Consider the following 61,222-nt stretch of genomic DNA (forward strand, 5'->3'; position numbering starts at 1 on the left):
AAATGTTGTTAAAAAAGTGACCACCTTTTCGGCGCCGTCCCCCATCGCCAAGAAAATTTTGGACATGTGACAGACTAAAAATGGCCTCAGGTCGATCTTAGGGTAACTAGTAACCGACGCTGAAAAGCCTTTTACTCTATCTCAATTCATTTAGAAGTTGCAGCACTTTGAAATCAATTTTGATGGGAAAAAAAACAATGCAAAATAGTGATTTTTTCGCAATTTTGAGACGTCCCCCCGTTGCCATGGTAACAGGAAATTTACGATTGAGCATGTTGTTCCAGAGGCCATTTGTGCCAAGTTTCATCAGTATTGAAGCATTTTTCATAGTTTCATAGCAGTTTGAACTTGTTACAGGAGGTTTTTCCCACAGGAACTCGAGAACGGGACCGCAGATTGCGGCGCATATTTTCGATCAAGTAACGGTTTTATAAACGTTTCTGCTACATCTAAATATCTTGAAGTATTATCCGAGCATATGGCCTCAAACAATATATTATCACTTAAACCCAATCTGTTACTTTTAAAACTGGTCAAATTTTACGGTATTATAAAATAAAGTTTCCTTTTAAAAGGAAAGGCTTGCACAGTTGTGCCTTCATCCCAACCCTTTAAAATTGTTGTTTTTTTTTGGTTTCAATTTATTATCACAATTTTTTTGAATTACGGTATTTGTATATCATAAAGGGTTTATTTAGTTGTTTTTTTTTTTTTTGGAAAAACGAATATTTTTTGTCAAAACGATTTGAAATCTATTCTCTAAATGTATAAAACTAATAAAGAAAATGATCAATCGTTAAAATACTAACGTGGAGATCTATCTATCATACCACAGGAACTTGAAATTCTATCACTATTAACGATAATATGCGAAATATACCCCCTATATACTATACTTTTTATAGTATATAGGGGGTATTTTTGGATATTATAATTAATATTAGTTATTTGATAGAATTTCAAGTTCCTGTGATCATACTGAAGGGAAACAAGTGTGCACATTTCATTTCCCCTCTTTCGCAGAGAAATCATTCATTTGCTTTATAGACAAGTAAATGCACTAAAATACTTCGTTACGTGGTACCAATTAATAAGCATTACACGATCACAAATACGATGCGCTATCTGTAGATCAGCACGTGGCAAATTTGATGATATGCATGGGCTATTTTTAGATTACCTCACCAAGAAGTTGAATTGCGTTCAGTAGATCTAAATATAACTCGATCATGCGTGATTTGGTAAGCAGGACCACCCTTTGAAGACGGAATACTACTACAGTCACCATTCTCTATTGTATAAAACTAATACAGACAAAAAACAATTATAAAAGAAACTAACTTTTGCGTCTTGAAAAACAATTGAAACGGAACAATTTCGTTTATAATTTATTACGGTTTAAACCGATAATTCAAGTAAAAATAGAAATCCTATTTACATAAACAAACTGGGATTACCGAAGTAACTAAAATAACTTAGATTTCCGTAATATTACTTCGTCTGATTCCGCAGTATGACGGAATCGCCCGAATAGTCACGATTGCAATCGGAACTACATCGGCTATTATCATTAATCCGAAGAGTGACGGAAAAGGCCGAAAAGTTGCGATTGGCACGATTGCAGCTGGTTTCCCGTTCAATCATGCACTAACAATAGGAAACAGGAAACCACCTTACCGGAACAAGTTATTCAAAACAAATGGCTTGCAGCCGTGGCTCCAAGCCAAAAAGACAAGGAGTGACATCCGCCATTTGCCGCAACGTTCGGCATGAATTTTCCCCCTTTGGCTACACTTGATTACTATTTTTTCAGAATTTTGTTCCCGTTATCGTTGTCAACTATCAGGTATCGTAAAGGGTTTATTGTTTACACGTGTTGACATGCACTAATGTTTGACATGTATAGTCGGCATTATAACGGGCGTATTCGTGTTATGATTTGTTTACATGGAGAAAACAGACACTTTAGTAATATGGTCTAATAGATTTTGCCTAACTGAAAAAAAGGAATATTAAAACATGATCCATAGATAGATATTCGAGGCACTAATCTGGTATTCCTTATTAGGAAATGTGAAAGTTTCAAATGTATTGAGTGACATAAAGAGAGTACTAGAAAAATTAAAACAAAAATCAAGCATATCAAGGGGGGTAACTTACGCCGAACGTTGCGGCAAATGGCGGATGTCACTCCTTTTCTTTTTTCAATATACCGTAAATTTGACTGATTTTTAAATTAGCAGATTATATTAAATTGAGATAAGATAATTAAAGACCATCCGCTCGTATAATGTAAAAAGATATTCAAAGGTCGGACAAACAATATGTAAAGCTGGTACGGATTCCGATTTATGCGCCGCAATATGCGGTCCTGTTCCAGAGTTCCTATGGTTTTTTCAATGAAAACGGCCATTTTTCGCAATATGCTCATGGGGTAAAAGACCGGAAAGCAGTTCTGCTGTACATGAGCTATAAATAGCTATAAATGTTCTGATTTTTGACATTTAGGTTATAAATTTGTTATTTCCCTTAAAAGTTGTACATGAAATTATAATTTGTTACATTTTGAATTGTATTTACACACAGCATATCAAGTATACTATTAGTGATTGAATTTTTCAATATAAAGAAGATTTCAGGCATAACACTTTATTAATTTTGCTTTTGATAATTATTCTTAATTTATATTTATGAAATTAAATGTTTAATAATAACATGTTGATATATTAGTTGTTTTGAAATAATTAAACTTTAGAATATAATGTTACATTTCATTAGCAAAGCACTTTGAGCTTTGGTGACATGCCTGTGGTCCGTACTCGACAGCGAAAGCTGCGTTGTGTGGCCCTTACGAGCGAATGGACCCTCGTTAAGCATAGGCTATAACAACAGAAACTTTGATCTGCAGTTGGAACATGAAGTGTAATGTTGTTTTTTATGAATGGTTTTAAAGCAATTCAACAAAAAAGTATATTGATCTCCCAATAAATCAATTAACAATATATTTTTTATATATCACCAATGTCAAATAGCTTTTATATCTTTGACTCGCAGGAACATGATGTTAGTGAATTTCCTCATACCTGCCTAAAATTCTGGTAACAAAAAAACAAGAATAAAGATCAACAAGGCAAAGGCAGCGTTCACAGGACGCGGCTCCCGGTTACTGACTACAATAGTGACACAAACAGAACATAGTACAGTCATATCACATAACATTTACAAGTCTTGTAAGTCTTGTTTGTATTCAATGGAATTACTTTCCTTACCAGGTAGGCATCAGTGAAAGCATTTTTTTATATTAAATATCTTTCCCCTCTTTTAAATTAAGGACAGTGCATAAGATAAGTATAATTATGCAAAAAAATTGTTTACAAAACATTCGGAAAAAATCTACAATAGTTCTTAATCTGAATATAACATGACCTGTACGTAGGAATAAATTGGTAAGGTATCTGTAATGAGCGCATTTTTGCGCGGAGCTTCTCAATTGCTGCATTGCAGCAACATTTGTACTTGTATGACTAGAATTTCCTTTGGTGGCTCTGACTATACGGTTATATTCTGGCTATATTCTCTCGAACTTCCAGTCAACAGACAGTAGGAAAGACTGAATATTATTATTCAAAAACTGCGTCATTATGATAATTGATGCTGACAACAGTCTTTTATTCCCCTTATGACCGCTGACATCGGGATGGATAATATCAGTTATAATTACCATATATTTACCTATCCATTATATTATGGTAAATCATTAGTTATTTGATTATTATCGCGTTGCTGGTAGTTTTTACTCCGGATCACGGCATAATGCCACATTAAATTAAACAAGCACAGTTCAGCCACCGCAGCTTTCCTGGGCAGGCTGTCAAGCAGTTTACCAGTTTTAGTTGCCTTCACTTCCTAAAGGAACTGATAACGTCAGTACATGCCAGAGCAGAGGTACAGTGTGAATGACCGAAGAAAGGATTTCATGACCAATCACAACGAAAGTGACCTGCACCGTCCGGGAATCGGACCCAGGTCAGCCGATACACAGTCCATCTTTCTACTTATTGAGCTAACCGGGCGGATTGGAAGATTATTGTCGCTGTGCATGGATGGCTTCATATACAATAAACAAGATTTGACCATTTCTCCCCGTACTTCTCCTGCCCTTAGCCAATCAAAACGGAGAGTGAAATATCACATGATAATTAAATGGACGACAAAAGACATTAAAAAGGGGCGCCTCCGTGGCCGAGTGGTTAAAGTCGTTGACTTGAGATCACAGGTCCCTCACCACTGTAGGTTCGATCCTCACTCGGGTCGAAATCTTTCATGTGAGGAAGCCATCCAGCTGGCTTACGGAAGGTCGGTGGTTCACCCAGGTGCCCGCTCGTGCCTGAAATAATTCCCGGAGGGGCACCTGGGGTCTTCCTCCACCAATAAAGCTGGGAAAAAAATCGACGAAAAATCTCGGCGGGACTTGAGTGTACGGTCGCCCATATGGGCTTTCCGGCGGCGACCTTAAATAAACGCATAAAAAAAGGCACGCCTTCCGCCATGTTTTTATCAGGTTACCTAAGTTCGAAACCAGTGTGTAGGCTCATGCAGGATAAAATATATATGGAATATTTCTCTTACAAGAAAAACGGTTTAATGTTCTGGAAGCTGTCTACTTTTTTATTTATTTATTTATTTATTTATTTATTTATTTTATTTTATTTTATCTTATCTTATCTTATCTTATCTTATCTTATCTTATCTTATCTTATCTTATCTTATCTTATTTATTTATTTATTTATTTATTTATTTTAATGTTTATACTCGTTTCTTATATGTAAGTAGGATCTAGAAACTATGAACAGTGGGAAGTCAGATAAAAGTATCGTTCGGTGTTTCGTGCACCCTTTTCAATAGGAATATTAAAGTTACATTAAATAAATTTCATAAAAAAAAGAATTAGCGACATTTCATTAAGAAATTGGGTTTCATATCGACTCCAGAATTTATTTTGGTGTCCAGACAACCAAAATGAGTTTAATGAGCATACAAATGTGCAACCTCATTGTGGCGAATTCGGAAGTACAATTTCTGTTTGCATGAGAAACTCCTCCTTCGGATCATCCGTACATCAATATTAAATCAACAAACGTGATTATAAGTAGCAATCCTGATTTAACGGTATATTTCCGCATTATAACGGATATTGTCATACAAATTTAATCTTTTTTATGAGATGATTATTTTTTCTGAACCACAGGCCTAGTGCACCGTGAAGCTTAAACGGTAAAAGTGTGTTTGCACAAGAAAATCTTATATTTGCTGTGTTCCGGATAGCAACTATAACACCGTGACTTAGCGCATACACGAGCTGATTATAGTCTTCATTTGCATATTAAAATTCGTATACGAACTTTAGTGTTACCGTGGGGTTTTCCATTTAAAATCCTAATTTATGAACAATTTTTGATGAGATTTACAACGATACTGTTTAAAAGGTTAATGAAACTGTAGAATGCTTGGTTTTTAGGCCGACAGCAAAAATATTTTAACATATTTATTTAATGTAGCTTTAAATACATGTATATTATATATATTTATATATTTTATTTATATATATATTTACATCCGGACAAGCCAAAAGCCAGGGCCCGCTTCCCCGTATTATATTAAATTGGTGACATTAAAAGTCAGTGATTTGTCCGATTCATTGAGACACAAACTTTAAAAACAGTCTTTTTAGTAAAATCCCATTGTATATGGGACAAAAGTAATTCAAAATCATTATTAAATACGCTTTCATGAACCGAATAATATTTACGGCATAACCATTCTTCAACATAATAATCACTGTTGTACAGCGTCCACCGGATATAGCCCCTAAAAACACCAAAAACGAAAGTAGAAAGCTGCACAACGAGTACACCTAAGGTAATGTTTTAACTTATTTCTTCATCATAACTTCATCGATTTTTCCAAACTAAACAATATTGTGAAGCTAAATATGTCTAGTTTTAGAGCAGTGTTTGCTTTTGCCTGCAAATTAAATACTTTTTGTTAAATTGGTGATAAAATGTAGCGTATCTGTTGACATTGGCGAACGATGTTGATATTTACCACTAAATCAAGCACAAAACGCATTTGCTGTATCAAATTCCGCCGTTAATACAAACTATAGTCATCCCTCTACTTATATTTGAGTTTTCACCCTTCAACTCGAGCTGCTTTTAACAAAATTTGCGAAAAACTGCCTTGCCTTGTGTACAGAGTCTAGCACGGATGTGTACGGGGTGTAGTTGGAAAACTGATAGCGATTGTACGGGGTGTAGTAGGTAAACGAATGTCATTTTCTGCAAAATATATTCAGTACCAGAGCATATGTATACACGTGCGCTGATGAAGAAAACGATTTATGTCGGGATCAGGGATTGTGAAGTGAATGATTTTAATTTTATTAAGGATAAAAATGTTAAATTAAATTGTCAACATGTTACGCAACATGTATATTAATTGCAGTAAACAGTTTCCGTCCTGCTATACCACTTTTTATGCGTGACTATAAGTTAATAGGGTAAATGTAAAACTCAAAAGACCACAATTTCATTCCATATTTAGTAGAACATTATGAACAGAAAATTCTATAATTTGTCTTAAACAATTTCAAACCATGTTCGTGTTATGCATTGTGAACTAAACTTGATCTAAACATGTTATATTTGTTTATTATGTCACCGGTCTTAAGACTTCATTGAAAAACAAACATTTGTTAATGAGCTTTGGTAAAATATCCGCTTTGATTAGTTAGGTTAATCATTAGATTTATCTTTGTGGAAATACATGTACTACATTACTGGCTATAAAGTCCTTCATATTTTTTTTGCAGTCAAACTCGGGTGACCTCACTTGTGATTTCGATATTCAGTTTAATAATACAATGCTGCCGCTTATGTGCTGCTGTTTTTTTCTGAAAATGATTATGATGACTCTTCAATGATGATGATGACGATGATGATAATGATGGTATTTTATGTTTTCATTTCAACATTGCCATACCAATGTACAGAGTGTGCAGAGAGATATGAAACATTTAAAGAGTCTATTCGGCATCTTCTAAGCCGACTAAAAGCTTTTATAAGGCGGCTTAAACTGTTTTATAGAAGACAGTGCTAATACCGTTTTGTAGAAAATGACAGTCCTGCATAATCTTTTAATCAATGTTCGACCTCCTACCTTATGTGTAGGTTAGTTATACATGTATATATAAATATATCCCCATTCGGACCATCTCCATTCAGCGAGTTGGTTTAGAAGACTCCTCAACATGTCTTATAAATACCGACAGACACTATTCAGCTGATGGTTGTGATGGTATGACAATAAAAATTAAACGCAGCTATACTGTTAGGCTCAAAAACACTAAAAACATAAATTATTTACCAAATACCTCTGTATCGTCCTCTAACCTATCCATGTTTAGGCTGATATGAGATTATTTCCAATTAAAAATAATTAGAAAGACTATATACTTTATAAATATGTGACTGCTAGACACCGTTCACATCTACTAGACCATGTACATTAAACTACTACACTCCGTTCACTTAAATTTGTTTTCTTTGCTAGACTCTGTACACAAGGCAAGGCAGATTTTTGCGAATTTTGTTAAAAGCAGCTCGATTTGAAGGGTGTAAACTCAAATATAAGTAGAGGGATGACTATAATTTGTGTAAAACGGCGAATTTTGATACAGCAAATGCGTTTTGGGTTTTATTTAGTGGTAAATATCAACATCGTTCGCACATGTCAACAAATACGCTACACTTTTTCGCAAAGTTAACAAAAAGTAGTCAATGTGCAGACAAAAGCAAATATTGCTCTAAAACCAGAATCATTAAGCTTCACAAAATTGTTTAGTTTGGACAAATCGATGAAGTTATGATGAAGAAATAAGTTAAAACATTACCTTGGGTGTACTCGTTGTGCAGCTTTCTACTTTCGTTTTCGGTGTTTTTAGGGGCTATATCCGGTGGACGCTGTACAACAGTGATAATATATACTCTCAGAAGAGAAGACGTTACTGTTGAAGTTTATTTATTTCGGAACCGTTGTAAATATTGTATGGATCGGTGCACTTCAAAAAAGGTAAGTCAAGTGTGCAAGAATAGTATAATAATACTTACGGGACGAAGTCTTTGTATTGAGACGCAAGAGTGTATAGTGTTAGCCCGTTGGTCTCTAAATCATACTTGTGCGGGTTCAAATCCCAGTAGTTCCAATTTTTTTTGATGACATATTGCTTTCAATGTACGGGTATTTCGTGTTTTTTGTCATGCATATAAATTACGTAAACAAATTATAACATCGTGGAAAATATATATAAACAATAAACAAGTAAATAAATAAATAAATTATAAATGAATGGATAAAAATTAAAAAAAAAAAACAACTTTATAAAAGTATTAAGACTGAAAAAAGTATAATCCAACTTGGATTTGAACTTAAGACCTTTCGCATGCAAAACAAGTACACAAACCACTACACTAACGGGCCAGATAATAAAAATATTCGTTAACTGTTTTCCTTGTATTTAATTTTCGTATTTGACCTTTTCCTGCCACCCCTATGTACTTTTGTATTTAGGATTTCCCATTCTCGATCATATTTGAATCGACAATACTTACACTGCACTACAGACCTTGAAAAACCTCAGGGCGTAATACATAATTATTATATGTCCTTGAGTGTCAATAACGTACTATTATAAATTCATAACAGTTGATAATGAGACTAATTACACATGATCATTTGCTCAATCTATTATTTTTCCCGATTATACCAATTATAGATTTATATCGTAAATTCATACATTATTATCATTATTATATTGTAATACTTTGTTTATTGAAAAAACTTTTCCCTAAAGAATTATGGCACGATATTGCATGGACTGTTTCAAAATGAACAATTGATCCCTATCATAACCGAGCACTTGCCTTCAAAACCAATCGGTTTTTCATATACCTTGCGCGGTCGATTAATACACGTTTGACTGTATCGCCGGCATATTCAAGTTCTATGTTTTTGTCAAACATTGCCTGTGCCTAAAAAACGTAGGTCAAGGACTCAGTTAGTTCACAGATTTATATATATGTAATATAAATCCGTTGTTAGTTTGAGACAACAGGCCACTCCCAGGTCGATATTTTTGAATTGTTTAAATCGTTTAGTGTCTATTGAATAAAATTACATCTCAACACATACACTTGTCATACAAAACATTAATAATTTTTGGAATTAATATCGTTAAATGATACTAATTGAGTCGTTACCTACTTCTTGTAGGCGCACGTGCTTTTTACCAGAAAGACGAATTGTTAGATTAACCAATGAACTATGAAATGTATATTAAATCTGGTTATCTAGAGTGAGTTTTGTGAGTTCAACTCTTTGTTTTATGCGGAAGAAACAGGGAATTCGTATAGATATACAAACGGTCTCTAGAAGTTCTTTTTTATGTAACTAGTCGATGGCTAAAGGGACAAAAAAACTATTGCATAGTCAAATGCTAATGTCTGGCGCAGATTTTCAATGACCCTTCCCCCTTTCACTGCCATAGGGACGGCATATGCCGTCCCTATTATTTTCAGCGTATTTGCCATATGAATGGCTTTTGCCGTTTCTATAATAAAAATAATAATAATTATTATAATTATAATAATTATAATAATAATAATAATCATAATAAATACATAGATAATTATACCATCGGCAATGATTATTATAAAACTAGCAGATTTGGAAACATATATAATTATTATAATACTTATAACAAATAGTAATAAATAATAATAATATTAATTTATAATATAGTAATTTCTTAGAAAACCTTCTGGCAAATAGGTGATCAATAAATAAATAACCCTCTGGCACCGAAAGGGTGAAGATAAGTATTGATTTGGTCAAAGTACATGCTTCGATTTTATTCTTGCAATGTCACTTTCGCTACACAGTCGTTAGTAAGCGCTTAACTGGGCTAATTCATATGTTTAAACTCGCTTAACTTGGTTTTAACATTATGATGTTTATAAGGAACTTAATTACACTTATTTTAGTGGTGAGGTTTGCATTTTCAGATAATTTCTCTTCATCATTGAACATTTCTAGTAATGAAGTACCATTTGAAAATTATCCCATTACTGAAGTACCACAGAATGATTCTTTCATTATTAATCTAGACACTATTTTATCACATTTTGCATTTATAGATAATTTCTCTACATCAGGGAACATTTCTAGTAATGAAGTACCATTTGAAAATTATTCCATTACTGAAGAACCGAATGATTCTTTCATTATACACCTAGACACTAATGCATATGGTGATATATCTCAAATTGCACCACTTGATTTTGCATCGGATAGGATTTATGGTGACGTTACAGTGATGAAGGATTTATTTAAAAATATTCTTTATGAGTACGATACAAGAATACGACCTATATGGGACCAATCAGCGCCCATAAATGTTTCAACAAAGTTTGTGCCGATGAGTATACTAGACTTCGACATAGCAAGTCAAACGTTTTCGATCCTTGGCTACTTCCGGGTATGGTGGAGGGACGAGCTTCTGACATGGAATGAAGAACAATACTCGCAAACTAATACCGTTAAGATACCAATTAAGGAGATATGGACCCCACGTTTGATCATATTAAAGGTAAGTATTTAAGCTTTCAAGAAATAATGTCATGAATTAGTTGTTTCATTTTAAATATGAAGAATTATCATTGACATCAGTATGCTGCAAAGGCAATATATTTAATAGTTGACTTGAGCTCCGGTCACGCTGTTATCGTTGAACTAATTTCTTAATAATTGACTAAGATAAGTTATTATAGATGCCCGTACGGCCTCCGTGGATGAGTTATTATGTCGATCACCGTATCTCGACAGGGGTTCTAAAGTTTTGTTATGTCACTCAATCTCGACAGATGTTCTAAAAAATATATCGCCGGAGGTCGACAGTGTTTCTGAAGTTTTAATGCCACCGAATCTCGACAGGGTTTCTTATGGTTTTTATTTCGCCGAATCTCGATAAGGGTTCTGAAGTTTTTCATGTCGCCGAGTCACGACAGCGTTTCTTAAGGTTTTTATGTCGCCGAATCCCGAAAGAGTTTCTGAAGTTTTTTATGTCGCCGAATCACGACAGGGGTTCTAAAGGTTTTAATGTCGCCAAATCTCGATAGGGGTTCGGAAGATTTTTATGTCGCCAAATCACAAAAGGGGTTTTTATCTCGACAGGGGTGCTTAAAATAGTTTATGTGGTCGAATTTCGACAAAGGTTCTGAAGTTTGTATGTTGCCGAATCTCGACATAGGTTCTAAAGTTTTTTTATGTCGCCGATTCTCGGCAGGGGTTCTAAAAAAAATTGTATGTCGCCGAATCTCGACAGGGTTTCTACAGGGTTTAAATATGTCGCCGAATCTTGGCAGAGGTTTTGAAGTTTTATTTGTCACCGAATCTCGACAGAGTTGCTAAAGATGTCGCCGAAATACCTATAGGAGTTTTAGAGATTTTTATGTCGCCGAATTTCGGCAGGGGATCTAAAGGGGTTTTCTTAGTATGTCGCCGAATCTCGAAAGGGTTCCTACAGGGTTTAAATATGTCGCCGAATCTCGTTATAAGTTTTGAAGTTTTATTTGTAACCGAATCACGACAGAGTTGCTAAAGATTTTTATTTCGCCAAATTTCGACAGAGGTTCTAAAGTTTTTATGTCGGGTTAATGGAATTTTGTATCCAGTTGACTTTTGAAACATCGGTGGTTTTACTCTGTTGCCCGCTCGTGCCTTGGAAAATGATGTTCGTATATAGTTTTCTACGGACTCAAGTATTGTTAATATACTGTAATAGAGCTAAAAGTGTTAATGAATACGTAAACAATGTTTTATGCTAATAAAATTGACATGATTTAGTTTTTAAGCCTAAAAGTCTTTCTTGATTGATTCTCTTTAATCATTTTATATTATCTTTAGGCAATAAAGGGCGACGGTGTCGTTGGTAATATGGAAACTGACATAGCAAAGGTTTCATCTAGCGGGGATGTGCAATGGGTACCAGAGGGTTTATATAGGTATGATCATTGTAAAATCTTTCTACAACGTCATTTAATTGTCCTTCATTTTATTATACACATGCTTCAAAATCATTGGTATCATTTTCGATCTTAAGTTTCTGTAATGAAGAAGACAAATTAACAAATAGCCATAATATATCAATCAATTTAGTTTTTGCATTTTCTATCTTTTAAAACACAGCAAAAACTAAATGCGATTTGTAACCGTGCTTTGCCAAATCATATGTACAATCATGTTTTTGAAATTCATGTCGCAGTACATGCACAATCAAGTTCTTGTTTTGTCATGTCGCAGCATATGTAAAATCATGTTCTTGAAATATCATGTCGCAGTATATGTACCATGAAGCTCTTGTATTTTCATATCGCAGTATATGTTAATCATGTTTTTGTATTGTCATGTCGGAGTTTATGATCAATCATGTTTTTGTATTGTCATGTCGCAGTATATGTAAAATAATGTTCTTGTAATATCATGTCGTAGTATATGTACAATCATATACTTGTATTGGCATATCGCAGTATATGTTCAATCATGTTTTTGTATTGTCATGTCGGAGTATATGTTCAATCATGTTCATGTATTGTCATGTCGCAGTATATGTAAAATAATGTTCTTGCAATATCATGTCGTAGTATATGAACAATCATATACTTGTATTGTCATATCGCAGTATATATTCAATCATGTTCTTGTATTGTCATGTCGTAGTATATGTACAATCATGTTCGTGTAGTGTCATGTCTATGTATATGTACAATCATGTTCTTGTATATTCATGTTATCGTGTTCTTGAAATATTATGTCGCAGTATATGTACTATCATGTTTTTGTATTGTCATATCGCAGTGTATATGTTCAATCATGTTCTTGTATTTTCATGTCGCAGTATATGTTAAATAATGTTCTTGTAATATCATGCCAAAGTATATGTATAATCATGTTCTTGTAATATCATGTCACAGTTTATGTACAATCATGTTCTTGTAATGTGGTGTCGCAGTATATGCACAATAATTGTCTTTAATTGTCATATCGAAGTATATGTACAATTATGTTCCTGTATTTTCATGTGGCCGTATATATAAAATCATGTTCTTGTAATATCATGTCAAAGTATATTTACAGTCATGTTCTTGTTTATGTACAATAATGTTATTGTTTTGTCATGTCGCAGTTTATGCACAATTATTTTTTTGTCATGTCATGTCGCAGTATATTTACTATCATGTTCTTGTAGTGTCATGTCGCAGTAAATGCATAATACTGTTCTTGTAATGTCATGTCACAGTCTATGTACAATCATGTTCTTGAGATATCATGTCGCGGTTGTATGTTCATTCATGTTATTGTAATAGCATGTCGCAATATATGTGCACTCATGTTTTTCAGGTCATTTTGCAGTATCCCTTGTTAAGTAAGATCGCATGTGTCACCTCGTAATCTTGTAACAAACCATTTGACACCATCCCGATATTCCAACAGACTCGGGTATTTGTTAAAATCATATCCCCCTTTATAACCCGGTATCTTATAATTTAATAATTTTCTTTTTCACACACAGCGTGGTTTGCGATGTTAACATCCAGTATTATCCGTTCGACAAGCAGGTTTGTACATTGACGTATTATGTGTCGGATGAAACTGAAGCAACCGTTGTTCTTAATCACAACACTGATGTCACATTAGAAGAATTCACGGACAACACGGCCTGGGATGTGAAACAAGTAGAAACAAAGCAAATCACAAAGTATAATATAAGTTTCATAAATATATCTTTCCACGTGCACAGACGTGCAGGATTTATCACTTTCACGCTGATTTTGCCCTTACTTATGTTAGCTTTCCTAAACATTTGTATTTTTCTTGTGCCAATCGGATCTGGGGAGAAGGGAGCATTTTCAATAACTATATTTTTGTCTTACGGAATATTCATCACCGTTGTCAGCAACACATTACCTCCTAACTCTCTTCAAATTTCTTACTTTGTTCTCTTCATTACGGTGCTTTTATTTCTGAGCGTTTTAACAGTGTTTTATACCGTTCTTCAAGCAAAACTGATCGCTGTCTTCGGGGACAAACGCTGTACATGGGCATTTATTATACCGAGTAAAGGTGTAAGGCATGGTAGCGATATACATGACGAGTATGAGGAGATTAAAGATGTAGAAAAATGTGGAAGGAATGAAGTAGAAAACCCGTACACATGGGCGATGGTTTTGCAGCGTATTGACACATTTATATTCATCGTTTTGCTCACAATTGTTACTGTTGTAACATTTTTGTTTCTATTCTTCCTCATGTGAAGTTCAATAGTATGATATACATGTTAACACTTGAGTAGAAAATGAGTGAGTGAGTGAGTGAGTGAGAGTGAGTGAGTGAGTTGGTGAGATGGTGAGTGAGTGAGTGAGTGAGTGAGTGAGTGAGTGAGTGAGTGAGTGAGTGAGTGAGTGAGTGAGAGTTGGTGAGTGAGTGAGTGAGTGAGTGAGTGAGTGAGTGAGTGAGTGAGTGAGTGAGTGAGTGAGTGAGTGAGTGAGTGAGTGAGTGAGTGAGTGAGTGAGTGAGTGAGTGAGTGAGTGAGTGAGTGAGTCTGATAGTCTTTTCATTTGAACAGCTTAAAGCGAATATCAACAAGACAGTCTGAAGGGCGGCTATATCCCCTCAACAGGAATGTTGAAACATGTACCGACAGTTGCACTATGTACACTGTAAGCATATTATGTGATAGTAATGATTATTTGGTGGAATACAAACATTTTCAAGTTATAGCTTAGAACAGTTGACCCGTACTTCATATAATCCCCGTTCTCCCTATATTTACAAATGTACACACATTTTATGGAAATATTTCATTTTTGATATTTTTTATCAAACATGTTTTGGTCAGTCTTTTTCATGTTTATGTCATTTCATGTTTTTGAATAAACATTGTGTTGTAATAAGCCTTTTTAATTTCTATGGTGGTGGTGGTGGTGGTAGTTTTCACTCCGGATCACGACAGTAAGTCACCTTGAATTCATCAGAGCACAGTTCAACCACCACATCGTTCCTTGGCAGGCTGTCAAGCAGTTTACTAGTACTAGTTGCCTTCACTTTCGCAAGGAACTGAAACTTCTGTATATGCCAGAGCAGAGGTACAGTGCGAATTACCGTAGAAAGGATTTCATGATCAATCACAACAAAGTGACCTGCGCCGTCCGGGACTCGAACCCGGGTCGTGCGATTCACAGTCAAACGCTCTAACTATTGTGCTAACCGGACAGCTTTCCGCCATGTTTTATCGGGTTACCTATATATTGAACTGCAATACTATCTTCATAAGTTCGAAACCAGTGTGTAGGCTCATGCGGGGTAAAATATTCTTAAAAGAAAAACATAAGTTTAATATCCTGGAAGGTGTGTATATTTTTTATTTTTATTTATTTATTTATTTATAATGCTTATACTTGTTTCTTGTATGAAAATAGGATCTAGAAACTATGAATGGTGGGAAATCAGATAAAAAAATCGTTTTGAATATGCCCACCGCTTATCTTTTCAATAGGAACACGCCGACGATTATTCTTTAGCCGAAAATTTGCGATTGCTCCGTCGGCAATTATCATCAAGTTACATTAAAAAAGCGGGGCTTAACTACAAATGACACAGCAAATTTACTGATAGGTATAGAAATATATATTTAGTGTCATTTAACTAATATACGTAATTGTAGTCTATAGCGGACACGCCAAGTCCCGTGCCCGCTTCCCCTTAGCTGATGGCAATAAAATTCAGTGATTTGTCCGATACTTTGGAATACAAACTTAAACAATGATTAAACCCAAATTCCTAATATATTGCTTAATACACTTTCATGAACCGGGCAATACCCTTGGCATTATTATTTTCCTCAATATAATAATATATACTCTCTAAAGTAAAAACATTACTTACACTGTACTGCATACAGCATTATGACCTTAAAAATCTCAGGGCATAATACATAATTTATATATGTCAATGAAAAACTATTACTTTACGTTGATAACGCACTATTAATACATAATAGTCGATAATGAGACCAACCACACACGATTATTTGCTCAATCCGTTTTTTGTGTCGATTGTAAATCGACACAAAGGTATAACCACCCATCTACCGGACTATTTCTTATTGCAAACCGAATTTCGTTGACAAAAAAAATAGTTCCGTATGTTCGGTTACAAGTTAGAAAATCCATTCATGCATTGAATATAGAAGGGGTTGTCATACATTTATAATTGTATTAAAGTATTGAAAATTAAAATTACAATTTAGTTTAAATGTGTACTGTACGCAGAAATTATATAAATGCGCGAGTGAATCACGTGATTGGCTTATTCTGGTTCCCGGCATCTAACAAGTATTGCGTAGCGAAAGGGGAAGGAACTCCAGACTAGTGATTGGCTCTTCAACGACGCCATTTTTATTCAAGCAGATTGAAATGCAGTTTCGACTTCGTGATTTGACACAAATATCAGGCTGTTTTGAAGAAATTGTAAGTATCGGATACTCTTACAGCGATTTTGACTAATAAACAAAATAAATTGTCCCAGAATGAGCAAAGCGTGCGAAGCCGTCGTTAATAATTATAAACCAGTCCATGAGCTAAAATTAGCACAACTGGGAAACCCAAGTTATGACCTCGGATTAAATTACGGTCTTGTAAACAATTTCAGAGATTTGTGAGTAGATTATTGATTTGTGCTTCGAATTTGCGGATAATTTTTTGGCAGTTTTACTTCAATTTTCATACGTGCATGCACGCACCTAGTTGTAATTTCATGCGTGATTTTTGTAAATTATACGGAATTCACATTTGTGCGTGAATGGGAACACTGACTATCATTTAGTTTTTTACCATCTGATTCATTTTTATAAAAATATCTAAAAAGGTCTATTTTATGTATGTGATGTATATATATCATGTCTAATCATTTTTTTATTGTAGCTGTTTTATCTTTGTTGATCTTATACTTTATGTTATATACTGCCCCATGCGTGATATTGATATCTCTGTAAAAGGTGTTGAGAAGCTTCTAAAAAACCTCAACCCCCATAAGGCTGCAGGACCCGATCAAATTAGACCCATTGTGCTCAAAAATACCAGTAAAGAATTAGCCCCTATAGTGTCCAAACTTTTCCAAAAATCACTGCAGTCCAGCACTCTACCAGACATCTGGAAAATGGCAAATGTCGCCCCTGTCTTTAAAAAAGGTAGCAAGTCAGACCCAGCCAACTATCGCCCTATCTCTCTTACCTGTATCTTGTGTAAAACCCTGGAACACATTGTCTCCTCCAGTATAACAAAGCACTTTACTAGATCAAACTTGTTCTATGAATTGCAGCATGGTTTCCGAGAAAAAAGGTCATGTCAATCCCAATTATTAATGCTTATAGATGATATCCTACAGTCAGTAAATCAGAGAAGCCAAGTAGACTTAATCCTTCTTGACTTCTCTAAGGCCTTTGATATGGTCAACCATGAAAAACTCCTGTATAAGCTGCATTTCTACGGTATAAGGGGTCAGACTCTTAAATGGATCAAAGGTTTTCTTGATAACAGGTCACAGTCCGTGGTGGTAAATGGCTCCACATCCAGCTCCATACCAGTCTCCTCCGGTGTTCCCCAGGGCTCGGTCCTCGGACCTCTCTTATTTCTTATATACATAAATGACCTTCCTGAATATGTCCAATCCTCTAAGGTCCGCCTATTTGCTGATGACACAGCCATCTATCTATCTCTGACTGTCGCTTCTCATTCTAGCTTACTTCAACATGACTTACACCAACTTGAACAATGGGAAACAAAATGGAACATGCAATTTAATCCATCAAAATGCCAGGTTATCCAAATCACAAAACGAAAAACAGTCATTCCAACAAAATACCTCCTACATAACACCACATTAGAAACAGTTCCATCTGCAAAATACCTGGCATTACAATATCAAATGATTTAACATGGAACAAACACATAAACAACATCACAACAAAGGCGAATCAAACACTTGGTTTTCTACGCCGAAACATCAAGGTTCACTCAGAAAGGTTAAAGTCAACCGCATACAAGACACTTGTCAGACCCCAGCTTGAGTACAGCTCCACGGTCTGGTCCCCCTACACAGGAACTCTCATTGACCAGATAGAGTCAGTCCAGAGAAGGGCTGCTAGGTGGGTCAAACATGACTTTGGCCGTATGTCAAGTGTCACTGACATGTTGACTTCCCTTCAATGGAGGCGCCTTGACCTTCGGCGTATTGACCAACGGTTGGTCATGTTTCACAACCATCCTGCATGACCAGGTGGCTATTCCTTTCCCAAAGTATATCGTCCCTCTTACAAGATCATCTAGAACATCCCATCTCCATGCATTCCAACAAGTCCAAACTAAAACTGATTACTATAAATATTCATTTTCCCAAGAACAATTGTCCACTGGAATGCTTTACCACCTGAAATCATAAACTTGTCTGGCCCCGAGTTCAGTCTGGCTGTAAGCCGGATTGAACATACGTCTCCCTAAAAATACCTTTTCTGTTTTTAACCTGTTTTTAACAATATACTCATTTCCTTTACTTTTATATTCTGTTATTTCAGCTCTTTTACTAACATTCTTGTCAGTTGACGCGCGTCAAGTCTAGGTCCCCAGCAGGGGTTTGACTATATGGAAGATAGATAGATAGACTTATACTTTATGTTATATACAGTCAGTTATAAAAGCTCCTAGAGCTTATGTTGTATTATTGAAAACTTGCCAACTTGAAATAAAACTTATCTTATCTTATCAATGTGTACGAAGAGGTATAAGATAAGTGTCCACTCGGCCCTAAACCAACTCGGTCCGCAACAAAAAAGAAATCACTTTAGATTGTTTAGTTGATGAACATCCAGCGGTAGATCACATATACTAAAAATAATTGAAAAGATCTGTATGTTGTATTATCTTTGTTAAGATGAGATGTTGTGATTAATACAACAGGGTCAGGGACCATCAACCGCGGACACTTTTTGAACATTTTTCTGTACAGGTTTCATAAGTTTTAACCTAGAGACCAAAAAAATTGACAAGGTTCAGCTAGGTTCTTCCCCTAACTAACAAACTTGTTTGTCTGATTGTATTGACACTTATATCTGAGGCTCGACAAGGAGGTATCAAAATTACCTCAATTGTCTACACTACAGCACCATGTGTCCGGACATTTATGTACATGACGTTATTTAATTCAGATAACAGCTTGGGTGTTTTAATTTTTAACATGATAGACAATGATTCAGAAACAAATGCTGAAGTTTTGGAAATTCTATTGTTTACTCTTCAAATGATTATAGATGGTACATGAGGTCAGGCATTGTTTTCTTGACCCCCCAAATTTCAACGTCAACATTCTTGAAATAGCCATTAAAATTATATTACCATTTACGGTGGTTGAAATAAATTTATTTATTTATTTTTAGAATGAAACATGCATTTATTGTTGATAAAAAAAGTGACAACCACTGAACAAAGAAAATACTAAATTAAGCATTTTCAGGGCCGTCCGGGTTTGGTGGTTGTCCGGTTTTGGTGGTCCCCAACCAGTAGCTTAAACATTTATGAACTGTAAATTCTTCCCTCACACACTTTCATCAATAACAATTTCAATTAGAAAAGGTATATAAATTATGACATGAAAACGTAAAACAATGAAAGGTATGAACACATGAAACAAAGATAATTCAACATAGAGCAACAAAACTAGTTCCACTGAGGAATACCGTACCGCCGGTAAGGCCCCCACAGTTACACTTTTAAATGGATTCGTTTCGATTTTCATTCATAAACGGTTATGATATTTTTTACCGTTTATTCGAGATGACCATATTGTCTTACAAATTATCTTAATAATTTCCTGTAATCATGGATTTTATCTATACTTATTGGTTTATCAAAGTAAAAAATGGAGAATGGGTGTTTACAACCTGGACCACATACCATCACCGTGCAATAATTGCTTGTGACATAATTCGTTTTTGTTAAAGTTGATTTTTCTTTGATCTTTTAAATAACGAAATGCGGATACAATGCAGAAAATGTGTGCCGCCTAAATCGTGATGAGCACTGAACATTATTTACTTGTATAGAAAGTAAGTCATCATTTGGCGACTCGAATACATGGTATAGTATAGTGCATAGAAGTACCACCGTTTAAACAGTATCGATTCGGTTCTTAGCAATCATGTAAAAAATTGTAAACGTGGGAGCCTTTACCGCCGGATATTGCTCGATATTACGAGGACTTTCATCCCATTTCAAGACTATGAACAAAGGTAAATTCAAGGTAAACGTTCAATCTGACAACAATAAAATTTCAGATGACAGTGCATTTTGAGAATAAATAAACATGTCAGTTTACCGAGTATTGCTTTGGAGTTGCTCGCCGGTGTCACTAGTATGCTTTTTAATGTAACGAGTATTGGTTATTAATATCAAGTAAATGTGAGAAGTAATCACAGAGTATTTACCACATTTAACCTTAAATATTTCTTATTGTCACAATGTGACTGTATACTTATTGACATATGTGCAGAATATGCAGATTTTGGAGGTACTGTACTGAATAATACATACCCAGCAAACATGCATATATGGGACCTATATGGGCTATATCTAGGCAAGCTAATGGGTATGCCCATATTGGACCTATATGGATCCAATATTGGCAAGTCCATTTGGGTACGCCTATATATTAGACCCATATGGGTACCATAATTCAGCACTTTAAGGAAAAACAATTTTTCTTTTATTTATTTCTTTAGAACTCGTTTACTTTGAGCTATAGTATGACCACCTTGGCATAAATTGCTATTATCCTATATAAAATCGTAGCATTATTTTAAACATTTATACAAGCCATGAGGGACCCATATGGGTCCCATTTGGGCAACCCGATAAATATTAGCATGCCTGAGCAGGTGCGAGAAATTAATTTGTTAAGTTTTTATATTGGTTTTAATTTTTATTATTTAAATATAAAAATGTGTTTTTAAACTATAAATTCAGAAACAATTTATAAAAATCAGTTTTTGATGAAAAAATTTATTTCGAGCATGTGCAGACGTGATTTCCGCTGCCGCTTAAAATCAAATTGTGTATTGAAATGTTAAATTGTAAAATTGTACACGAAAAAAATATTTCTTTTCGATTCTGAGCATTTAACCACGATTTCGTATAACGACTTTTCATATTATATCCTTACATGTTTATTGTGTGTGTAGGTAAGCTGTAAACGCTGTTTAGTTTTTGGTTTTTGCCTTTGTAATGTAATTTCCCAATAGTCGTTTAATTTGCGACATTTTCTAGAATTTACGCCCTGACTCTTAGGCACTTTAGGTGACCTATGCATGTGTATAGTTGTTATTGTTGAATTACTTAACTGTGACGGAGTCGACACTAACATTTTAAAAATATTGTTTCTATCTAGACTAAATTTTAAGAGATCTCTTTTTAAAGGGACACCATCATTTGAAATCCAGTGTCCCCCCCTAGCCTTAGAAGTCCCTTCCATTTTGTACCAACATTTCATTCATAAGCATTTTAAAATATTAAATACAAATACTTATTTTTACAAATTCAAGTATTTTTTCCAAGTACCAACCAAGCCCTCTAGCTGTTGCACAGGCATGAGTATCGGACCTGAGAAGAAAAAATATGACCTGATAGATAATTAAACCTGTGTTCATCGTAAAAAATTGGAAAACCAAAAAAATGTAAATTATGACCCCCTTTAAAAACATACTATAAGTTAAGAGAAGGCTGGAAACTCTAGATTCGAGCCTACGAGCAAGGGATTCACTACCCAGGCCGTTGTGAAAACAATTGTCCAGACAATTAAAAAATCTTTTATCATTATTTCACATTTGTATTAAGCTTCCAAATGAGACCAACTCCAAGTCTCTAGCCCTTCCTGTTCATGAAATAATCCCATCAGGAAACGAGCGCATTCGTGCTAAAAATCCTTGGTAGAAAAAATTGCGGCACAACAATTCGGTACGTAAACATAGACTAATACATGTTTGTCAGCCGTGTACAGGTCATAATCATATTGTCACTTGGTGCAATAACTCACTTAATGTATATGTATTTTTTAACTACTTATTAATGTATTTTCATTTTATTGTCAATAGGCCATCAAAAAGGCTGTATTAATCGGATAGTGACACTGATGAGAATGAGACAGACACCGAGAGTAGGCCATCACAAGTTATTGACAAAGCAACAACGCCAAACAGGCACGAAGCCTGCTTTCACCTCCGCCTTGCTTATCTGCACAGGCATTGCGAGAGGCCAGAAGTGATGTGCAAAGACTGCTTCTCTAATACAAGGTGCTTCTGATACGCCCTCCCGTGGGCAGATTATTGGGCCCAGTAAGTATAAACTTCGGAGCTGTAAATATATTCATTACAGTACATACTTATTAAATGTTCTATCCTCAAAACAAGCCAATAAATGTTGTAACAAGCTGGATTGAGTGACACAGCCAAAAATGGAAAGTTTCACCTTATGACGCCCCTAGTTCAAAAGAAATTAATGATTACTTGTGTTAGTCTTTATCATGATGTGAATTAATGTTCGCCTATTCTTGTCTGACCCCACGACTGTTATCCAAAGTTACTGTCCTTGGAATAGTCAAAAATGTTTATTTTCACCCCATGACATGCCTAGCTCAAAAATATCTTAAGTTTAATTCATGATTTCTTATCATTTTCACATTTTGTGACCTTGCACACTCAACAATCCTTTTGAGATTTTAGTGTTAATTACTGTTAAAGCCAAGGAAAAATTTAAAATACTGGATTTTTTTCATTTGTAATTCACAAAGCTCTAAAAGTATAAAGCCTAGAATTATCAATCCTTTTTAGCTCGACTTTTCTATGAAAAGGGGAGCTATCCTACTCGCCCCGGCGTCGGCGTCGGCGTTAGAGTTAGCGTTGGCGTCACACCTTGGTTAAGTTTTTCGTACCACCCCACTTTATTTCAGAAGTATTACAAGTATGGCTTTGAAACTTACCATACTTGTTCACCATCATAACCTCCATCTACAGACAAGAGTACATAACTCTGTCAAGGTTTTTGACAGAATTATGGCCCTTTTTTGACTTAGAAAGTGTATTGAGCTTGGTTAAGTTTTTTGTACCACCTCACTTTATTTCAAAACCATTGGAGGTATTGCTTTGAAACTGACCATACTTGTTTACCATCACGACCTTCATCAACAGACAAGAGGACATAACTCTGTCAAGGTTTTTGACAGAATTATGCCCCTTTTTGACTTAGAAAATACATTGAATATGGGTAAAATCCACTTATTGCCTTAACCCTTTGAGATATTGCTTTTGAAACTTTTAATGCTATTTTCACATCATTACCCCCATCTGTACGCAAGAGAAGGTAACTCTGTCAAGGATTTGTTTTAAAAATTAAGGCCTTTTATCGACTTAGAATCTTGGTTAAGTTTTTTGTACCACCTCACTTTATTTCAAAACCATTGGAGGTATTGCTTTGAAACTGACCATACTTGTTTACCATCACGACCTTCATCAACAGACAGGAGGACATAACTCTGTCAAGGTTTTTGACAGAATTATGCCCTTTTTTAGAAAATACATTGAATATGGGTAAAATCCACTTATTGCCTTAACCCTTTGAGATATTGCTTTGAAACTTTTAATGCTATTTCACATCATTACCCCCATCTGTACGCAAGAGAAGGTAACTCTGTCAAGGATTTGTTTTAAAAATTAAGGCCTTTTATCGACTTAGAATCTTGGTTAAGTTTTTAGTACCAGTCCACTTTTTGACTGAACTGTTTGAGATATTAATTTGAAAGTTGGAATACTTGTTTACAATCATGATTCCCAAACATGTCCAGGAGAAGGTAATTCTGTCAAAGATTTTATTTGAATTATGGCCCTTAACTGTCAATGTTTTGTATTATAGGCAAGCACTAAAAAAGTCGAGCGCGCTGTCTTACGGACAGCTCTTGTTTGAAGCTGCTGTTACACAGATTCTCTGAGTCTTGGAGACAATGCGGGAGGAGAATCGTGAAATTAAGAGGATGATGTAGCAATTGTTGTCAAGGTCAGCAGCAGATGACCAACCGCTGCAGCTTCCTGAAGATATCTCATTCCCTATTCGTTCTCCTTAGCAGATGGAAACATTCCATGAGCTTCTGGGAGATCAGACAAAGCTGTCATCTGTGGTAAGCATAGTGTTAGTCATGTAATTATTGCACCATTAGTAACTGAAAAAAGTATTCCTCATATCCACTGGCTTAAATGCAAAATAACATAATGGTCTGTGGTTAGCACTTGATGATAATGTATTATCATTCTGCTATACTTATGTAGGAAAATATTGCACAGTGGACAAACACTAGCTACTGCATTACTTTCGGAATTAAAAACTGGCTTGTTTTAATTTTTTGATTCATATTGAAACAGTTATCTTATTATTTAGATATGCTATAATAGCCATGAGCACAAGACATGGGCAGTTGGCCTCGTTTTCAACATTGATTATTAAGACAAGACAGTCAATTCATTAATCAAAATGCTGGCAGCTTTCAAAATACCAGGAAAATGACTAGTACCCACAAAATCCAGGAATTGCGCTGTTATTATAATATCAAAAATTATTCTGTTCATACTGTATAAACTCGTGTTTAAAAAACAACAATGATAATGTGCCCCATTACACTCGGTGGAGGGGACAAACAAAAAGGCACAAGTCACTTAGGCTGTAAATATATGAGGAAAGATCTTTAAATTTGTCAATCCAAACAGTTTTCTTGGCAGATCATGTTTTTGAGGTCCAGTTGACAATTATTTGTCATTTGGTAACTTGCAGCCCATGACAAATGCACATAATATAATTTTGAAACTTAGTAGTGTTAAAATTTACATTGAAAAAAGTTTTTGTTTCGCTTTATTTAAGGTGCGGTTCCTCTCAATGTTTGGTGGGGCTGATGTGCGGGAAACTGTTGACCGCTTGATGAAGGAAATGATATCAAATGAACTGGCGAAAATGTTCAATATGAAGGGACTGAAGGGGAAGCGAAAATTTGGGGGCCTCCAGATTCTGAATGTATTGTTTAGTAAGTGATATTTTATGAAATTTGCAAAGTGGTGTCTTTAAGTAAGGTTTTCAAAATAGAAATATTATCCAAGATCTTGTATTTGTGTCTTTGGGTATCGCTTTAATGAAGGAAAATGCTTGACTAGCTTTTATGGGAATATTTTACATGCTGTGTGGTTTTGATCCCATGCATTGTGTTGTGATGCATAATATAAGCAGAAATCACCTTCCTGTAAAGCAAGTTATTTGCTTACCTTAACATTCTTTACTGATACACCGATAAGATGATCTCAGCTTACAACTGACTGCAGCGATATCACAGACATATTGTTAAAAGCTATGTAAAACCGGGACACAAACATCTATACTTGTTAAAACATACCAGAATTAGTTTATATTCCAATTTTATGCTCAAAATGCTAAAAGGTGACTTATGACCTTTGAATGGTTTCAATACCTACATTTCACTGCATTTCATTTCTTTCTTTAAGGATAAGGATGCTTGTTTTATAGAATGTGTCCAAAGGAACTTGCCGACAAAGACTGCGACGAGGAAGGATATTGAAATAAAGGTTTCAAAGTGGCTGGCTGGGGCGTGGGACCGCGATGGGGGAAGGAAAGCAAGAAACAAAGTGTCCGAGACCTTACCTGAAGCAAATGAAGGAAGTGACTAGACATGTTTTTATTTTTAAAAAATGCAAATCTATAGAGGATATTTGTTTGTTAGTGTGTAAGATGAAATTTTATATCATCAAGTGAGCTGTAAAAACATTATTCTCACGAGTGAGAACACTGTTATTTAAAAGTCCCTCAATGATATAAAATTACATCTTACACAACAAACAATAAAGTGTCTTTTTATTTTATGCTAATGAAATTTCCTCAATATTAACTTTAATAATTATTAAATCTGTTTTCCCCACTGTTAACATCAATTTTAGTTGAATTTAAGTCCAATTATTCATAAATACAGGAGTCTTGGGCTGAACAAAAAGTTTGACAATCAACGTTGAATAGCAATGATTTTATTTATTTTATTAAAAAAATATGAATAATCGCTTGTTTTAATAATAAAAACAACCAATTCTAGAAGAAAAAGTCACACCATCCCACCTTATTTCTGTTACTCAGGCAATTTATGTATGACCTGGCTTTGTGAAATGTAAGTGGCGGCCATTTTTAAAAGTTTTGTATTTTAAGGAAAATTAATTTTGTTTTATTCAGAGGAATATTATTTGGATAGGTTAGTCTTGAAACAGTCCTGAGAATGTCAGAATTGTAAGCAAAAATGATATTAAGGTACCACATGGGGAAAATCTTTAAAAAGTAGTCTCGTCATTGAAAAGTTTGAAATTTGGATCATTTTCACTGTGAAATTATCAAATATAATTTTCACGGATACATCAGTAATACACACAAAAGCATAAAATGAATGACTTTTATTTTACATTTTCGAACCTTTTCTTCATCGGCATATAAGTTATTCCAATGATTGAAAGTCAATAGATATCAAAGTATTTTAAAATGTGATAAGGGTCAGAACTACAGTAAGTGGCTCATTTGTGTGTCTTGTTATACTTTTTGTTGCTAATTTTAATGTTTGAGGTCATCAGCATAGCATGTCTTTCTTGTAAATGAAAAATTCTTTGCCTTCTAGTCAGTTTATTTTGCTGCTATGTAATGTTTGTTGTTGACATTATATGCTGTTTTTCTGTTGTCTATATGCTGTTGTTATTTTTTTTCATTAAACATTGTTGCTATTTAAATCAAGACATTAAATGCTTGGGGAATGTTTTTGATACTGATCAATACAATTATAACATCTTGTCCAAACTTAACACTAACAGGGAACACATATATAGGTATGGTATTAACCTTTTAAATCAAGTTGAAATACTGTACAATGATGCTTCTTGTAATCTTTATTTTTGTTATTGTTGAAACTTTGATAATATCGGATAAATTACTGAAACAACTATTTTTACTGACAATTTTTTAAATGAACTTCTTCACAACAAATTTGATCTTGTTAAATCAGTATTATTTCACATTTTTTAAAGGAATATATCCATAATTAATTACTGTTCTGTGATATATAGGATAATTGTTAATTTCGGTGTAATATCACATTTTATTTATAATTAATTTCACAGAGTGGATACCTAAAGTGTTGTTCACAAAGTGGCGCAGCCATGTTGTTCACAAAGTGGCGCAGCCATGAGTGAAAATAACAACTTTTGGTATTCAGAAGTGAACTTATCATGATATTTACATTGATACAGTATACATGTATGTGTTTACTTTATGTCTAAAACTCCACTAATGTTTGGTTCCTTTCAATAAAAGGTTGAAATATGCGAGAAACTTTTTATCAGGAAGCATCGCAAAGATGAAGTCATTTTATTGACGTTGTTGTCATATTTTTTTTCCGAATTTCAGTATACTTGGTTAACTTTTTTGATATTTATATAGTTATCAAATTCGATAATTTTTTTCACAAAGTGGCTAGTGAGTCAGGATATAATTCAACGTTAACTTCCATAAACCATTGAAAATTGATAAAAGATTAATGAAATTCATATTGAGAATGATATTAGCACATAGAAAACTGATCCAAACAGTAACGTTTCACAAAAGGTTACTATAACTATTGATATTAACAATTGAAATGCATTAAATTGTAAATACTATTGTTATTTCTTGCCTTTATTGTGGTTTTTGTTGATGAAGATATGAGAAATGAAGCTGGTTATTTTTACAAACTGGTACAAACTATTTGTTACTTTTCATCAGCTGCATATTTTTTTTACACGTCTATAAACAGTATTTCTATGTGCCAAGGTTTTGTTATTATATTTGTTACTTTTCATCAGCTGTATATTTTGTTTACACATCTATGAACAGTATTACAACTGTGCCAAGGTTTTGTTTTATTATATTTGTTACATTTCACAAGCTGTATAATATTTTTTTTCTTCAGCACTATCATACCAAAGTGTAATATATGGTTGTAATGAACAACTTTTTATATTTATTCATGTAGATCTATTTCATTTGTCCAATACAAAGATATCTGAAAATTTAAATATCATATAAAACATAGATACTATTTCATTTGAAAATGAAAGTAATTGGTAGATAGAAATTTGTAATGAATTACAATAAATGTATAATACTTTCCTATGAATTATGTAGAAATTTAAAAAGACATGGGAGTAGGTTTGCAGTTGTGTCTTTGAGAATCTGTATATATATGATACACTCTTACCATAATTGAGATTACTAAATAAAGTTAACATTGTTAAAGCATATACATTGTGTGTTGTTTTCTTGCAAGATAATAAAGGCTTTGTGCCATAATCTGTCTGTTCCAGTTAAAACATCACTTGAATATTTAATGCAAGTACAAGAATTATGCCAGTTGCAACTTAACGTCCAGCAAACTTATAATTGAAGTACTTGAAAATAGATCTATCCCGGAATTCAAAATCTACCCATAATGGAAGTATCTGGGCTGCCCATTTGAAACCCATATTTAGTACAAGGGCTGCCCATATGGGGCCCATATTGAGTACATGGGCCGCCCAGGTGGGGCCATGTGATCCCATATGGAGTATAAGGGCTGCCCAAGTCTCAGATTTTGATAAGATTAAAATACAGGGCAGCATTGCTGCAAATGCAATAAAAAGGTTATGATACAGGGCAAGTGTTCATTAAGACAATACCGGTATACTTGAACGGCATTAACTTTGGGCCAATATTTTAATAAGTGTGCCAATATCTTTCTTAAGGCACACTTTTGCTGTAAAAACCTATAATTTATGTCATCTAGATCTGTTTTTCTTCTTTTTAGAGATAGGTCTAATAGAACTAAAATATTTGAATAAATATCAAACTGTACATTATCTGCAACGAAAATAAATGGCGTAATCAATAAACAGACTCAGGCTGTGAAAGGTTATATATTTCACAACACAATCGACACTCCAGTACTTTCAGTGCTTTGATTGTATTTTCTGATCGCAAGATCAGTAAATACAAAGCTAACATCCACGGTCTAACACAGACCTAACAGCGCAAAGTAGTTCTCACTCAAAACTGCTTAAAAACCAGCAATTTAAAAGAAAGACCTGTAATGTAGACATTTAACGAATTACAGTGCATTAAAAGTTTAGATTAGTCAATAGAAATATGAGGTTACAATCACAAATTTCGCGGATGAATATCTTTTTTACCCAATGAATAATGTTCGACTATTTCCGTTAAGCTTAATCAATGAAAATGCTATTTTTAGCGATGTCGATTACCGAATACTCCAGAACGTAGTACACAAATAAGTCTGACTGTCGAGTAGTGGAATATATACATGTCGGACTGTTTTAGCGAGAAGATTTTCGCTAAATTATTTTCATCAGTGTTTAAACAACATGTTCATCGTAAACAAAATACTTCGAAATTAATAAGGATTACAAACAAGAAATGGAAATTCTCAATTAAGAATTACAATGTAATTGTTTTTATTCTGGCTACCTACGTATTACTTCACCGTGGTGCAGGGGTAGCGCGCTCGTTTAGGGTGTGAGAGGCCTAAGGTTCAAATCCTAGTCGAGGCAACATTTTTTTAGTGTCTTTTTTAAGGAAGTGGCCACGATATGCAAGGATAAAGTGTGGCTGTCATAAAAGAATGAAAAATGATTTTTTGATGCAACTCTAGGCATGCAAAATTCCATATGTATCAATCTCAAACTGTTATAGAAAAAAATCTAAACGCAGTCGCTGCGTAAGATGAATTATAGTATATAAAAATAAACTTATACAGGAAAGATCAGAAAATGCCACAGAGCATGCAGCCCTTTGATTTTCCTTAATGACCATTCTTATGCAAAATGACACAGACATGAAAAGTGTTTCAAAGCTTTTAAATCAAATCTGACTTTGAATTGCTAAAGAATCCAATCATGTAATCATATATTTATTCGTTTTAAGTGGATATTTTGGAACTCTTTTAAAACAAAAACAAGAGTATTTAACCATGAACAGAAACGATAGTCAAAGGGTGAAGCTTAACCGGAACTGGAAACTGGGACCCTCGGGATACCGTTCAGCGGAAATTCCGACTGCGCTACCCTGCCGTTTACAAATCTTTCCCCCTAATTAGTGAACCGTTCTGAACCGCGACACACTGCCCCCGTTATATTGAAATGTCTCCTCGAACTACTTATGGGTTCAAAGAGCACTTCCCGGAAACTGCAATTAAATACCGCCATGCCCCCACGTAGTGTGAGAAAAATGTTTAGGATGACAGGGACTCGAACCTGGGACACTCTGAATATCGTTCCGCCGCCTACACATCTTCTTCCCTAATTAGTGAACCGTTTTGGACCGCGACAAATGATCAAGTCAATATATACAACTCTTGGTATTTAAATCTTCAGGGACAATTTTTATTAGATGTCTTGATGCATAATTTAAGATAATATATTCTGTATTTCCTGCGGGATTTCGTTGGCATTTTCTCGTTCATATCTAAACCAATTATATAGATTAATACAATTTATATATTATCATCTTTATTATATTGTAATAATCTGTTTATTAAACAAACTTTTCCCTAAAGAATTCTGACACGATATTGCATGGGCTGTTTCGAAATGAAAAATAGATCACAATCATAATCAAGCACTTGCCTTCAAAACCAATCGGTCTTTGCTCTCCTTTTTCATATATCGTCGGCATTTTCAAGGTTTATGGTTATGCTTAAATTATTTTTTTTTAAATTTTGTCCAGGCTACTTCTCTTATACCACTTGTGCAATTTAAGTGAAACTTAGCAGGATTGATCGATACCACTAGTACTTGAGTTGAATGATTTTTAATAAAATGCGTTTTGGCCTGTTTAATGATTTTTGTGTCTCTAGTTGACTATACACAGTAAGTACAGCATGCTACCAGTATAGACATAGATCAATCATTCCTCAATACAACATTTAATTTGGTAGCATCAGGCTACACATGTGATTGCTGATCGCGCTTGTTACACGTCGCGTCTATCAGGATAAACCTCTACCGTGCCTACAAAATATGTTAACGTCTCTGTTAGTTTGAGACAGCTAGTCACTCCCACGTTGATCTTTTTTAACTGATTGAATCGTTTATATTTTTCTAAGTATAGGTTAGAGTGCATATTGGGTGTTCTTCGTAAATAAGAAAGCTAAATTAGTGCTCGCCATTATTTTTAAGCCAATCACCGACGAGGATTTTTCAAATTTTCAGGTTTCAAATCTTAATAGAACAGATTTTATATAAACTGGACGTTTTATATTATAAAACACAAGTGGGCGGAGCACTAAATCTGGTTAGAGTGTGTTTTGTCTGTGAATGGCTCTATATGTCTCTAACAATTGCTTCAGCTCATTAATTAGAGAAATTGTTTTTATGCAAAAGGAACAAGGGAGTCGTATTCAAACACCCCTAGAAGTCCTTTTTATGTAACTTGTCGATGACTTTAGGGACAAAAAAAAAACTAAAAAAAAGTCAAATGCTACTGTCTGGCACAGATCTATGAGAAAAAGAATTTATTCAACGGCCCTTTCCTAGTGATAAGTATTGATTTGATCAAAGAACATGCCGTAAAGTCAATTTCGCTAAATAGTCGTTGATACGCGCTTAACTGGACCAATTCATATGTTTAAACTTGCTTAACTGGTTTAAACATTATGATGTTTATAAACAACTATATAACATTTATTTTAGTGGTGAAGTTTGCATTACCAGATAATTTCTCTACATTATTGAACATTTCTAGTTATGAAGTACCATTTGATAATTATTCCATTACTGAAGTGCCACTGAATGTTTCTTTCATTATTAATCTAGACCCTATTGCATATGGTGATATATCTCAGATTGCACCACTTGATTTTGCATCGGATAGGATCTATGGTGACGTAACAGTGATGAAGGATTTATTTAAAAATATTCTTTATGAGTACGATACAAGGATACGGCCTATATGGGACCAATCAACAGCCATAAATGTATCAACAAAGTTTGTGCCGATGAGTATACTAGACTTCGACATAGCAAGTCAAACGTTTTCGATCCTTGGCTACTTCCGGGTGTGGTGGAGGGACGAGCTTCTGACATGGAATGAAGAACATTACTCGCAAACTAATACCGTTAAAATACCAATTAAGGAGATATGGACACCAAGTTTGATTATATTAAAGGTAAGTATTTAAACTTTCAAGAAATTATGTCATGAATAAAAGGTTTCATTTTAAATATGGAGAATTATCATTGACATAAATATGCTGCACCAGCAATCTATCAAATGGTTGTCTTTATGACGTAAAAAGCTCCGGTTTAAAAAAATAATCCTTATTATTGCCGTTCTTGGAGGGCGATATATACAATTAACAACATTTGAACAGTTCTACCTGTACACCGCCTGCCTTTAGCCAATCAAAGCGAATAATTCAATATGACATGATAACAAAATGGACGTCAAAAAACTTCAATGAGGGGTGCTTAAATGGACCCGCCCAACCGCCATGTTTTGTCGGGTTACTTATTCATACTTATCAATTATACGAACTCGGGTCTCTTGCAGGATACAACACAGCGAATTGCAATATTTTTTTGCTACATGCCATTTCAGATAAGAGAATGCTAGTCTTATTAAGATTGTATTTTGTTTTTCTTTTAAAAACTGGCAGTTAAAGAAAAAACTTCATAAATGCTTTTTTCCGAGCTAGTTTAAAACCATGAGTGTTTTTATTGCATCATGCCTATGATGTAGCAGGTGAGTTATAGTCCGTTTTCAGAAAAAAAAACACAAAGGGCAGAGGCCGGGTATAAAAACTGAATTCCATATATAGGAATGTTCAAAAGACATCATTTTAATTTTTTTGGGAAGCCCAAATAACTGTTTTTTAATTACGGCCCAAAAAAGCTTTTTATTTTGTCGATTTATGCACCCGATTAAAGTATCCGCAAGCTTTTCCCAACTAATTGTACTTTTTCACGTTTAGTTATTGTGATATTTTCTCATGGGCAATATGTCCTATATTCTGATCCAGAACGGCTCTGTGGTCGAGTTATTATGTCGCCGTGTCTCGACAGAGGTTCTGGAGATTTTTATGGCGCTGAATATCGACAGGGGTTCTGAACTTTTATTTGTCAATAAATCTCGACAGGGGCTCCAAAGTTTTTTTTTGTCACCGAATCTCAACAAGGGTTCTACAAATATTTATGTTGCAGAATCTCGACACGGTTACTGCAGAGTTTTTTGTGTGTGTCGCCGAATCTCGGCGGAATTTCTGGAGTATTATTCGTTACCGAATCTCGATAGGCGTTCTAAAGATGGTTTATGTCGCCGAATCTCGACAGGAGTTCTAAAGTTCTTTATGTCGCCGAATCTCGATAGGGTTTCTGAAGTTTTATTTGTCACCGAATTTCGACAGGGGTTCTAAAGACTTTTATGTTTCCGAATCTCGACAGAGATTCTTAAGATTTTTATGTCGCCGAATCCAGATAGGAGTTCTGAAGTTTTTTATGTCGCCGATTCTCGGCAAGGGTTCTAAAGATTTTTATGTCGCCGAATCTCAGCAGGGTTTTCTATAGGGCTTTTTCATATCGCCGAATCTCGTTATAAGTTTTGAAGTTTTATTTGTCACCTAATTTCGACAGAGTTTCTTAAGATTTTTTATGTCGCCGAATTTCGACAGAGGTTCTAAAGTTTTTTATGTCGCCAAATGTCGACAGGGTTTATGGAATTTTGTTGAAACATCGGTGGTTTACTCTGTTAGCCGCTTATGCCTCAGAAAATAAACTTGAAAATGATGTTTTTATATATTTCTTTACGAAAGTATTATTATAAGATATTATAGCAGAGCTAAAAGTGTTGATGTATACGTAAAACATGTTTTATGCTAATAAAATTGACATGAATCAGTTTCTAAGCCTAAAAATCTTCCTTGATTGATTCTCTTTAATCATTTTATATTATCTATAGGCAATAAAGGGCGACGGTGTCGTTGGTAATATGGAAACTGACATAGCAAAGGTTTCATCTAGCGGGGATGTGCAATGGGTACCAGAGGGTTTATATAGGTATGATCACTCTTAAACCTTACTACAACGTCATTTCATTGTCCTTCTTTTATATTGTACATTTTATTATACACATGCTTCAAAATCATTGTTATCATTTTCGATCTTAATTGTCTGTGCTTCCGAGCTTTGCCGAATCATCTGTAGTACTAATTCTGTACAATCATGTTCTTGTATTGCCATGTCGCAGTATATGTACAATCATATGTTCTTTTTATATCATGTCGCAGTATCATGCTTTTGTAATGGCATGTTGCAATGTTCCTTGTTAAGTCACCTCGCATATGTCACCTCCTTATCTTGTAATAAACCACTTGAGCTAATGTTACAATATAAAACAACAAATATCGCGATATTCCAACAGACTCGGGTATTTGTTAAAGTCATATTTGTTCTTTACATTAATTAATTAATTATTAATCATGTAAATAATGTAAACTGCTTCCGTAGGTTCATTACCCGGTATCTTTATGTAATTATCGTTAATAATTTTCTATTTCATACACAGCGTGGTTTGCGATGTAAACATCCAGTACTATCCGTTTGACAAGCAGGTTTGTACATTGACGTTTTATGTGTCGGATGAAACTGAAGCAACCGTTGTTCTTAATCACAACACTGATGTTACATTAGAAGAGTTTACGGACAATACGGCCTGGGATGTGAAACAAGTAGAAACAAAACAAATCACAAAGTACAATACAAGTTTCATAAATATATCTTTCCACGTGCATAGACGTTCAGGATTCGTCACATTCACGCTGATTATGCCCTTACTTATGTTAGCTTTCCTAAACATTTGTATTTTTCTTGTGCCAATCGGATCAGGAGAGAAGGGAACATTTTCAATAACTATATTTTTGTCTTACGGAATATTCATCACCGTTGTCAGCAACACATTACCTCCTAACTCTCTTCAAATTTCTTATTTTGTTCTCTTCATTACGGTGCTTTTATTTCTGAGCGTTTTAACAGTCTTTTATACCGTTCTTCAAGCGAAACTGATCGCTGTCTTCGGGGAAAAACGCTGTCCATGGGCATTTATCATACCTCGAAAAGGTGTAAAGCATGGGTGCGATAGTGCTGACGAGTTTGAGGAGATTAAAGATGTAGAAAAATGTGTAGAGAATGAAGTAGAAAAACCGTACACATGGGCGATGGTTTTGCAACGTATTGACACAATTATATTCATAGTTTTGCTCACAATTGTTACGGTTGTAACGTTTCTGTTTCTATTCTTAGTAATGTGAAGTTCAACAGTATGATATACATGTGAACTTTTGAGTAGAAAATTGAGTGAGTGAGTGAGTCGGTGAGTGAGTGAGTGAGTGAATGAGTGAGTGAGTGAGTTGGTGAGTGAGTGAGTGACTGCGCGAGTGAGTGAGTGAGTGAGTGAGTGAGTGAGTGAGTGAGTGAGTGAGTGAGTGAGTGAGTCTTTTCATTTGAACAGCGAATATCAACAAGACAGTCTGAAGGGCGGCTATATCCCCTCAACAGGAATATTGATACATGTACCTATGGAAAGCCATGACTGTCTGATATTGTTCTTTTTCAATTTATGTAACCATTTTGATAATATATAAGTTCACTTCGACTATTATATATATGAATTGAAAACACCTTCTTATTTAACCCTTTCACTGCCATAGGGACGGCTTATGCTGTCCCTGTTATTTTCGGCTTATTTGCCATATGGACGGCTTTAGCCGTTTCTATAATAATATATGTAATAATAATAAATTTATAATAATTATAATAAAAATAATAATAAATATAAAGAAAATTATACCATCGACAATAATTATTATTATACTCACAGATTTGGAAACATATATGATTATATAATTATTATAATAATAACAAATAATAATAATTATATTAATTAATAAAATAGTAATTTCTTAGAAAACCCTCTGGCAAATAGGTGATCAATAAAACAATAACCCTCTGGCAGCGAAAGGGTTAACCGGAATCCATTATATTAATCCACAGTTACAATATATGAAACCATACCGTCAGTGTATGAAACCGAGTTAGCAATAAATAAGTTGATTTGCTCAATATATGATTCCAATTCTTCAATATATGGTACCAAATTTAAAGTAGCCATGTATGGAACCAGATGTAGTACGGAAGAGCATTAGTGCCAGGTGTATGTTTTTTATTAACTCGAAATTTCGACTTACTTATCTCGAAATTTCGAGTTACTAACTCGAAATTTCGACTTACTTAACTCGAAATTTCGAATTACTTATCTCGAAATTTCGACTTACTAACTCGAAATTTCGACTTACTAACTCGAAATTTCGACTTACTAACTCGAAATTTCGACTTACTAACTCGAAATTTCGACTTACTAACTCGAAATTTCGAGTTACTTATCTCGAAATTTCGACTTACTTACTCGAAATTTCGACTTAGTAACTCGAAATTTCGACTTACTAACTCGAAATTTCGAGTTACTTATCTCGAAATTTCGACTTAGTAACTCGAAATTTCGACTTATTAACATTACAAGAATGGCCAAAGTTATTAGTTAGATGGTATAAGATATAGTAGGCAGTGCCTTTGAACGATGGAGATGGAGAAACGGGTGCCTGGACAAAAACTATTGAAATTTAACTTAAACTTAGTAATGGCATGTACACACCCGACCTAAAAAAAAACAAGGCTTCCTTTAATTTGTACGTTCAGGCGTTTTTCAGACGTTGTATTGTATCCCATTTGTTCGAACATATCTTTTCACTAATCATATTCTTCTCATCCCTGTAAAAAACCGATCCTATACTTCACGTGTGGGACATCTGAGGAAAGTATCGCGGCGTGGCCAAAATAGGGCGTGCTGAGGCCTTTGTCAAAATTGTTGGACTGACTATATTTCTTGTAAAATCGGATGCTTTTATATTATTCCCAACATATATATAACAACAAGTATCAATTTTATCAACTTTTATCAACAATATCAAAGTATTAGTAAATAATGAATAATGTTACAAAAACATTATTAGTATAAAGAAACGTGACAGACTAACTGGCGTATACACGCCAATTAAAACTTATTTAACACATGATATTGCACAGTTTACAATAGGGTGGGTTTTGGACTTGTTGTTTCTCCACATGATGGTTGTATGTGTGCTTAAGAAAAAAGAAACACCCGGTTAACACAGAAATGTGGAAAGTGTGATTTCACAACTCCCCCCCCCCCCCCCCACAAAAAAAGCGAAGGATATGTTCAGTATGTGTGGACAATTTGACCCTAGAAAAGTTAAGAGTTAATAAGTCGAAATTTCGAGTTAGTAAGTCGAAATTTCGAGTTAGTAACTGGAAATTTCGGGTTAGTAAGTCGAAATTTCGAGTTAGTAACTCGAAATTTCGAGATAAGTAACTCGAAATTTCGAGTCAGTAAGTCGAAATTTCGAGTTAGTAACTCGAAATTTCGAGTTAGTAATTCGAAATTTCGAGATAAGTAACTCGAAATTTCGAGTTAGTAAGTCGAAATTTCGAGTTAGTAACTCGAAATTTCGAGTTAATAAAAAACATACACCTGGCACTAATGCTCTTCCGTACAGATGTCCTTATATGAAACCGAATTATCAATACATTAATTCATTTTTCAATATATAAAACCAATGTATCAATTTATGAAACCAAAGTAGAAATATATAAGTTGGTTATTACATTATATGATACCAATTCTTCAATATATGGTACCAAAGTAGCCATTTATGGAACCAGATGTCCTGATATGAAACCGAATTATCAATATATTAATTCATTTTTACAATATATGAATCCATTTTATCAATGAATGGAACCAAAGTAGCAATAATTTTATATGACTTGATTATCACTTTATATGATACCAGTTCTTCAATATATGGTACCAAAGAAGCTATATATGGAACCAGATGCCCTTATATGAAACCGAATTATTAATATATTATGTCACTTTTACAATATATGAAACCATTTTATTAATGTATGGAACCAGAGTATCAATATATAAGTTGTTGATACATTCTATGATAGCAATTTCCATTATATGGAACCAAAATAGCCTATTTTCAAGGCCGAGATCACTGGGTTCTGTTATTACATTGCATACACTTTTTCATGAAATCAATTATTATTTGTTAGAGTAGATTAACCTTGATGTGTCCTACAGGCCATGCCCATTTTTGATCAAAGGTAAAGGTCGAGATGAACTTATTTTTATTTGTTTGGGTCGTCAGACCAAACAAATAATGGTAGCGAAATTTCAGAGTCTAAAGTACTTCCCTTTTTATGTACACTAACGCCGAAAAATTCAGGGGAGATCACTGCGTAAAGATGGTCAAAGACAAGCACATTAATTTTCAAGCAAAACAATTCCCGAATGGTCGAAGATTTCTAATATTGTTTTATTGTATTTTCTGATCGAAAATAAGTAAATACAAAGCGGACATTCAATCTCTGACACAGAAGTTTACGACAAACCTAACAACAAGTAGTTCTCAAAAAAGCTTAAAACTAGCGATTTAAAAGAAAGAAATACTTTAATTTTGTTACAAGTATCCAACAAATTACAACGCATTCAAAGTTTAAAAATAGCGTTGACTTATAGAATTGTCAATAATTGCACAATCACAAATTACGCGGATGAATATGATTTTATCAATGAAAATACTATTTTTAGCGATGTCGATTACCGAATACAACACAAACCGAGTAGTGGAATATATAGATTCTACATGTCGGACTGTTTGGGCGAGAAGATTTTCGCTAAATTATTTACTTCAATTTTAAACAACAGGTTTATCCTAAACAAAATACCTCGAAATTAATAAGGATTACAAACCCGACATGCAATGGAAGTTCTAAATTAAGAATGACTTGATGTTATTCAGACATTGTTTGTATAACTTAACGCGCTCGCTTAGTGAGTGAGAGGTCTGGAGTTCAAATCCCAGACGAGGAAAAACTTTTTTTTAAATTCTTTTTTAAGTGTCTTTGTTAAGGAAGTAGCCATGATATGCAAGGATAAAGTGTAGCTGTCGTAAAAAATGAACATAAATGATATTTTGATGCAACTCTAGTTATGCAGAATTCCGTATGTATCAAACTCTGGTGCCTTGCAAAATGAATTATAATACATAAAAATAAACTTATACAGGAAAATACATACAGATATACAGTAAGATTTAGATTGCAAAGATCAGAAAATACCACAGAACTTACAGCCCTTTGATTCTTTATAAATATAAATGCTAATAGTAAGCTCCAGGATTATTTACATCTGTGTTAAACAACAGTAAAAGTCGTTACAAGCCCTAATTTAGAATAATATGGTTTTCTTCAGGCCGTTCACATATAAATTCACCGTGGCTGAAGGGTTTTACGCGCTCGCTTAGGAAGCGAGAGGTCTGGAGTTCAAATCCCAGTAAAGGCAACTCATTTTTTTTTTCAAATTGTTTAAGTCAAATAAACATTGGATTGAATATCAGTGTTGCAATTAGCCTTATAGCCAATTTACTACAATTAAACCGCTGGAAAGCATTGGTGGCACTTTACATATAATCTCACAACCTGTACCTTTCTTACATTCTGAGACCCAAACAAATTCAGCGCCTTCTGTGCTTTGATTTAAATATGTTTTTGTTAATGGTCAGTACGACTCAGTAGCTTAAATTATGACATACAACTCGTACATATATAACGATAAGTTTTGCCTGCCCAGACCATTTTAAGTAAATGTGACGTTAAATTCAAATACTTCCTTATTTAGAAAATGTGCAGCAAGCACGCTGGTCTTTTGACAGTTCAACGCGAAACTGCAATATCGGTGCAGAATAGAATACAGCCTTAAAAAAAAGTCCCGTCAATATAATGACATTTTGGTTCCATATATTGCTACTTTGGTATCATATATTGAGGAACTGGTATCATATAATGTGAAAATCAACTTATATATTGCTACTTCGGTAACATACATTGATAAACTGGTTTCATATATTGAAAAATTGATTTAATATATCGATAATTCGGTTTCATATAAGGGCATCTGGTTCCATACATGACTTACTTGGATCCATATATTGAAGATCTGGTATCATATTAAGTGATAATCAACTTATATATTGATACTTCGGCTCCATACATTGATAAAATGGTTTCATATATTGTAAAAATGAATAATTATTAATATATTGATAATTCGGTTTCTTTTAAGGGCGTCTGGTTCCATAAATTGCTAGTTTGGTACCATATATTGAAGACCTGGTATATAATGACGAATTGTGATAATCAACTTTTATATTGATACTTTGGTTCAATACATGGATGAAATGGTTTCATATATTGTAAAAATGAATTAATATATTGATAACTCGGTTACAAATAAGGACACCTGGTTCCATACATTGCTATTTTGGTTCCATATATTGAATAATTGGTATCATATATTGTGATAATCAACTTATATATTGATATTTCGGCTCCATACATTGATAAAATGGTTTCATATAATGTAAAAATGAATTAATATATTGATTATTCGGTTTCATATAAAGATATCTGGTTCCATATATGGCTACTTTGGTGCCATATATTGAAGAATTGGAATCATATATTGAGAAAATCAACTTATATATTGCTAACTCGGTTTCATACACTGACGGTATGGTTTCATATATTGTAACTGTGGATTAATATAATGGATTCCGGTTAAATAAGGTGTTTTCAAGTCATATATATAGTCGAAGTAGCTTATATATTATCCAAATGGTTAAATAAATTGAAAAAAAAAACAATATCAGACAGCCATGGCTTTCCATATGTACCAACCTTCCCTTTGCTGTTGCGCTATGTTCATTGTACATTGTAAGCATATTATGTGATAGTGACGATTATTTGGTGGAATGCACTTTTCCAAATTATGTAACCAGAACAGTTGACCTCTATTTCCTACAATCCCCCTTCCCTACACATTTAATGCAAATATTTCATTTTTTGGTAATATTTTATTATAAAACATGTTTTGGTCAGTCTTTTTCATGCTTATGTCATTTCACGTTTTTGAATAAACATTGTGTTGTGATAAGCCTCATTTATTTCCATTCCATTTATTTTACTTGGATAATATCATTTAATTTACATTTCTTGCTTACGGAACGTCAGTGGCTCTACTCAGGTACCCGTTCGTGCCTGAAATAATGTTCGTTATGCCTACGTCACATTACAAGCGGGGACCGGCCGATATAGAGGGATCGATTGGACACCGTTGAAAATTTGAGATCGGAGAGAAACAGTTCAATCATGTCCGGGAAGAAGTGGGCGGTCATTCTCCCGCTGTGGTCAGTTAGGTATTCGGATGGTTTCCGAGGGTACTCGCCCGGCCATCCGGTGAAAACACTTGGCGTCTTCTTTCTGGACACCGGTCGATATTCTAAAGATACCCGGCAGACTACCGTACGATAAATTTTCAGTTGCCTTCCGTTATCTGGCCTGTTTGCAACAATCGTGCGGTGACGGTAAAGTATACGTGCGATATCTTGTCGGCTGTCGGACGGTATTCGTATGGCATGCTATCCCATTTTCCGGCCGTTATTCACACCCCTCTTTTGTCGGCATTTTTCCTTGTCTTCTTCTCCTCTGATTTCTCCCCCACCCCTTCTTTGCTCTCTGTTTTGGAAGGTATATTACACTCTGAAATCAGTTTTCCATAAAAGATTGTAAATGAAACTTGAAAACTTTTAGAAACCTTCATGGACGTGTGTGAAAACTGAGAGAATATGTGTGTGTAATTGAGTTTCTAAATACTCGCCATCGGTTGCCCAGAACAGTATTAGTCGTTCTAGATGTTAGCGCAAGATACAGATAGCAAGATGCCCTAATTTCAGAAAAATATGGAAAAAAATATCAATAAGGAAGGCGGCGTTCAATGAACGCAACCACGACACTATCTAGTCACACAGGATGACCAACGTCAAAGAGCCAAGATCCTTCTCTTTTGAGCACTCATATAGGGGACCTCGCTTTAAAGTCTCGTCTGAAAGATTCCTAGCAATTTCAGTTGGTCATCCCGGGAATCGAACCCACAATGTACAGATAACAAATCCAGCGATTTAACCGATTCAGCTCTGCACGCTTGCTAATGAGAGAATGATGGTGTTATTTATGATTTACCCTGAGGACTTTGGCAGTAAGCCAACTTGAATATACATACCAGAGCACAGTTCAGCCACCGCATCGCTCCTAGACAGTCTGTCAAGCAGTTAAACAGTAATATTTTTTTTTTCACTTTCGCAAAGTACTGATAACATCTGTACAACGAAAGTGACCTTCACCGTCGTCCGAGAATTTGATCAAAGGCTTTACCAGCCGTACGGTCTGTTTAATAACCCCAACGCTATCCTTACGGACATTTTAGGACCATACGTGCGACGTGCTGCGTCCATCCGGGTCCCGGTCAGTAACCTGCCGAGACGCCTTCGGTGTCAGACCGCTCAGAAACTAGCGCCCAGGAGGTAAAAAATCTAACCGTTATGTAACCGATAACAAAAGGTGTCCGGCTTGGTATCGGAAGGTATTTTACCGTGTCTGCTACGTTGCGCTGGCGATGTAGCGGATGCCGGAAGAAAATATTAACTCTGCACTAAAATTCTCCGATTACCCGTACGGTGCTCCACCGGTCACTTGACACCGGAGGGTCACCGGCCGGAGACCTTTAAAAAATTTGCAATTTCAGCCCGTTCAGGCATCGGTACTCGATCGTAAACCTAATCGGAGTGTAATGTGACGCAGTCTTTAGGGCACTCGAGATCTTCCTCCACCAGTAAAGCTGGAACGTCGCCATATGACCTAAACTGTGTCGGTGTGACGTACAAACCAATAAAACAAACAGAACATTGCTTGCTTGAAGAAAGACCTGTGTTAAATGTCTTCATTTCTAGGCTACTTTGGTAGTGATATTATACTGGTATAGCATGGTATTGCTTTCAACGTCCATGACAGAGCAGCATTAATTACATGGGAGGTTGTGTTGTATTTCAACGATCGCTGGTACTTCCGGTGCTACGAGAGTGACATTGATGTTGTAAACACGTGGACAGAATATCACTCAAGACGAGGCCCTATGTGTGATAATCATTTTTTAAATGTCACACGTTGATTGTTATATCATATCTATTAAATCATAAATTACCTATAAAAATGTAAAGAAAATGATTTATTGTTAATAAATAAAGTAAGTTCTGTTCTGTTCTGATAGAACAATTCCAGCTTTTCGCCATCAATTAAGTGAACAAACTATCAAAAAATAGACTTGTGTAGGTAAATACAGATAACCATTTCATATTTAAAATAGATACACGATATACAGCATCGCTGTACAACCGTTCAACATGCTCGTTTCACAACCAACTGCACACCTACGTCACTCATTGCCCAGTTCTCCGTCCTTAGCAACATATAAATCTCTGTGAAAAATACAAGTCTTGTAATAACATTTTGTCCTTCGTATTACAATTATCTTGTTAAAATATTTACAATTTTAATACAACTTGTACCGCGTTACAAAGGAAAATGATTAACTCAACCGGAACTCATAGACATGATTAATTACATTCCATATCAAGTGAAAAAAGTTAAATTACCAACTTAATTTTGAAAAGGACCACCAGGTTATCTAAGCTCTGGGCATTGAACTTTCAGAGATTATCAAGACATTTTTATTACATAAATCTATGTAAACTAAGTGAGCCCATGGGCAGTGCCATTTTGTTTTTTACCTCAGGCTAGAGGAATGATTTTCATAACTTATGTAGATGTACATGCCAAAAAAGAATTAAAGCTCTATCCATTGTGGTTTCAGAAAAATAAGACTTTAATATATTTTCTTATAGATGTCTGTTTAAATACAAACAAGTGGGCCCCCTGGATTTGGCCAGTTTGACCCCGGTGTCATGATTTATATAACTTTTGTAACAGACCACAAGGTGATGCAACATGCCAAAGATCTAAGCTTAGGTGTTTTTGAGAAGTGGCTTTTTAAGATACAATGTACAAGTGTTAATCAATCAAATGACCAATGCGACAGGACCAATTTTGACAGGCATTTTTTAATGTTTTGTTTTTTTTGTAGATGACCACAAGGTGATGCTACATGCCAAATATCTAAACTCTGGCCAATGTAGTGTTTGAGAAGATTTCATATTTAAAGTCTATTTTTAGCCTCTGTGAATTACAAGTGGGTCAGACAAAAAAAACACATTTATAAAACTTTTGTACAGGACTACCTGAAAATCATTCGGATTCCTGTAAAGTTTGGTCAAAATCAATCAAGTGGTTTAGGAGGAGATGTATTAAGAAATTATAGATAATCATAGATGACGAACCAAGGATGATGAACAACTGACCCACTGTCATCATAAAAACTCACCTCTGAGCACTTTGTGCCCAGGTGAGGAAAAAAAAGAAGCTTTGATAACTACATTCAAATCATTAAGTTAAAAAATAAACAAGTTCATGAAACATTTCAAAAACTTTTTATTAAACACAAATCATACAGAAAATAAGTCTTGTTCAGACAGTGATGGTTAAACATTGAGGTTATCTCAGGTCATACTGCAAGGCTAAAGCATTGATGTCAGTCTCTGGATGGTGTCCACAGTCCCTCAAATGTGTGAAAATGTCTGTTAAAACTGAAATAAATAGACAAATCTTAAACATTGTAGATAGATAAATCTAAGACATTTTGTTGTTTTCCTGAAAGTGTAACTCTAAACAGAGTAAATATGACTTTTTAAGCTATCTTTACTAACATGTTTATTCACATCATGACATGTCCCATGAATTTAAGTGATTTTTTTAAAATTAAAATTAAAACAGGTAATGATAATTTAAGCTTAAATGCTGATAGTTTTGTTACCTGAAGTTAGGAACTGTATTATTTGCATTTTGGGTTAGACACTACACAATGCAATTAAAGAGATCATTATTGTATTGCATTGCATTGCACATGTATATTCAAGGCCACTGTTACAGTCATATAAAACCTTGGGATTTTTACTTCTTTAGAAAGGGAAAGTTTTATAACATTTGAATAATGATCTTAGAGCATTTAGATGCTTATTACCTGCAAAAAGTAGCACTAACGTGAAATAATTTGTCACAAAAGTAGCAAAAATAAAGTAGTATTTTAACTTCCAATCAAAATACTAAATCACTATAATTGTACTAATTGCCAAAAAGTGACAAAAGAAAAAGATAGTTCAGGTAATTGGTCAATGAGTAACTTTTTAGAAACTATAAAAGCATTCCGAAAAGCTTTTGTGAAAGAAATAAGGAAAGTTTTTCATAATGGGCCTTTAATGTCAGCTAAATTCCTACAATCAAATCTATCTTGGTATTGTATAAATTCATGTTAATTTTGTACAACTGATCACTTAAAAAAGTGTTTATGAGTCAACAGATTGTATGCATAAAAACCAAATATCCTAATCTATAGGCTATATTCTGAATCAAATGATAAAACTTAATTTTGAAAATCCCAACTTAAATAGCCAGTCATTTAGGGATCTAAGTCATATTTCAGGATCAAACTCTCTTTCACACACACATTGTGTCAAACTATAAAGCATAAACATATAACATCCTTACAATTTAAGGTTTTCCACAAACAAGAAATGAGCAAAAATTATATGCCCACTGACTTATCAATGGATATGAAAGCAAACAAATATCAGCTCAAGTTTTGTAAAGAGTAAAAATTATAATGGAAGTTTATATCTACAATCTATTAAGATTTATAAATACCTTCTTTATCTTTTTTGGACATAAACATTGCAACCATAGAGAACCGTTTGACTGTAGCTAGATTCTTGAGGCATTCCCAACAATTATCCCCATTTCTGAAATGGAACACAGAAACAATTAAACTCTTATCTTCTCAAAAGTCTAACTAAGAATTCAGCAAAACCAGTGCTTAATATAAATCTGACCTTCAAAGTAAAACAACAATTTAAATTTTTGTCATTGTTGATATCGAATTTACCCACACTTTTTAATTTTTATAAAATTTTCAATTTCAATTGAATTCAACAGGCATGGTACATAGCATAGGCCATCTACAATGACAGCTTTCAGTCCTTAAACTTTTCAACTAACTGATATAAGTCAGCTGCTGATAATTTATAGTTCTGGCAACTAATGTAAACAGGACATTCAGGAGAAAACATAGCATTTTTAGGAAAAAAATTCATTAATTTTTGGCAAGGGGAAATGGCTTTATTTGGCTGTAAAATATAGGGAAAAAATCACTGCAATTTTCAAAATATGTTAGGTTTGGGCATATATTTACATAAATCAGAGAATATGATTTTCTTTTTCATTCATCTATGTGAATACTTTAAACATTTGTTATTATCTCTGTTGATTGTCAAGTTAGTACATCAGTCAAATATATTCATCAAAATTGCAACTTATCCTAGAAAGAGAATAATTATAATTAAGATGACAGTCATTTTACTTTGTTATAGTATCATTATTGGGGGGTTTTTAAACTTGTGTGAGATCTTCACAGTACTCTAGTCATGACTAAAAGTTTGTATAAACTAGTATTTTGTGATAGTTTAAGATAAACTAATAAAAAATTTAAATGAATAAATTTCAGTCAAAGTAATTTGCATAATTGATTACATATCAAAATCATTCAATCAGGGCCAAGACACATCTTCATTGATTATTGATTATACATACATTTTGAAAGAAAGATATTTTGTGGCAAGTTTGAAATTCAGAATACTTATAAAATTTTTGTTAAGTTTTTAAAGCTATGTAAAAACTATTTTACTTTCAAGTTATACAAAAATACACTTGTTGTGTTTTGTGATGGACAATTCTTATCGCAAATTTATATGAATGAACTGGTTAAACCAACTGGGAAGTATTTACATAATATTTTACATTTATTCATTAAACTCTGGAAGTTACAAAGACTTACGGAATGTAACATCTTTTGATCACCAATAAGATTGTCTGTAAAACGTCTGCATCAAGAAATTGTCCAAACAACTTTGTATAATCTGATGGCGGGATTTTCTGTAAAAATCAAGAATATAACAATCATGTACAGTTTCAAACAGCACTTACTCAGACTTTTATTACTGTAGGTAATTACTTAACGAAGCTTCACTGCAATCCAAAAGCCTAAAACATAAAATTTGAATTTCTGACTTAGATCAACTGGGTCACTTAAAAGGTAAGATACGCAAAACTAATAACAAAATATCCTCAGAATTATATTAAAAATCATATTTCTGTGCAATTCTTAACCAAGTTTGAGTTAAAAACATCTGACGCTTTTAATTTTTATGTTATACCAGAGCAGACCAGTATTTAACAAGTAACTGTAAACTTTTCTAAACAGGTCAGCAGTAAATATGTTTTGTCTGGCTTAAAGTCATACTGACACTATTTAGGTCATACATACTTTCCAGCTATATTGGTGGAGGAAGACTTTAAGAACTACGACCTTTAATAACCTAGCTAGTTTTCACATATAAAAGAATCCTAAGTCCTTAGTGTGAGTCAAACCTACAGTGGTTAGCAGTAAACCTTTTGAACCTAACAATCTTAACACTTGGTTAAGGAGGCCTCAAAATGTCAGTATAGGATGTGTCTTTAGGTGTACTGTTAAAAGTGGTGACATGGCCTTGGACAAGTAATTTAAGGATTGCTGACCATGTGAGTTCAAACTGTGGGGCAAACCATTGTTTCTTTGGGCAAGAAACTTTACATTTATTACTTAGTACTGGTTGGTTACAGGAATGGATTTGAGTGTTTCATTAAGCTTATAGCTTCTAACACAATTTAACTAAAATAAATGTGTATAAACTAAAAGGTTATAAGGGTACCTCTGTACTCAAACTCTGATCTCTTGTATTTGATTGTTCAGAAACCAGCACAGAATGTACTGACCAATCAAGTCATGAGATTAGAGACAAAGTTCACCTCTGAAAAAAGGTTTTATAATCTTGAGACATGGACTTGAATATACACTGAGAGGTGGCCCTTCCCATCTTCATGTTATTTATAAAAAAAAGCGTTTATACAATCAGTTTAGTAGATTTTTAGAGTTTTCTGTTACCTTGAAATATTGGTAAAATGCTTGTTTGTCAGATTTCAATCTTCTGTAGTCAGCTTGAAATTGCACTGAATTCACTGGAATAAGGTTGTCTCGTGGAGATGTCTGTCCACCTCTAGAAGAAGCACTTGTATTACTGCCACTATAATTTACATTACCAACTTGCCGTGATTTGTTCACTGATACGTCCTTGGTTTTTGAGTTTGTTACAGCAGTTGGTTGATTTCTATCACCATTGGGTAAGTCTTTATCACATATAGTTTTCGTTTTATCACTGTTACTTTCTGAACAAGGGTCAGTATTAACAGAAGTGTTTCTAACACTGAGGGACGTAATATCTGCTGGAGAATTAGCAGTGAACCTCATAAAACTATCCCCTTCTTTCTCTACAATATCTCTCTTAGCCTGGCTCTGGGAAGCCTCAGCTTTAGCCACAGCAGATCTTATATCAACTTCATCCACTCCTACTTCCTCTATAGTGATTCTTCTTAAAGGTTTCTGGTAAAGATAAAATAAAACAATGTATCAATCTTTTATTAATTTGTACAGCAGGATCTGTATATAGGATGCAATCTATAAAATCATGCAGTTTTTCCCTAAAATTTAATTTACATCAAGTCGTTCTTCCCCCTTTTGCAAAATCACTGTGTTATTTTTCACAAAATTTAAGAGTACTACAAGTTACAACAGTACAACTGCCTATCATCTAATCTGGTAATTGTTTGTTTATTTGTTTGATTAGGTTTTACATCACACCGACACAGTATAGGTCATATGGCAACGTTCCAGCTTTACTGGTGGAGGAAGAGCTCAGGTGTCCTCTTGTGCATTATTTCAGGCAAAACTGGGCACCTGAGTAGATCCATCGACGTTCCGTAAGCTAGCTGGATAGCTTCCTCACATGAAAGATTTGAACCCACAGCGTTGAGGGGCAAGCGGTTTGAAGTCAAGGACCTTAACCACTCGGCCATGGACGCCCCTTATCTTGTAATTAATTTCCTTTCTTTAATAGAAGTGAGATTTACATTTGTAATTATTATCTTTCTCATAATTCATAAGTTCTAATAACAAACTATAAAGTGACACATCAACACCAGGGATATGTTTTTTTATTATTTACCAGCATTTTAAAGTTGAAAAAAAAACTCACATGTTTCACAAATTTGTGGCCAACATGTCAATTAGAAAAACCTATCAGTGATATTTTATTTATGTATAATTATCTTTAAGCATTTAAGGGACATGATTCAAACAAACATTACATTGTTATTTTAATAGGTTGATGTTTTTTTCAGCATGTTTATTAAAAAAGAACATCCGTCCTGTCTTAACAGATAGTAAGCTATTGTAAACTAACGCATGTTTTCAGACTAAGTTCCAGCTATATTCCCAAAATTTCTGCCAAATGATCTGTATGATTATTTTTCCAAAGCCAGGGTTGTAACAATAAATTTGTAACAGAATTAGAAGTTTGACATCCATACTGGTAGATCTAATATGCTATATTTCCTGCTAACTTGGCCAATTGAACAAAACTGTGAAAACAATATATTAAACTTACCTGTGATCTCTCACTAGGGGCTTTGGAGATTGCTTTAACTATACCAAGGTTAGGGTTGGCTGCTGTGTCTGAATGTGTGACAAGTTTTTCCTTTGCTAACTCCTACAAACATAAAATACCATGTATATCATACTATATTGAATTCATTAACTAGAACTACCACTAAATGTGATTAATACCCAGCAAGACTGCTTCGGAAATGAGGATGTTACTAGTAACAGAATACCTTGTAAAAGAATTGAAATAGAGTTATAGTTGTGGGCAATTTAAGATAGTTGTGGTTCTTGTATGATGCATTTCCTTTTAATGTGGTTGGCCATTGATGAAGTTTTATTAAATTACTCTGTAATAAGTCCAGAAAGACAAGGAAAAGGAACAAAGGGCAATAACTCTATAAATACTGAAGATGGAGTTATGGTTATTATACACTGCAATTCCTCTCATTGCGTTTGACCATTGTATGAAGTTGTATTGAATTCCAACTAGTAGTTTTCAAGTTATGCTCTGGACAAGAAAAAAGCAATGAAAAAGTAGCAAAGGGCAATAACTCTATAATTACTCTGGACAGAGTTATAGTTCTTGTGCACTGCACTTCCTCTTATTGTGCTTGACCATTGTATGAAGTTGTTTGAATTCCAACCAGTACATTTTAAGTTATGCTCTGGACAAGGAAAAGTATCAAAGGGCAGTAACTCTGTATTTTGTCAAAATGGAGTTATGGTTCTTGTGCAGTGCACTTCCTTTTAATGTCCTTGACAACTGTATGAAGTTGTATTGAATTCCAACCAGTAGTTTTCAAGTTATGCTCCGGACAAGGAAAAGTAACAAAGGGCAATAACTCTGTAATTAGTCAAGATGGAGTTGTGGTTCTTGTGCACTGCACTTTCCTCAATATACTTGACCATTGTATGAAGTTATATTGAATTCCAACTGTTAGTCTTCAAGTTATGCTCTGGACAAAAGAAAACAATGGAAAAGTAACAAAGGGCAATAACTCTGTAATTACTTTAGATAGTTATGGTTCTTGTGCCCTGCACTTCCCCTTATTGTGATTGACAATTGTATTAAGTTGTTTTGAATTCCAACCAGTAGTTTTCAAGTTATGCTCCGGACAAGGAAAAGTAACAAAAGGCAATAACTCTGTAATTAGTTAAGATAGAGTTATGGTTCTTAAGCACTGTACTTCCTCTCAATGTGCTTGACCATTGTATGTAGTTATATTGAATTCCAACCATTAGTATTCAAGTTATGCTCCGAACAAGGAAAATGCAACAGACGGCTGGACCGGCCGACCAACCGACCACCGGGTGACTCCTATATACCCCCCCAAACTTGGTTTTGGGGGTATAATAATTTTACAATATTAATATAGTTCAACAATCAATGCAAGTTCAGTTTTAAGGTTTGTTGATATAAACCATGGTTAACCCTCACCTACCTTCATCAGAGCTTGAAAATAGTTTCATTACTTATACTTTTAAATCTACATCAGAATTAATTAATAAACAATAAACAATTACATACTTTTACACTCTTTTCATGAATATGTTATTACACAGGCCAATACAAGAATATTTTTTCTGGACAAAACAATTCAGGATATCCCTTTTTATCTAGATCTCATACAATAGACAATCTCAACAGAACATTCATGAATTTGCTGTTAAACAAGCCAAAACATACATGTTCTATTCATGTCATCCTTGCATTGTCCAAAATATTCATATGGTAATTACTCCATCTTAAACTTGTGATATTTTTCAAAATTTCTTCACTGTGTAAGGAATATCTAACTTGTGTTGATACAACTAGATTTAAGAATGCACTAAAATGTTTTATATTTCATTTTTATGTAAATTTTACTTCTCTCAAAACACAAGTTTACATTTGCATTCTGACACCAAATGCAAAATAGTATACTTTACAACATCAAAATGTACCAAATTTACAACATCAAAATGTTACAGTAATTGATTTTCAATCCGATAAAGAGTTTTATTCAATTCTGATTACTGAAAACATGAAATAAAGAATATTTTGTTTGGCCAAATGATAAAACTAATCCATAACATCAATATTTTAAGTACAAAGTCTGTACAGTATAAATATACTGATAATGTATGAAACATTTACCTTTTCTATCAATTCAAGATCTGATTTAGCTTTCTTATTCTGTGGTTCCAACTGTAGTACTTTCTCAAAGTCTAATTTTGCCTCAGTGTACTTTTTCAATCCTAGTCTAGCTGAGGCACGTCTCAAGTAAGCTTTTGTATACAGGGGATCTAAGGTCAAGGCCACTGAACAATCAAGTTCTGCTGCTCCAAACCTGCATGAATCACATTTTTTACACACATTTGGATATAATTTTTTAATACATATTTTATCATACTTATCGTAGAAATTTTATTTTTTTCAACAAATATCATACTTTGAAAATCTTACACTGGCTGATAATATTATTCTTGCATATCAGACTTGTGTTTCCGTAAGTTTTACCCGTGCCGTACATTTCTTCTGGAATGGGGAGTGCTATACAATGGCATGCATATGATGACATAATTTTGCTGTTATGAATGGAGTTGTAATTTTAAACCCAGTTGTAAGAAAATAGTTACGGGTGTAATTACATAAATTTCCATGAAAAAACTGTTTTCTGAAGGCAAAGAATTTAAAATATGATGGAATATGGTAGAATACGCAAGAAAAAATATCTGACATACGTTTTTGGTTTGGATTGGAATATCCGTCCATCAGGAACCTGCCTCATGGGGACGGATAGACCTATCCAAACCGCAACATATGACAGATATTATCATTTTTGCTCACAAACTATATACTTTTTCATTATTTCTTTTTCGCAACTTTTACATAAACCTAAATAAACAAAGTATTGATTTTTAGCCAAAATACTTGCATTTCCTTCTTCTACCAAAGGCTTTATAAGCCAGAGCTCCAGATAATTTTTTGGGCCGAGGGGTTTTTACCCCTCAAAATCTAGAGTGAGGGGTAAAATGCAAATTCTGAAAAACTTAAGGGGTAAAATCTGTCAAAAAATGCATTTTGCATTTTTTATTAACAAATTAAACTTACAATATTGTTTTTGTTTGTTTGTTTTCTTTTTTAAGAAAAATGAAGGAGTAAATGACTCCCAAACTTCCACTAGTGGTAGTCAAAATATATTGACGTGCCAAAGCTTGATTCTGAGATATTTTCGTTCTGGGGCAGAATCTCGCTTTAAGAGGCGAGATATTGCCCAGACACGAAAATAGCACAATATCTCGTCGCGCAGTACAATTAGTTGGACTACCACTAGTGGAAGCAATGAAATTATTTTATATTATAGGAGTCAATATTTTTCCTTCTTTAGTTCTGTTGGCATGTACCTTATCATGCACTCCAATTTGAACAATTATAGTTGAATCAAAGAAAATTAAACAAGATTTTTTTATCTTTCCTTAATAAAAGCATTGGTCTGAAGAAAATTGTACGTAACTGTAGACTGGGTACGAAAATATTGAGTACAAAACTGCAAGTGAAAAACATGTTTTTTGTTCCAACAACAAAAGTAAAAGAAATTAAAATATTTTGTTTATATTGAGGCATGAGCATGTCAATACATGTAGATGCCTAAACAAACAATACTATGTTAACTCCTACGATGATTAGCTGGCACAAATTTTATCAATTATTTCACAGGTTGATCTACGAGAGTTATCTCCCTTCTGTACTTCCTGTTACTTTCGTTTTTAACATGCATTGTTGACAACAGAATTTTTAGTTTTCAAAGCAATAAAATGGAAATATATTGATTTTTATGCTCAAAACATCCTCTTTCTAAATATCAAATGTTTACACTTCTATTCTTTCACGCTTAAATTTTGACATACAAGCGTATTTTCATTTTGTTGTGCGTAACTTTGACGCACGGATTTTGAAAGTGATGCGTATTTTAGATTTTCTATGCGTATTTTACGCTGATACGCACGCTATCTGGAGCTCTGATAAGCATAATAACATAAAAAAAAATCAATTTTAAATACTTGTCCTGTTTAAGAAGTGCCATAGCTCTATTAGCAGGTAGCAGTGGATTTGTTGGATCATAGTCAATTCCTTTTGTGTAGCATTCTATAGCATTGGCATAGTCCCCCTTCTTGAAGTATTCATTACCCTACAAAATTAAGATATGCAAATAACTGTAGAACATAATTATACATGAAAATCTATAGTAGGTGATCTCACTTTGAAAAAGTGTACTTGTAACTTAACAATTTTAAAGCAAAAATAACTTGTTGAAGATAATTTTTGGCCATATAATCACCTTATCTTTTTCAAGAACTGCAGCTTGTTTCTTCCGTTCTGTCTCCCACTCCTCGTCTGTTTCATACTCGCCATCAGATGATTTGTCACTGTTACTTTCACATGCCTTGTCCTTCAATATACATACAGATTATGAATTAAATGCTCAGTCCTCAAAAAAGCAATTATAGCAAAAATACATAAGTTATGTGAATGATTCCATTGAGTATAATTATATACAATGTAATAAAATAAGAATCTTACTCTGACTGCCAGTACAGACTGGCATAACTGACTTGAGGCAACTCTTTTAGAAGGTAACAAGTCACTGCTAAGTTTCTGATAGTTACCTAACAGCTATATAATTTATGATCTAATACCTTATTAGAAATATTTAACTCGACAAACTTCTTCACAACATCATATCATATTAAAGTTAAACTGTTTGCAGTCTTGTTATGGGCATATCATATATTCCTTTTGTATATTTGATATATTTGAATTATGTCCAACTTTATATATGGACCTGTCATGTCAAAATATTAAAGGATTCCAAAATCAAAAGTGCAAACTAGAATCTATGTACAGCTTATTTACTATATGTATAAGCATAGAGTCCAGTTAGACTATAGAGATATGCAAACTAGCCATGCAGATGTATTTAGGTGGAATAAGAAGTCATTGCTATAATTCATTCATTAAGATAAACTTCAGTGACAACATACAACATCAAACTTGTCCCAAGATCTGTAATCATAACTGCTTATTCTCTTTGGTTTACTGTCACTTCCATCTTTTCTTTTCTTCACCTTCTTTTTCATTTTCTTCTTGTCCAGGCTGTTTCTCACTGGTGGTAATTTCTATAACGAATCAAAGAAAATATATGCATTCATATTTAATAATTTATAAAAACAGAAACATTTTTTGTCATTTACATTTAATTTTCCAATCAAACTGAATTTTTAGATAACTTAAAACAGTAAGTAAAGTACAGGGTTTTACATCTCTTTGAAATTTTAGGGGTCCAGTGGATGCACAGCCTAGAAAAGTAAGGGTCCAGGCCTGAATTTTAGGTGTCCAAAATTACAAATGTATTATCACTATAAAAGACTATGAAGACCTCTCTATTTTGCTTAAAATCATTTATTTACCCTGTAAGAAATATATGCATGTATATTGTACTGTTTTCATAAGAAGTATATGATTTCAATATCTTTTATCACTAGGTTTTTTATAGCCCTTTACAATAATATCATGTGCTATTTCCAAGGCTTATAAGTCTTTGTGTGGCTGGAATGTCAAGTTTTAGTAGCATATTTTGTTATTGATAAGGTGATTACACCAACAGACTGAAAATTTGCATTGATCTATTTGTAAATATTTTAGCTGAACTAGTGAACACAAAATAGATATCTTTACAGACCAGTCAGCTAAATATGTTGCGTTTTTAAAAATATCATATAACAAAAGGCCGACAAAACCGCTTTTGCACCTCCTCATAAGTTAAGTTCGCCGAAACCATTATATTTATAACACCAATGATAATAACATACCCAGTGACTTAATTTCTTTAACACTGTGAAAGTTTGCAAAAAGCACTGCTTTTTTATTATTGCCGTTCATGTACAAAATACATTCGCCGAACTGGTAGATCGACATTGGATACGCTTACCAATAATAATTGCTTGTTATAAATAGTCCGTCTAAATATAGCAACAGAAAAACCAAAAACAGCTACCTAAAATATATTTTACGGTAAACGTCATCAGTTACTGTAGCTTGCACGATAAACGTCATTAGTTTCTGCAGCGGGCACTTGCAAAGAGCATGCGCAGTTGATTTCAATTATGTTAAACTTCCGAAATAAACAAATGCAAGCATTTTCTGCATGCTGTATTAGATTTAAATGGAATTTTGTGAGCTTCGAGAAGAAAGAGATAAAATCATGTCGGGTCAGAAACAATAATTTCTATTGTCTAGGATTATTTTTGTGCGTACTCTTGGACGCAATTGGATAACGTATATGCGTACATGTCAAAATTTATGCGTATAGGGACGCAGAATTCTGCGTCCCGTAAAACCCTGAAAGTAGGAGTGGGATATAAAATTTTAACCCCTCCAAGTGTCAACTTATCCCTGACACAAAAAAAAGAACAACCTATCCCAACTGGCCAACACAATTCTACCTTCATGGAGTCCAATAAGAACCAATAACCTCTACTTAATACCTAGCATGGATCTTTTAAACACCTCTTTTTAATTTTCTTGCGATTTTGAATTTGGTGCGCAGACATGTCTAGTACCCTATGTCCCCAAGAAAGGGTCAACATTATTGGAAGATAGATCATAGATAGACTAAAATAGATTTATTTCCCGAAAAACTATACCTGTAAATTTCGGGGAAAAAAATGACCAATCAGATTACGGTTGTTTATATTTGTCAAGATGGCGGTGTTTTTATAGAAATGTCAACGGGGAAATATTCTGAAGCCGCAGGTGACTTTATATCACATTGTCATTATAGGTTATTGGAATATTTTGATTACTTTTATGTATTTTTAATTGCCCAGCATGATAAATGCTTGTGATATTTATAATCTCTAAAAATTGCAACAGTCGTCTAACTTTGTGTTTCCTGCGTAGCCACGATTGATGTCGACCTCGTGTAAATGAATAGTTTTTTGTTACCTTGGCGGCCAGTACTCGTGAAGTATAAGAGAAATAAGAAAAGTTTTACAATGGTTCGATAGATAAATTATTTGACTACATATAATATTGCTTAATTCCTTTTAATTTTTGCTGTTTTGTATAAAAAACTGTGAGGCAAAAACCCTGATTGGGCATAGACACCTTCTAATGGAAGTTGTTACCTGTCTATATATTAGTATATAGTGTAATGGGAATGGACTTAGAATTTATTTCTGACTTAGGACAGGTTCTTTCAAATAGAATAAATATTTTCTACCATCAAACACATATTTTGCGAACATTCAATGAGCCGTACCCCGGGGGGGGGGGGGGGTAAAAAAAAAAAAAAACAATGCCAAATAAAAGGCCAAGATTGGTTATGTTAGTGCAGGTTCATATGTTACCACTTACCATTTCTTCTGATGGCTTTTTACTTTTCAATTTGGAATCAATCTGTTTCATCTCCTGTTCCCAGTTGTCAAGATCGCCCAAGAAACTCTTCAAATCTTCATTATTTTGTTTCATCTGCAACTGAAGATTCAGCATTTTGTTTTCTTGCTCTGATATCGTAGCCATAACTGTTTATTTATGTTTCACTTTAAAGGTGATACTGAAAACAACACAATTTTAACTATTGATATTCTTGGTTGCTGTTCAGTGTTGAACGATGGGCGCAGACATGTTGGATTTGCAGGTTTAAATATCACCACCATACAGTTAAATTCAAGAACATTCGGTATTACGGAAAGTAACGGAGAAAGCCGATGTCGACACCGCCCTGTCCAACCGCCCTGTCCCAAACAACCGTTTACATAGAGCCACAAGTAAAATGGTTTCCTGCGGTGAACATTTTAATGATATAAAGATATTTCATTTAACTATTTTCAACATTATTAGGGGGTGGGGGATAAATAAACGTTTGTATCAGGAATATAGTTGACAATTGAATAAACGATCAATATAGAAGAAGGTCTTTGGAAACTGGTGACCGTTGAAGACCAGAGAAGGTCAAACATAAAACAATTATTTCTTTTTAAGACAATGATTAAATAGGCTTCCATTTTATGAATTATTCCGAGCAGAAATAAATAAAGTAAACACACAAGTTTACGCAGAAAATATCTTTATCTATTATGGCATATGCCACTACAAATATTTTTATTTTGTAGATTTTCAGTATAAACAATTTATTGTTTGTAAAATTTGAGATAGATATTAAAGAAACATTGATAATTTTCAAACACATCATTCAAGTTTTTCCACCTTAAACGGTAAAATAATTATAGAAAATTAGAAATATCACGCAATATTTTTTTGTTTGTTCTTAATTAGGTGTAATTCGGACTAATTCCCTACAGGTAAATCCGTAACGTACCGGCAAACGATATTTAGCTAGGTTTTCGAAAAGGTCAATTAACCAATCATGTACGGTTTACAGATCACATGCTCCTCCATGTACCGAAAACAGGTCACGTGCTCCTCCATGCCTCAAAAGTTAAACGCGTACCAATACCCTGCGGTCTCCAGGGAATGATACCTGACAAATATCCTGTTGTGTAACTGTCTTTTGTTTTTATATGTATAGTATATATCTTAATTAGTTGCAAAGGCGCATGATGGTTAGTTTTATTTGTTTTCATCATACACACATTATATGTATGTATACACGTACGTATCATGTAATAGGGGGTCGAACGTATAGCGGTGCGATACTCCTTTAAGCGAGGTGAATTCATGCGATAACGCCCCTAATGGCGGACGGGAGCAAAAACGAAAAGTGGGTATGAGCATAGTTTTTTTCCAAATATTTGTTGTCTATTGTAATCTTTTTTGAAGAAATAGCATTTGTGCATGCTGATCAGAACTTATAATTGTGCATGATTGTCAAAATAAAATACTAAATTTTATAGAATTGAGGAAGTTATTGAGGTATTTGTTGCTGCAAATTCAACCGTCAACCTGAATATGCACATGCAAAAGAATAATTTATCAGTCGTTTTAAAACGAGATATTCGATTAGTTTAAGTCCCAAAATGTTTATTTTTGAAAACAAAACGATATACAAGAGTAGTTTTCCATATCTGTCCGAAAATATATAAAATATTTCCAGTTTTCTTACTGTACGCCTAATATTTGGTCCGATAAACCAACTGTACGCACAAATGTTGGTATGTTTTTCTGTAGCATCTTCCTCAGGACAGTACATTTTTATTCAATATTGATGAAATATCAAGTTTTGAGTTTGTATGTAAATCATATGTAAATCACAGTGTCAATTTAAACAACAGTGTCAATTAATGTTTTATACTATGATATAGTTAATTTAAATATTCTTTTCTCACAAATGTTAATCATTAAAATGAGATAAGTTATTGCACAGAAATTTGAAATTCTATCAAATAATCAATATTAGTCACGATAATATTCGTTTTGTTTATTCCATTTATTCAGTAAAGGTTTTATCATTTAATAATACATGTATGTTTTTCTATTATAAATTACATATTTATGTTGTCTGAAAAAAAACTTTAATTAAAAAAGCAACATATCAGAAATAGATCAACTATTGTATTACATGCACTGGTCGAAAAACGCTCCCACCCATTCTTTATGTTCATTCAATACCTTTGAGAACTACATGTAATAAATTGTTTTTTTGTGGTTTTTTTTGTGTTTTTTTGTTTTGTTTTCTTTGCAATGGAACTTGAAATTTATGAAAAAATACTGGTTTGATTTCCTCTATTGATTGGATGTTATATATTATATACAGAGCACATCATTGTATTTCAGTTATTCTGATGTTTGCCATTAGCTCTGTCGCTTTGAATATATAACTATACTACTCCAAACCCAGTATATAACAAACAGCTTTGTGTATTTGCTTATGAAAGCATTCATACTTTTAGTGATTTAACATATCTGCCAGTAGTTTTACTTGAAAAACTAGGCTTTCTCTGCAACATTTAATGTATAGCATTACCCCTCACTTTTTTATAAATATTCATTTCCACTGGGAGTTACTCTTACTGTTCAAGCAAGTGCACCATGTGACTAAGAGATTGTACTGTTACAGGCCAACAGTACTTTTTAATAGTTTAAAATCTGGGCAAGTGTTTTTATGTAAATAAAAGTATTAAAGATTACAGTATCTGCTCGGGAAATAAAATAAATAACACACAAGCGTTTGTGAGTAACAGTAAAAATATCAACCCTCCTAAAGATACTGTTTCCCTCGGCTAACACCTTGGCTAACAGGATTTTCCTTGGGATGATATTTTAACGGTAACCCACAACCCATATTTTATTTATATACTACTCCATAAACAGTGTGACTCAATCTAATAATATATACTCAATAGCTTTTTGTTTATTTGCACATGTGTCAGCATTTGTACTTGTGGTACATTACCTATCTGGCAGTAGTTTTGTTTGTTAATCAAGTTGTAATGTTTTAATTGCTCTGCAACATCTACAACTGTGTATTTGCACATGTAAGCATCAGCTGTTCCTAAGAAAGACACTGAGCTGTTTGGAGTCCAATGACTGACTGAAGTTTGAAATTGAAGTTTTTTGTGCTTTTTCCTGACAGACAGGCCACAAGTATGTGCACTACAAAAATAGCCTGTTCTAAGCACATTTTAAAAAAAAGAATTTTTACCACCTAAAGATTTTTACCATCTGGTTTTCAGTCTCTAGCTCTAGAACAGCAGCGAAATGTACTTTCACTGTATTTTATAGGGTTGTCTGAAATGTTCAATTCTATTTATAATATGAAAAAATATCAGTTTGACAGCAGCATGTACAAAAGATCTTAGAACCTCATGAAGTAAACACACCCCTTATATCACATATTAACTGCTATTTTTCTGAAATGTTCTGCTTTGAAAGTGAGTTAAATTTATACAAGATTTCTTAATTGGTTTCTTAAATTCATTCTTACATATTTTTGGTCAAATTCCTACTTTTTATCTAAGATCTTAGAGTAAAGGTTACTTTTATCCAACTCCTAATTATTAAAGGATAAATATTATTTATTATTCAAATTTAAGTTCAAATACTTATATAGATGGTTATACAAAAACTTTTATTTCAAAAGTAAATCTTTAAGGAAAGAAGAAAATTTCAGAATTCCGGAAAAAGGGCAAACATATTTAGTCGATATCTGAGTAATAATCA

General features: G+C 34.0%; 3 protein-coding genes and 1 long non-coding RNA gene across 4 annotated transcripts; 3 read left to right on the forward strand and 1 right to left on the reverse strand.

Annotated features, from left to right (window-relative positions):
• The first annotated feature begins 10,030 nt into the window (after positions 1-10,030).
• Positions 10,031-14,490, forward strand: LOC132744820 (neuronal acetylcholine receptor subunit beta-3-like). Its single transcript, XM_060733603.1, has 3 exons — positions 10,031-10,706; positions 12,023-12,120; positions 13,689-14,490. Exons 1-3 carry the CDS (start codon positions 10,065-10,067, stop codon positions 14,428-14,430), a joined length of 1,482 nt encoding a protein of 493 aa, XP_060589586.1. The 5' UTR covers positions 10,031-10,064; the 3' UTR covers positions 14,431-14,490.
• A 4,410-nt stretch (positions 14,491-18,900) lies between these two features.
• LOC132744828 (uncharacterized) lies at positions 18,901-25,276 on the forward strand. Its single transcript, XR_009627751.1, has 3 exons — positions 18,901-22,553; positions 24,180-24,388; positions 25,123-25,276. It is a non-coding gene; the product is annotated as an uncharacterized LOC132744828 (long non-coding RNA).
• A 6,657-nt stretch (positions 25,277-31,933) lies between these two features.
• Positions 31,934-35,687, forward strand: LOC132744822 (acetylcholine receptor subunit beta-type unc-29-like). The gene is made up of 3 exons (XM_060733604.1): positions 31,934-32,491; positions 34,279-34,376; positions 34,885-35,687. Exons 1-3 carry the CDS (start codon positions 31,979-31,981, stop codon positions 35,624-35,626), a joined length of 1,353 nt encoding a protein of 450 aa, XP_060589587.1. The 5' UTR covers positions 31,934-31,978; the 3' UTR covers positions 35,627-35,687.
• Positions 35,688-44,886: 9,199 nt separating this feature from the next.
• Positions 44,887-57,761, reverse strand: LOC132744829 (RNA polymerase II-associated protein 3-like). The gene is made up of 10 exons (XM_060733613.1): positions 57,458-57,761; positions 55,084-55,218; positions 54,381-54,491; positions 54,103-54,230; positions 52,196-52,388; positions 50,063-50,164; positions 48,505-48,999; positions 47,359-47,456; positions 46,173-46,267; positions 44,887-45,058 (listed from the first exon to the last, which is right to left on the reverse strand). Exons 1-10 carry the CDS (start codon positions 57,620-57,622, stop codon positions 44,967-44,969), a joined length of 1,614 nt encoding a protein of 537 aa, XP_060589596.1. The 5' UTR covers positions 57,623-57,761; the 3' UTR covers positions 44,887-44,966.
• Positions 57,762-61,222: the final 3,461 nt, after the last annotated feature.

Source organism: Ruditapes philippinarum, unplaced genomic scaffold, assembly GCF_026571515.1.
Source record: "Ruditapes philippinarum isolate M1 unplaced genomic scaffold, ASM2657151v2 ctg316_1_1_1_1, whole genome shotgun sequence".
Lineage (NCBI taxonomy): Eukaryota > Metazoa > Mollusca > Bivalvia > Venerida > Veneridae > Ruditapes > Ruditapes philippinarum.

What these genes read in the sequence shown, in the direction of transcription:
- LOC132744829 (XM_060733613.1), bottom strand. Translation starts at nt 57,622, where the DNA reads ATGGCTACGATATCAGAGCAAGAAAACAAAATGCTGAATCTTCAGTTG. An exon ending in ATCTTGAATTGATAGAAAAG is followed by an intron (nt 50,165 to 52,195) that starts GTAAATGTTTCA and finishes TTATGTTTGTAG; the next exon opens with GAGTTAGCAAAGGAAAAACT. An exon ending in ATCAAAAGATGTTACATTCC is followed by an intron (nt 46,268 to 47,358) that starts GTAAGTCTTTGT and finishes GTTCCATTTCAG; the next exon opens with AAATGGGGATAATTGTTGGG.
- LOC132744820 (XM_060733603.1), top strand. Translation starts at nt 10,065, where the DNA reads ATGATGTTTATAAGGAACTTAATTACACTTATTTTAGTGGTGAGGTTT. An exon ending in CACGTTTGATCATATTAAAG is followed by an intron (nt 10,707 to 12,022) that starts GTAAGTATTTAA and finishes TATTATCTTTAG; the next exon opens with GCAATAAAGGGCGACGGTGT. An exon ending in GTACCAGAGGGTTTATATAG is followed by an intron (nt 12,121 to 13,688) that starts GTATGATCATTG and finishes TTTCACACACAG; the next exon opens with CGTGGTTTGCGATGTTAACA.
- LOC132744822 (XM_060733604.1), top strand. Translation starts at nt 31,979, where the DNA reads ATGATGTTTATAAACAACTATATAACATTTATTTTAGTGGTGAAGTTT. An exon ending in CAAGTTTGATTATATTAAAG is followed by an intron (nt 32,492 to 34,278) that starts GTAAGTATTTAA and finishes TATTATCTATAG; the next exon opens with GCAATAAAGGGCGACGGTGT. An exon ending in GTACCAGAGGGTTTATATAG is followed by an intron (nt 34,377 to 34,884) that starts GTATGATCACTC and finishes TTTCATACACAG; the next exon opens with CGTGGTTTGCGATGTAAACA.